The sequence below is a fragment of the Uloborus diversus genome, chromosome 5, assembly GCF_026930045.1.
Source record: "Uloborus diversus isolate 005 chromosome 5, Udiv.v.3.1, whole genome shotgun sequence".
NCBI classification, from domain to species: domain Eukaryota; kingdom Metazoa; phylum Arthropoda; class Arachnida; order Araneae; family Uloboridae; genus Uloborus; species Uloborus diversus.
This window is the reverse complement of record NC_072735.1, coordinates 46,687,615-46,759,703: the sequence shown is the minus strand read 5'-3', so window position 1 is coordinate 46,759,703 and position 72,089 is coordinate 46,687,615. Positions and strand designations below refer to the sequence as shown.

General features: G+C 33.0%; 1 pseudogene; it reads left to right on the top strand.

The window, feature by feature from the left end:
* Positions 1-36,983: 36,983 nt before the first annotated feature.
* Positions 36,984-71,724, top strand: LOC129222901 (solute carrier organic anion transporter family member 74D-like; annotated as a pseudogene).
* Positions 71,725-72,089: the final 365 nt, after the last annotated feature.

Here is a 72,089-nt window from a genome sequence, read left to right as displayed (position 1 = left end):
ATACTTTTTTCTTGGATATCTTCTATTCCTGCTTTAATAGAAACTTATAATTTTAAAGTAATTTCTCCTTTTTGTGTTGTTCTGCCAATTTTGTTTCTTTTCTTTGTATCTTCTAACTGCTCTTGTCTGAGGGCTTATTTAATCGGAGTATCAATTAAGACTGTGAGCATCCTCTTTTTTTTTCCTTTCCTGGTTCTTAAGCTTTGGTCCTACTTTTTCAAATGGTGCCACTTGGGATAGTCCATATGTGATGAATCAGAGGGCTAACTGGGAAAAATACTTGGATTATTGATAAGCCTTTTCATTATTTTGGCATCTAACGTGGTTCTGTTTGAACATGATGTCTTACCATCTTCAACCCTTTCCGGCGCGGTGGTCACAAAAAGGGACACCAATTTAAAAAATTTCTTTAAAAAAAAGTTTTTTCTTTAAAACTCCAAAAATCGCTGCATTAGTTGCTTTTATTTCTCTTTAATGCACACAGATGGCAGCACTATTAAATATGACTCTTTTTGTTGTCTTAATTTCTTGTTCAAAATACCTCGATTTTCAAGCTCAAATACAATATTTTTTTCAAGATTTTAAAATTTACACCATAAACTAAATTAGTCAACCATTTTCCCTCAGGAATCCTGAGCTAATCAATCATAATTTTTTAAAAGATTCGAGTTCATTTTTGAATGCATAAACAAAGTTTCTTTCCAGGTGTCCCCAAATGTGGACACCGCCCGTCTAGAGCATTGATCTCACAGTTGTGGGTGAAAGATGTAATTTGATACATTTCAGAAACGGGGGACCAAAAGAATAGTCTACAATGGGCTTTTGTTTATTTATTTTGGGTTCTTGACCCAGAACAGGTGAATTTGAAGGTCCATGCCTGCACACATTTGAGATCTGCTTTTCCTACTAGACAGTTGTATACTTTTTTATTATCAGCTTTGATGTTATTTTTTCTGTAAATGGTATTATACAGTCGTATTTTTTCATTTAATATTTTATAGCACAAAAGGAATGCACATAAAGCAAGAACAATGTGCCAAAAATATTTTTAACATTTTAAATTGTTTATTTAGATAATTTTATATAATCTATATGAACTTTCTTGAATTTTACTTCATCTTTATCTTGGAATTTTCATCGTAAAAATATTGAATTTTGTGTTCTAAATATTCTTAATGGCATAAATTATTGAAATAATTAGTAAAAATGCTTAAGAGCTTAAAATATTTGAAATTACTCCAATTGTCATACGTGGTAAGCATAACCACTTCAGAAAACAATTTCTGCTCTAGGCGGAAGGTGGTCACAAACGGGGACACCACCCCAAGATGGAGGGGGTGAGTTTAAAAAAATTTTGACTGTAAAATCTATGTCCAGATAACCAATTTATCCCATCCATTGTGTTTTTTTATTATATTTCTAAAATTTTAATGACCCGCGCCTGTAAGGGTTAAAATAAAGAAACTGTATCTGAGGCTGAACAGTATATAAAGTTAAAGCTGAACAAGCACGAAGACATCACTTTATGGTTTTAAGCTATGAGATACGAATCTTTTACTTAATTTTAAATGAATGGTTATTTTTAAAATTAAAAAACTTGAAATTACTAAAGGTTTGAAACAGTACAGAGCGAAAAAAGCGTCCGAGGCCCGTTTAGAAGTAAGCCAGAGTAGTAAGACGCATTAAGAACTTGCGTAAATATGCCCCGATGAAAATGCGTAAACATGCCCTGTAGGCAAGTTTTGATTTATTTCTAATGTGCAACAAAATGTAATAACTTTTCTGTCCACACAGATATAATTCTCAGAAAATGATAAATTCTGCTCATTTTTATATATTTATTTGTTCTTAACTATGCATTATTTATTCACAATAAGCTTCAAAACGTTCAACACAAAATTTACTTGACTTGGGAGAAAACATATTTTCCTATTCACATGCTAAACCAAAGCTCGACTGATGCTCAAAATCTTTTGAGAATATTTGCCAGGGAGCAGCATCGATCTGGTATAACTGTTTGCTCTCCCGTTACAGCTCGTTTTCGAAAAAGGGCACTGCGTAAACGTGCCCTATGCTTAAATGTGCCCCGATCTACCCTACTTTTCATTAATATAAAATTTAATGAGTTATTTAAGATTTTATTTCTTTACATATTTAAGTATATGCAAAATGCTTATGGGTCAACTGCATGACCCAAATTAGTTTTGTGTCAAATTTCGTGAAGGCAGGTGCTGTGGGCAGGCGACTCCAGAATTGCGCAATCCGAGCAACCACCTAGAGCTTTGCGACTAGCAGGGCCCCGTGTCAACTCATTATTGCTAACGTGTTGCTATTAGAAAAGAAATAATTCTTATATTAATTAATTTTTCGTCATTTTTGCATTTTTGGTTAAAACGATTGGTCTAATCAGAAACTATTAAGAGCTTGTATAAATCCAAGCCAACGGCCCTCAGAAGGATTTTTTTTTCTTGGGAGGGGATATTGCTTGGGAACCGTTTTTTAGGTCCGTTTTTGAAATGGCTTCAATTGGCAGTGTCGGATTTACACATTTAGAGAACAGTCGCGATGCTGATTTGAGAGCCCCTTTGTCTATTACAGAATGTCAAACATTTATAATGTTTGTAAATCCCTCGGGGCCCCCATGTTCGCGGAGGCCCCTTGCATTCGAGACATGGTAAATCTGCCATTGTCTGTTGGCTCTCCAGAAAGCATTTATGCAGGTAAAGTCACAAATTTTAAAATGTATAGTTTTTTTCTTTCTTCTTTTTAAAATTCGAAATGAAACGAGCTGTTTAATGCATCTCTCTTTTAGTTATAAGTTCTATATGTTGATTATAAAATGCTAAAATCTCATCTTTCTTGATTTAACGTCAACAAAATATCTGATTATTTTATTCAAATGTTTCACGCACAAAACATATCAAACGATGTATTTTAATTTATTCGTGTAAACTTTTTATTTATATCTATGTAAACAACCATCATGAGTGAAAGTCAATGCTCAAACAGTGCTTAGTTTTTGAAAATGATTTTCTTTTATTTGTTTTAAAAAGTACGAAAAGTATTGTAAAAAGAATTTTTAAAAAATTCAACATCTTTCTTTTTAATTAAGTATTTCTGTTGAAGTTGTTCTATTGTAGATTGCTGGTAAAAGTAGCAAACCTATTAAAGTTAATTTCAATGATTTACATATGGCTCTCTCAAAAGCCCAAAACGTGAAGAATTGTTTTTTTTTTTTTTGCCATTTTCTGTTTTTGTAAATTTTTATGAAGTGGAAAGCAAGTATTAAATCATCAAAAAAATCAAGCATAACTTTTACATATTTTTATACTCAAAGTAGGAAACCTAAAGTTCTAAACGTTTCCTTTTTTATTACTAAACGGTATTGGCTTCTCTGAAAGCCTCGTTAAGATTTTATTGGGGAAAAAAATTGTTTATAATAATTTTGTATGAATATGATTTAATTATTTTGACACGTATTAACTTCATTTATACATAATGTAATCAATAATTTTTTTTTACTATTTTCTTTCAAAAAATTAGTGCTTCGCAAAAAAAAAAATGCCCACGGTCCCACAAGAGCTAGAGCCACCACTAGCTGTGGGTTTGTCTGAACATCGCAAGCAGACAAGCATTCAGATATGCTGACATTGTTTTGTGCATAAGATTTATCCGTAAGCTTTAAAAAAAAAAAAAAAAAAAAACATGCATTACTGTTACAGCTTCACTGTGAAATAAATAAAGCAATACAGAGAAAAGATTTGTCATAACATAATTAACAACCAAAAATGGATGACAATCAAATATATTCACAAGAAAGCTAACATGGAGATCCTCTGAAAATGGACACAGAAAGAAATTGAAAACATTTTCTCATGCAGGAAAGTTGAAAATAATAATAACAATAATGATCATACTTTTTTTTTTTAATCTTTGTAACTGAATTTGCTTCTGATAATGTTTGATCTTGATCAAAAGTGTTTTGTTTTTATATACTCTTTTTCCCTTAAAAAAACATACAGACCGACTTTTATCATAGTCATCTGCGTAATTTTCTGAACTACTATCAAACTACCATATGATAACTATCAAATCACCGTATCGTAAATAACAAATCCTGTTAGAACCAAAGAAACAACGACTTAAACCTGCAATTAGGTCTTAATTAAAACGTGAACTTGTTGATAGGGGAGCACCGACCTTAAGTTTTTGGGAGGGCTCAAATTCTCAGCTTGTCGAATTGAACTGCTAATTTTGGTGAATGATGATAATTTTGCCTCATAGAGCTCCAAGTTTTTGCCGAATGATGATAGTTTTACCAAATGGAACTTCAAATTTTGCCGAATGGAACTCCAAGCTTCGCCGAATCGTCAGACAAAAGTATTTGAGGGGTCACACTGATCTATCGTGAACTTCTATCGGGCCGTTCCTGATTGTTACTTATCTGTAAGTTCTAAAAGATCAAGAAGTTGTCTCTTGTGATCTTATAGATCATTTCAACTAATCTCGATCCGCTCAGGTGAAAAACATTATAAACACTAAATGCAATTCAAAACAAAAAACCGATTAAAACAGGAACAGCTGTATAGGTAAAATGTCACCACCAAGGTCTTGTTTCATGTCACCAATGGTGTGTCATCAGAATATATAATTGAATTCCAGCTGTCCAATCATCTCGTCATAGCTATAAACAAACCTTTATTAAAACCCTTCACAGATAATCGGAAATAACATGACCTTTAAAATATCAAACAAAGTTTGACGCATCGACAAAGCAGTAAAACAGTCAAACGTTCCTTGAAAGATAACTTTCGGCAATCTTGGAACTTTTTGTGCATTCCAATTAGGAAATGTACCATTAAAAATCAAAGGTTTTCATTCCTACTTATTAGAGATAAGTATGACCTCAGACTAATTGCAGCATGTGAGGCATGTAAGGCTTCAATCAAAGCGGATTTGGTTAGCTAATGACGTTATTTATCTTTTTTTAATGGATTCTAATTTGCTCATTGTTCTATGGGAAGTTTTTAAAAGGGGAGGAACTTAGTACGAAGAGTATCCAACGATAAGTCAAATTAACCTTAACGATATAACCCTTAACGAATACAACACAATGGCGAATATAATGTATCGCAAATGCTGCAAATACGAGCCCTCGCCCCCCCCCCCTCCCCACTACACTGAAGATCTAGAAGAAATCCAAAATGCATATGAAAAAGTAATTTACTTACCCAGGGAACCTATATATTCAAATCTATGTAAATACAAGAAGTTCCGTCTAGAACTAGACGAGCCTACTTTCCCGTATACCCATACTACTTTCTAGTACCTGATCAATATTCTCAAAAATACATAAAATCGCTAATTTTTTCAAACATATTTTTTTTAATATTTTAAGCTGATTTCTAGGAATAAAATATTCCTTACTTTTCTTCAAAAAAACGAACAAATAAAATAGCAGCACCTTTTAAACAAAGTAGCTAATACACTTCTTTCCATTAAAAAATTTTTTTAACTGCTTTCAAAACGAAAAAATAATAATAATAAGTTCATTAAAATAAATACATCATATAAAAAAATCGTTTATTTTTCCCCTGTTGCCAAAAATAATTTTTTAAACGAATTAATGCACTTATCAAAATAAAAAAAAAAACAATAAAATGTCAACTTAAAGAAATAATTTTCATTTTCAAAAAAAAAAAAATCGTCTGCGCATATTTTTCGAGTTTATTCACCGAAAACTAAAACCTAAATTAAAACTTTAGCGTGAAAATAAAAACAAATCATATCAACAATAATTATTTCACAGTTAAAACCACAGCAGCGGAGTCGGAGTCGGAGTCAATCTCATTTTGGGATAAAAGAGTCGGAGTCGAATACCCAAGAATCGGAGTCAGTCATTTGTCCTCCGTGTATAAATGTTTGCCAAAGCTACGAAGTCAGAGTCGAAGTCGGGGAGTCGGAGTCCGATTAATTGTCGGGAACAGGAGTCAGAGCCGGTGTCAGGTGCCCCTAAATTCTCGGAGTCGGAGTCGGGAGTAGGTCGTCAAGAGCTATTTCCAACAAAGTTTGTTTGAAGTAAATCCGCCTTTAAGTTCGGAATCTATATTGACTTTCAGTTTCCCCTTTGGCGCTAATGTTAAGAGATTTGAACTGTTCAAAATTGAACGAAAACTTGTTCAAAATCGAAAAAGATATTTTCGATACATGTTTTTTATCAAAAGTTTTTCCCTACAAAGTTTGTTTGAAGCCACTTCGCTTCTAAGTTCAAGATTTATTTTTGATTTGAATTTCCCCGTAGGCGCTAATGTTAAGTTTTTTTGAACTGTTCAAAATTGAACAAAAAATTGGTTAAATCAAAAAATGAATTATGAGAATGAGATGTCCTCGCCGAGATCTTTCTAACAAAAAAAAATTTGTTCGAATCGGACTATTCATTCAAAAGTTATTAGGGGGGGACAGACAGACAGACCGACAGACAGACAGACCGACAGACAGACCGACAGACAGACCGACAGACATTTTTCCCCATCTCAATACCCTACTTTCCAATTTTTAATTTTTCAATATTTATCTAACTATTTTATTTATTTTTGACTTTTTTTTTGTTTTTCGGGATATTTTTAAGATGTATTAAGCCTTCTTTCATGCTTTTCTCTTCTTTCTCTGATTTTTACTGGGAAAGTAGGCTAAAAACGGAGAATATATTTGTATGTGTGTATGTTCCTTATACAAATCCAGAGTTTACGTCGGATCTCGATCAAATTCGGCAGGGAGGTACTTGGGGACCCAAGAAGGAACGTAGGGGGGGGGGTGTCAAACGCCAAAAAAGAACCGAACCGTTCGAATTTTAATTTTAAAATTCGAAAATGGCATTAAATGACTCTTTCTATCCGAAATAGTTATCCGATTAGTTCAAACTCAGTGCCATTCAAAAAACTCGCGAGAAATATTCCTGAAATTGAATTATTTCCAACGAATTTTTTTAAAAAAACCAAGGTTGTAAAATTACCGGGGAAAAATTTGAGAGCGTTGTTAAGCCTAATGGAACAGAATTTCACATTGGAAAATCATCGTTTGCGCTATCTCATTTTAAATTAGCGTGAAAACCATTCAGAAGGTTGCCACTTTTTTTTTCTTGACCGTGACTAAATTTTAAAAAAAAATGTTTCGATTAAAAAAATTTTCCTTTCGATTATTATTTGGCAATTTATTTTCTTTCTTTGTTTTAGGATTTTAGTTGTATTTATAGAGGGTTGTACAGTACAATTTTACAGTTTTTTTTTTCTTTCTCTCTCTCTCTAACTGAAGCCTGATTGTTGAACTTGTGTCACTTGACATAACTTTTATTTTCGAGGTAGACCATGCAAAGCCGGGCATTGCAGCTTGTAGTGTAATAATGAAAATGTTTAAAAAGGTATCAATCGAAAGAACATCTTGAGACATTTAGCAGTAAGTTGCCAGCCCTAAGCCCAATGAGTTCTGCCTTATCCCTAGCTTATGGGCGGTAACTCCCTGCTAAATATCCAAGCTTTGTTTTCAATCCACGAGTCGATCCGACCATGCTGCGGACACTCGCTAGTGAAATAAATTTACTTCATCTACCAGTTTGTTGCTGGCCTCAGCTTCAATGAGATGTCCCACCGGCTCAGGTGTTCACTAATCCAGACTGATGAGTTCTAACAAGAACGAAACTGCCGTCAGTCTTTGGATGTGATAACCGGGATGTCTGTTATTTTTCCATCTATAATCTACCCATAAATGGTTTGGCTGCCCATAATTAGTAATTTTGTTCACAAAAAAAATGATTTTTAAATTAAAAAAATGACGCAAATTTTTGCACATTAACGATTTTTTTCCAACTTGAACTACAGTAGTAAATCCTGTAAATTGGATAGTGAAATGTTTTCCAAATAGTTATAAGTATACAAGAAGTTCAACAACGTTTTATTTTCCCCCACAGGTAACTCTATTCGCAGTAAATATGATTCATCCAAAATGTCTCTCACTAAGATTTAACAAGAAATACTTCCTTTCGTAATTTAGCTTTTCTCAGTCATTTTATGTAGAACAATCCAAAATAACTTTGGCGCCAGTTAGTTTTAATGTCTACTTTGTTTTTCATTCATTTCTTTTCTCGTTCCTAGAAATACTTACTGTGTTTAAAAACCGACGACTTAAATCTTTATTTATGTATTTAATCTCTCGACAGAGATGACTAATCTGGTTTAATCCAGGATTGCCACTTTCAGTTCTATAATTGAAGAGGAAACATGGGAATTCTTTTTGTTATGCTGTATTACATCACCAGTAATGCTTGATGTAACAGTGATGGTCCTAATCAGATGAACGAGCGTTAGTTTTAATCATGTATGTCAATGAAATATTCATGAAAAAATATTCTCGATATGCTTTAAGGTTCTGCAGCATTCTGTTTGCAGACCCATAACTGGAAGATTCCACTGTCACGTGTGGGGCGATTTGGACTAAATTTTTCTCATAATTTCGAATGCAAAGAACTCGTTTATCCGAATCGATTGGCACCGGTCATCGGACCCCATTCGGATAATCAAAGATAATTGGATTTTCTCTGAATAACTCTATTTTGATCAATGGGGTTGTTTCTTTCAGTCAAAAATACTACTTTTAGTCACTGAAATTGATAGAATAAGCAAAAAAAGAACATAGACCCAGAAAATCTTTTTATTTTCCCAACAGATGTTTTTTAATTTATTTTTTTTAATGTTCGAGTTTTCAAACAAGGCGTGGTCTTGATGACGTCACAAATGATGCATTTTGGCGCATCTTTCTACCACGATTCCACGTTATGATAATCAACAAGCGAATTAAAATTGCGCTCTACGCTTGCTATCAACCATATCGTTGCCAATACACGTGAGTAAAGATGCGAATTAAACATTTTGGTCTGTGAATGGCAACACTGAATTGCATTTCATCATTTGTGATGTCATCGGGCAGAAACATAAACAATAAAAATGCACCGATTTAAGTAATTTTTAAAAAATATTAAACTTAAACAAATTATTTAAAAAATGGTCATATCGCATGTTTTTAAGCATGCACTTTCAGAAAAAATACTTTTACAATTTCGGAAAGAACCCCATTGTTAAATGTGTGCTGAAATTGGGAAAAAAAAAACTATTTTTGCAGAAAGAGAGCTTTTGATTAATCAAATGAAAAGGCAACATATTTGCTTTTGTTATGCGTACTTACAAGTGCTGTAATTAGTCTAGTATCTACGCACCGTAATTAAAATGAAAGTCATTGCTTGCTGAATATCTCGGTCAAAGTAAACTGTTCGACTATGTTAATGGAGGGAATTGCGCGTACGCAATTATGATTTTACAAACCGTAGTATGTTTTAATCATTTTTTTCCCCGAAATTCTGAAAGCGATTCGGATAGTAGGAGCACGGATAGTTGGAGTTCTACTGTACATAGAAATAAATAAGGGCGGAATGATGCTGAAAGTTAAAGTTTATTGGTCTAGTGACTTGTGCGATTTGTTAAGCAATTTTTTTTTTAATTTTTTTTAAATTGTTATTTTCAATAAAGTTTTCCTGTCACGCGTGGGACACGCTTTTGGACGTCAGTTTCAGTTTTCTGGATTCTAGCAATATATCCTTTGAATCTGTTGTTGAAAAATTGTTGCATATATGCTTTGTTTCGTTATTATTTATTTTTTAGCGCTATTTTCAAAAAGAAACCACGGAAAATCAGACATTTTGCCCCTCTATGCGTAAGCTCTATACAGTGACTCTCAAAAGTGTTCGTACACTTCAAAAATTTTTAGTAAAACCAAAATAACGCGAAACTGAATTCGAATAGCAAGTCCAATATTTTTTCACATCATTCCCATGTCATTCTAAATAAAACCCCGTAGTTTTTTCAAAATATTGATGGATCCTCTTTTTGAAATGGGTCAAAAAACAAAGAGACAGAAATAATGCGCTACAAAAGTCATCATACACTCAAATATTTTCGAATAAATTCATGATTAAAATTATCATATGTCGTTTTTTTATTATTTTTCATTGTGTTGACCCTTAAGAGTCATTTGGCTTTAATTTTTTGTTTATTTATTCCTTAATATTGTGCTTATTATTTTAAAATGGCTGGTATTCGTAAAAAACCACAAACAGAATTCGAAATTTGAATTTTTTCCTCACAGTTGAGGTAAATGGGTTTAAAATGTCTCTAAATTAGTTAATTTATTCCATTCTATAGTAAAGTACTTGATAAAATGCTTTAAAGAAAAGAATGGGACTGAAAACAAGGCAAGAAAAGGTCAACCGGCAAAGTTGACAAAGCATGATCGGAGATTTACAGTTAAAAAAATTATGAAAAACACACATTTGAGTGCTGTAATAGTTTCTGCAGAATTTAATGAAAAAACTTACATTTAATTTTTACCCAAAATTGTTCGCCATGTTCTCTGATTAACTGGATTAAATGGGAACTCTTCCCGCAGAAATTTCTTGTTCGTGCGAAAAACGGAAAGCTTACGCTTTTTGTCGCAAAAAAAAAAAAAAAAGATAAATAAGCTCCAAAGCGTTTTGGAATAACGTCTTACTTACAGATGAAATTAAATTCAACAGTTTTGGTTAAATTGTTGTATAATTGTCAATAGAAGAAAAAATGAGGAACTTGATCTTAAGAACTTAGTTGAATCAATTTATCAGGACGGTGAAGGGTTTCTTGTGCGAGGGTGCATATCAGCATCAGGACTTGGCGGTTTGGAATTTTTTGATGAAATAATAAATCATGCTGTTCATTTAAATATTTTTAAAACCAATTTTAAACTCGTAGCCAAAAATTTGGTTATCGGAAACAACTTTGTTTTTTTATCAAGATAACGATAAGAAGCACACAGCTTTCAACGTTTGCGTCTAGTGCCTCAAAAATTGTCCTAAAGTTTAGAAAATACCCCTTCAATCTCCAGATTTGAACTTAATGTAACATATTTAGAGATATCTGGAGGCTAGATTACGAAAATACGGCTTTGAAACGAAAATAGAGCTAGAAACAGTAACACTCGAAGTGTGGTTAAACACTTACTCAGAAATTACGCAAAAAAAGAAAGAAAAAAGAATGAAATTTATTCCCAGACGTTTAAAAGGTGTTGTTGGTACTGCATGATATTCTACTAAATAATTACTTAATAAAAATTTAGATTATTCAATAATATATAGACATTTTTAAAAGTGTACGAAGACCTTTGTGAGATAAAATTTCCGGCACTTTTTTGTTTTTGATTAAAAAAAATTAAGTTTAAATATTTTTTTAAAAATTTTCATGTAGTTTTGTTGAAAATTGATCTTAGATCTTATAATTAAATACCTATACCGAAATAATAATTCCAACCAATGGATAGGGTCCTATTTCATTGAAAGTCGTAGGTGTACGAACACTTTTGGGAGCCACTGTATATCGCACCAAAAGTAATGTTTAAAAATGCAATGAACGAAGAGTGTTTTTCCTAAGATACCACACATACTCGCGTGATTTTTGACGCAAACAGAATAATAATAATAATGCTTATTACACGTTTTAAAATAAAATATAAATCTGCCACATGCGGAACAATATGTCTGCTTTTTCGTGTAATGAGCCAATTCAGGAGATTAATTCAGGTGTTTTATGTGGAGATGGGAGTGCTCGGAAAAAAAAAGCAAAATTCTGCAATTTCCGTTTTTTTTTTTTTTTTTTTTTGAAAAGGTTTCCTATTTTTATTCTGATGAGTTAAAATTTTGAAATTTCAAGCACAAAGGAATGTGCTCGTTAATTTTTAATCTTTATAATTTCTTTCTTTAAATACTATTTTAATAATATATTTCCCACATGAAAATAACTACCTTAAATAAAGCAGGAAGCTATAAGAAAATTTAATTTATCTGTACATCAAGTATTATTCGCCATTTTTCTGATAAAAATTGTAAATGTAACTGTAATTGCATATAAATGCAGGACAGAATTTTTTCAATAATATTAATTAGTGAAGATATTATGGCTATTTAACGCGTATGTATATCACACATATGTAACTAGAGGTTCCGTCCAGAACTGATCCAGGATACTTTGCCGTATACCAGAAAAAACTTTCCAGTATCGGATCATTATTATAACTAGCTAAGACTGAAAATTATATCAAACATACCTTTTTGACATTTCAAACTAATTTCTAAAAGCAAAATATGCCTCGTGCATCTGATAAAATAAGATACCTCGTAAAAAATAAATAAATGAACAAATAAAGTAGTAGCACCTCTTAAACAGTGCAGCTAATAGATTTTTTCCCATAAAAAATCTTAACTCGTTTTCAAAAAAATAAATAAATAAAAAGGAAATCAAAACAAATATATTTTATAAACAAAAAAAAAAGTTTGTTGCTCTCTCTCTCTCTCACTCTCTCTCTCTCTTTTGGGTAAAAATGAAACGTCTAGAATTTTGTTTTTCCCCCGTTGCCAAAAATTAAAAATGAAATAAGTATACTGTAGAAAATGACTTAAATATTAAAATGTACTCTGTAATCAATAATTTTCGTCAAAAACATAATCGTCTGCCTAGCTCCTTTTTCCTGTTTAAAATAGAGCATTCCAAGTTTCTTTTTTTTTTCGTTGCCAAAAGTAAAATTAATTAATTAAAACTTTAGAATGAGAACAAAAGCAAATTATCTCAACAATCATTATTTAACAGTAAAAATCACTGCTGCGGAGTCGGAGTTGGAGCTAGGCTGATATTAGGGTAAAATTGTCCGAGTCGGGAGTCGAAGGCTTTAAAATTCCAAGAGTCGGAGTCAGTTGTTTTCTCTCTAAACCTATTTCTGTCTAGGCTCCGGAGCCAGAGGAGTCGTGGAGTCGGAATCGGATTGATTATGGGGTACAGATATCGGATTCTTAGTAAAAAGCCTTAAAATTCTAGGAGTCCTTCCCTCCACCGCAGTCCTGGTAAAAAACATTTTCGCTTTAAATTTATTTCAGTTTGATTGCTATATTCATCTCTAACGTTAAGTCTACGAGCTATGGTATTTTTTTTAAAAGCAGTTTTTTTTTTTTTTTTTTTTTTTTTTTTTTTTTTTTGTATTTCTTGAAACCAAAAATACATTCAGAACTTGCTCAATTTTTCTCTTTTTTGATAGAGCCCCAAAAGCTTTTGCATCAAAGGTTTTTTGAAACAAATCTGCCTTAAAGTTCAAGATCAATATTGACTTAAGTTTTCCCGCAGGCACTAATGTTAAAAATTCTTGAACAGCTCAAAATCGAACAAAAAATTGTTCAAATCAAAAAGTAAAATCTGGTTCCTCTTCAACATCTTTAGAACAAAAAAAGGTTTATTCGAACCAGATTATTTGCTCAAAAGTTGTTGGGGAAGGGTGCAGACTGACAGACCGACAGGTACACATTTTCCTCGTCTCAAAACCCCACTTTTCTTTTTTTTTTTGAGATGTTTTGAGGATGCATTAAGCCTTCTCTCATGCTTTTTTTTTCTCTCGTTGACTTTTATGGGGAAAGTAGACTAAAAAAGAGTTGCTGGTAGAAAAAATCTTGAATATCGTATTTTTTGTAATAATTTTAATTTTACTTAATGGGATTTATTTATAATAAAAGTAACATAATCTGAATCCATGCCTTTTAACAATAAAATACATTCACCCATACGATCCTTCAGTATTCACAAACACCCTATGCAGTGATTTCTCACCACCATCATTTCTCTCTCGTCCACATCACCCTCCTTCCTCTGAGCCCCTGAAATATTTATCGCATTTAAAATAAATGTTATCCTGTACTCCGTCATCAGATAACATTATTAGGTTGCGTGAAGAGATTTCAAGCTTGACTGCACTTCTCGAAGAGTCCTTGATGTTTACGAAAGGTTGACAGTCTTAATACACAACCTAAGGTCTTAACCATGGCAGAGATTAAGTTATAACTTCATGTTCTCAGGACAATGATTGTTAAAATAACGCAATTTTAATCCTCAACGAACACGCAAGGATTCATCAACTCATTCATCCAGTTACTCGACAAAACGGGTTGTTGATGGAAATTTTAGTTGGATGAATAGCAAATAGAAATGAGTATTTTAAGTGGTAGATATCAATCATCACACATCATATTACTCCAATCATTAAGTCACACGCATATGTAGATACACTATTATTACAAGCTTACCGACTGCCATGCGTCTTTGTGTGGAAATGTATATTCGTGCATATTAATGAAAGTAATAACTGGTATACACCATATATATGTAATGATTAACATATATATGGTGAGTCCTCTGACACCTCTTACCCTATTAGGGAAAACTTTAAGAGGTGTCAGAGGAGAGGGGAGGATAAGAAGCAAGAATCACACACACACACATAAGGAACATATGGTGGCAAGAAACTGACGGATGCAAAATAGATCACAAATTTACTTACACAAAGACTATTGTACACAACATTTTAGTTTTTAAAGTATGTTAGAAGCAGGTGTTAAAAGTTACGTCCTGTAATAGCTCTGATTCACGCATCGCAACAAAGGCGCAGCGATCGATGAAAATTTGTCGAAATTTCTCGTTATAGCGATAGTGAGTGCTTTCATTGCGACGCATGTATTACAGCTGAAGACTGCAAATTTTATCAACCGCTGCAAATCCTACTCAAAAATTAAAATGTTGTGTAAAATCGTCTTTATGTAATAAATGTGTGACCTGTTTTGCATCAGACAGTACCCTGGCTTTGTGTGCATGTAGCTCGTCAGCATTGTGTTTTGCGACTATATATTCCTTATGCTTATTGCTTCTTATCCCCCCTCTAACACCCCTTAACGTTCCACCTAAGAGTTTAGCCCTGTATATTAAAAATTGCAGCACCCTGGAAATTTATGTTCGGATTAACACTAAAATTCAGAAAACACTATTAATTAAGCAATGTTCTGTGACTAAACTGACAAAAATAATAAAGTCTGCACTAAGTGCCAAGTAAAAGCTATAAATAGCTATTTTAAGGCTGCTATGAAGTCCCTTCCTTGGACCAGTGTAAAAAGTGCTCAACACAGGCGAAAAAAATCATAAGTTTGGTTCACTCATAAATACTCATGAGTTTCTGTTATGAACAGGTGAAAAGCCTCCATTGCAGCCGTAAAAGAACGATTTGAAACACTTACTTCACAATTTGTACTTTATTTGCTTTGTTTTTTCAATTTATAGATTTAGCATACAGCAGTTTTGGTATTTTTTCATTTGATAGCCTGTAAACCATTAACAGTTTTAAAATGATAAAAAAATCCTAATTTGCTGTGATCCCGTTAGTGTAAGTCTATAAAAACTTCCCACTTCCTAGAACCTAAAAGAACACAGAAATGTGACTCTCTCTCCCATTCCCTCCAGCGACAAGTCGATCGTCAGATTGAAGAATCGATTCGCCTCAAACCACGATATTCAATCCTCCCAAGAAATTAATTTCCCTTTCTGTATGCTTCTACACCAAGTTATCGATCACAACAGTTGTAATTCCCTTTTGATCTGTATTAAATCACGGATGATCCGCGGTTTTTTTTTTTTTTTTTTTTTTTTTTTTTTTTTTTTTTGAGCAATCAAGATTGCTAATTGTTTTTACTTGACCGTCCTTGATGTTTGGTTCCTTTTTCAACCCCGCCGTCCTCTTGCAGACGCGACTCCTCCCGGTAGGCGCTGCTCCTGGTCGGTGGCGTCCATGTCCTACACACACGCACGCTCATACACACTCACACACATCCACACACGCGCATTTTCACACATACACGCACGCCAATGTGCATACACACAGGTCTACGCACACACACAAGCCTACACATACACACCTATGCACACGTAACCGCCCAGAAGGAGGGACAGGAACCGTTTCTAGAAACAAGAAAGTGGGATAGTAACCAATGACTAGTATCCTGTCACAACTTTTGATTGCAAAAACATAATTTGAATTCAAAATTACTGAATTCAAATTAATTTTGAAAATTGAAAAGTTTTTTTTTCCTCACTCCTACATACGCACACGTCTACACACAAACAAGTCCTTACACACATACACATAAGTAGCCGTCCAGGAGGAGGGGCAGTCTCTGGAGTACATGAGCCGTTTCTAGAAACAATAGCCTCCAATGAGGTGGGTTCTGTCGCAACTCGTGATGCGAAAAACATAATTCGAATTCAAAGTGTCAGAATTCAAATTAGATACACACACACACACACATATATATATATATATATATATATATATATATATATATATATATATATAAATGGTCTTTTAAGATCCGTGTGAAATCTAAAAAGTAGTCTAACCGGGGTTTGTTTGTTTTTTCTTACAAAACAAGTAATATCTTCAAGATTATTTTAAACTTGCATATGAAACGTCGGAAAAAATGTAGTGAATTACGAAATAAAAATAAATAAATGAATGAAACATGTCAAAATTAAAAATTTGGAGATAACTATTACAAATGGTAGAAGAAGGGGCAAGAGACGGCGCAAGTAGAGATTGACCATTTATATTTTTTTCTCAAAACGGGAAACTTACTAACCTCAGGTATCTGCGAGTGTATATTTTTCAAAAAAAAAAATGCCTTTTTTAAACAGTTTTAAGACAGATAAAAACAGAATTGGGCATTTAAAAGAGAAGATTTTTAGTATTTTTTTCTGATGTACAAATTTGCTGCGGTACATTTGGAACTGATTTAAAAAAAAAAAAAAAAATGAAACTCTCTGCATAGAGTTTCATTTTTTTTAGTTTCATTTTGTTTTAGTTAGAGTTCCTTTCATTCTCATACAATTGGGTTGTTCCAAAAAGTATTTTTTTCTGAATGAACATACTTAAAAGCATGGGATTCAACCATTTTTTTAAATAATTTGACAAAGTTAATATTTTTTAACAAATATTTAAATTGGTGCGCTGATTGAAATTCATTTTTTATGCTTCTGCACATGATATCACAAAGTGATGAAATGCCATTCACTGATGATATTCGCGTACAGCGCAAATTATTATGTCCTGACAACGCGGTGAACATAGCGTGAACATTTAGCTCGCCAATGGAGTAGCGTGGCAAAGTACATCACTTGTGACGTCATAAAGACCACGCCTTATTCCAAAAATCAGACATTTTAAAAAAATAAATAAATAAAAAATGACTGTTGGGAAAATAAAAGTTTTTTCTGACTCCATGTTATTTTTTTTTTCTTATACTATCAATAAAAGGATAAAAGTAGTAATTTCAACTGAAGGAAGCAACCCCAATTAACTTTTAAAATTCACATTGTTTTCAGAACTGCAATTTGCAACTGTGCTTTTTCGATAGTCCATGGGTGAGTGGTGAGGTCATAAGCTAAAATATTCTTTCTACGAGTGCCTCAGGCCTGGGTAAACACAAAATATATTTTGATTTGTAATGCATGATTTAACTTATTAGTATCAAAATGCTTGGAGAGCTCCACCTAGTAACTTTTGGTTGAAGTATTCTGTGCTCCACTTTAGAACATCGGACATTTCAGTATATACGGGGACAACTGGACAGAATACCTGAAAATGGAACTGTCCCGTCAAAACTGGGAAGTATGGTCGCTAGGGTGGTTCAAAAAAATATGTAAAAAAAAGTTTCTCCTACATTACAGGAAACCCTTCTATATTTTTAGACTAGTGGATAGTTCTATACTGGAAGAGTTTTAGCTTCCTATTTCAACTGAAAGAGGACCAAAACCTTCCAATTGTTTGAGCTTTGCTCAAGTTTTGCTTTAAAAAGTTTACTTTCATCCCTTTGCACTGCCTCACATAAAATGTAAGTTAAGACTACAAAGTTTTACGTAGAAAGTAAGATGCATAAAATGTTTCGGAAATAACATTCGGTTCTGCATAAAACTAAAAAAGTAAAAAAATTTTCGAAAATGTTGAGGCATTAAAACAAAAGTTTTTTTCTTGTTTTTTTTCCAGGAAAAATCAGAAAATTGATTTTTATAATACAACTAGCTTTTTAAATTATATTTTCTTAGAAAACATGAAGTGTTAAATATTAAAAATATAAGCTCGATATTTTTTTTATTATTATTAACAGAGATTTACGAAAAAGATTTACGATTAGAAAAATTAGCCTTTCCTGTTCCATAACTGCAGGTAGCAGACTTATGAAACAGAAGAAACTGGTGCCTTCTTTCAGAACACAAAATGTCCAAATTAGTAAATCATTATCAACCCGCATGTTTTAGATAGAATGCGATTTATCTTAAGTATCAAATCAACTTTTTGACAGTATTTTTTTTTTATTTACATATTTTATAAGTTTAAAAAAATTTTAAACAGAAAATTGCTTTTTCTCTTTGTTTTTTTCGTCCATTTGCGCTGAAGCACTAAAGAGGTTTTAATTTGACTTGCCAGACGCCCCCGGTTTGACCGGGACAGTCCCGGTTTTAAAAACAAAATCCCGATGTCCCGGCCGGTTATACTTCACGTCCCGGAAAAAGCTAAATTTGATTGCAAATGACCAAAAAGGTCTTAAAATAATTAACTGTGAAGATTATTTTGGATAATTACTTTATCATTTGTAACAGTGACTTATAAAATGAATACAGGGTTTAGCTTGTGACGATTTTTACAACAAGATTAAAACCAAAAAAAGACTAAAAAAAAAGTCATATCAAGTGAAAAGTATGTCTAAATACTGTTCAATTTTTTTATTCCTGATTCAAAGTGCTTTTTCTAACTAAAATAAATTGTAAATATTTACATCTCATAAGTGAAATGTTCAAATTTTTATCTGCTTATGTCATTTTTTAATACCCTGTTCATAATCAGTAACCATTTATTCATAGCATTGAGAATATATATATATATATATATATATATATATATATATATAAAGCCTGCCCTACTAAAACGAAACCTCCAAAAATCAGCCAGTGGTTTGTTGTACCCTTTTGAATACTAGCGACGCTGCAAGGAGGGGGTGCAGAGGGGGACATTTCCCGGTGTCCCGGTTGAACTTTTTCTGAAATCTGGCAAGCCTAGGTTTAATGCATCTTAGAAATAACGCTAAAAAACCAAAAAAAAATCAATTAAAAATACATTTTTTTTAAAAATGGAATAAATATCAAAAAATTTAAAAATTGGAAAGTAGGGTTTTGAGATGGGGAGAAAAATGTGTTGTCCGCGTAGGATTCGAAAAAAACTTTTTTTTATTCTAAAAATATTCGCGAAAACCACCTGATTCCGATATTTTACTTTCGATTGGAATCAAATCCAGAACTTTAGGCGATTTGCTTCCAACAAACTTCGTTGAAAAAAAAAAACTCTTCAAGAAGAACATGCTCTCGAAAAGTTCGTTTCGATTTGAATAATTTTCGTTAAATTTTGAACAGTTAAAAAAAAACTTAATATTATATAGCACCGACGAGGAAAAACTTGGGGCTATTATAGAGAAGCAGATCCTTAAGTTAAAGAAGGATTTGCTTCAAATCTACTAGAGGAACGGTTTTAAAATGTTGCAGTTGCGTGAAAAGTAAAACCGTACTGCCATCTGTTGCTGGGTTATGAAACTAAATGGATATTTAAAATGATGTCTGATGTCCAAGTTGGTTAATTACGTTCAGTAATTTGTTTCACCGATAAAACTTTATTCATTATAACGCGTATTTTCAAACTTTGATGCACGCAGAAGTTGAAAGTGTTTTTATGAACTAATTAGCATTATTTAGTAATTTCGCAGGAAACTTAATGTGTTGGTCCAAAAAATTACCAATATAAAATAAGTAATAAGATAAAATCAGTGCGGCGGCTCGTGCCTTGAAAAGTGAGGGGGCCAGGTCATGGATGCACTTGCATCCCCCGCCCCGTTTTGATTTTTTTTTTAAATAAATATTTATACTTTCTTAAAATAATTATTTGTGTTAAACACAAATGAAATGAAATTCTTTTTTAGCACAAGACAAGCTACAAAATTCTTAAACTACTAAGTAAATCACGAAAGATATAAATCTCATGTTTATGGCCATGAATGCCGGCAGGATGGTGCACTTTCCCCCCGTGACATTAAAAAATAAAATTTAATTTATCAGATAGGGAAAAGCTACAAAATACATACATAACGAAAATTATTAATATCACGTTTATATCCAGTACGCTTTCCGACGCTGCAGTACGATTCCCATGTCGCACCAGTAACAGGCTGCAAGGGAAGCACTTTCACCACCTGGCTTTTCAAAGTAAATAAATAAATTTTAAAAAGCATTATTAATCTAATATTTTGATGGTAATATTAATTTTAATCTTTTAATAACTAATTATTTTTAATGAGTAAAGTTAATTTTATTTTAAGCAAGACCAAATTACAAAACGCGATTGTAGGATCATATTTGGTAACATTAGGGACAGCAATCTTTCGAAACTGAAGCTCCAAAAACGCAATTTTAAGCGACGCTGTATGGTATTCTAAAAAATAGTGATTTCTTCTCTACATTGTCATTTCAGTACGCTAATTACTTGAAAACAAAGAGTCAAGCAAGCAGCAAACGGTCTAATCTTGAAGGCGTTTTCCTTTACTGTATATTGTTTATTTTACATAGCCTGAATCGCGTTAGAAGAACATTCAAGCTATGTAAAGTAAACAACATACAGGCAGGGTTACGGTCTCGGCGAATCCTGCTGTAAATATTGAGGTTCATTGCGTTGGTGTTGAGGAAAAAAACACACACACACACACACACAGATAATCCACGGTAGCGTATAATCTGCACCTCATTAATTGTACACTTTTTCAACCGATAATCAGCGGATTATAAGCAGAAAAATACGGTACAATCCTCCCTCCCCCTTTTTTATTTTAAGCATGTACGCACGAAAAAAAAAGGAAAATAAATAAAAAGTTATAAATTATTCTCTGAAAAAAATGATGGAACCCGGGCCCCCTCTGGCCCCTCCAACGAGCCGCCACTGGATAAAATATAAAATAGGTAAATATATAAATTTGAATTTATTCCGTAGCATCAGGAGCAGTGAAGTTTCTAGCACAGGTGACACATACAGCGTTTGTTTTTTGACCCCCCCCCCTCCCCAGAAAAATAATTTTAAAAAAAAAGTTGAATATTCAATCAAAATTGAAATTTCAAACACTTTATTTTGTGCTATCTTTGTTGATGGAAAGAGAGAGGTTTAGAGCCTTGTCTTGAAAATTTTAACACCCATGTGTGTACTGAAGGAAAAATTTGAAGAATGTATTGTGATTTATTGATATAAAAGTAGATAATGAATTTACCATTTTCTGTGTTAACTTTTTTTAGTATTGCTATAATAACAAAATGAAGAAAAAAAAAGTCACTTCCGAATAAAATTTTTTTATTCGGAAGTGACAACTTTTCTCTAAGAAATTGAAAATAAATATTACTGCCTATTTGCACGTATAATTTTTCCTATCATTTTACAGCATACAATCCAAACACTGATTATATATAATAAAACACAGCTAATGAACAGATAAACGTAATTATAAATAAATATAAAACACAATACATTTTCTTCTCAAGTAACAGAATTCTAGAACCTTATGTTGAAATTGGCTGTTATAAATTCGAATCAGTCAAGAGTTTTATTTGCTTGGGATCAATTATTTCTCATGGTAACAGAATTTCTCTTGAGTTAAAGAACCCACTTTTTTAGCTAATAGGGTAGTATGTGGATTAAGAAGATTTTTTAAATCCAGGTTCCATTTGGGAAAAAGCTATTTTTCGGGCAGTAGTATTTGTATGGCAGTTCATTAAGTAATGTTTCCGATTTAATGTTCACATTTTTATTTTGGTCGAAATGGAAACTTTATGGTGTTAGAAGGGAGATTTACTCAAATTTAGTTGAATAGTTCTTCTGTCTGTATCACCAACTTATGACTGCTCTGAATTTTATTAATTACGAAATTAATAACGACGAAATTAAAATTATTAAAAATCATAACGCTTTAAGTATCACTCAATTATTTAGGTTAAAAAGACATTTCTTTCTTCGTTGATTAATTAGCATCCAACAAAATGCTTGCTTAAACCAAAAGTAACGACTTATTGTTCTACTGTTGACTTATCCATAACATTGTTTCTTTCTGTTTAATATCTATTCAAAAGGTTACATTTCCTTTCAAACATTCTTCATTTCTAAGCGTAATAAAAAAACTGTTCATATCACTTTTTTATTTTTTAATGAATTGTATGAATTACATCAATCAAAATTACTCTGATTCAATTCTTGAATGGCTGTCGTACGGCAATTCTCTTTTATTAATTGTTGGTTATGAAGAAAAAATTTTTTTCTCTTTCAGTCACGTCTGTTAAATCAAAGTAAGTACTATTTAGTTGTTCAATTCCTATTTGCAATTAGAAATGTTATTTTTAATGGGATATCTTATTTCATCTCGATATGATGTGGAAAACGCACTTTTATTTGTATTAATTGAAGGTTCACATGCATTTGAATGCCAAAACTTACCAACTTCCTGTCGTAGGATAAACATAATGTCAAATTATTTGACAAACGCAACGTTGTTTGGTGAAAACTATAGTTACGAAAATTACTTCTTCGAGTTTCAGAGAAACAATAAACCATCTCTTCTTCAAAGCAACAATCGCTGCTTTGCTACAAAAGTAGCAGAATTTTTGGTATGTTTGGTTTTCTTCCTTAGTAGAATTCCATTTCTTGCACTGAAGAAAGCGTTATGAAATGACGTAACGCTTGTATGAAATATGCACTGCAATTTTACGCTAACCAGCATTGTATTTGTCTACTTATGTCCCCTTCAGGAATCTTCCGAACCGTCTGTTGATTATTTTTTTTTCTACATACCATTTCAAAATCAAAATCTATGTAGCAGATTTGTTATAGGACTTTCGAGACCTGTTTCTGTTCTGCATATTTCAAAATAATAATTTACGAAAAAGAAAGTGATGACTTTTGAATTTTATGTAGAATAGAAAAATTCAACAGATGTACTGGTAATAACTCTTACATAAATAGACAAAATACAATCATAGTCAGTGCTGATGAGAGGTCATGTCAGCCTAGTCGGAAATTAGGAGCCCGATCCTGGGTAGGGCCCTGGCTCGGAAACAGAGTAGTAAAAAATTTATTAGATTTGCAGGGAGAGCGGTTCGATGCTGACAAATGACCCATCCCAGGCTCTCGGCGGCCCTGAACATAGTTAGAGCTGTACTGAAAATTGAAAGCTAAAAGTTACACCAAATTTTTCTTATCGTAAATGAAGTGTAGAAAATATTGGAGAAATAATCCAAATACTCTGAATATTTGAAGCCTTCAAATCAGAATTTCAACCATCTTCGACCATGTATAATCATTTCCAAAATGCTCCTTTGTCATTCCACGTTGTAACGCCAATGATATCCGAAATGATACAGTCGATGAAAATAATGAAAAAAAAAGCGGTAATCATTTTCACTGCACTAACTCTTGAGAACCAACCCTAAAAGGCCCCCACAAATGACATTTGTTAGCCTTGAAAGGACTCTTATCTCTTTAAATCTGATCATTAGTTTGCTTCAGAGTATCTCTGTATCTAGCGCCAGGAATTCTCGCCGAATTTTCGCGAACGGCAAGCAATGTTTTTTTGTTTAGAATATGTATTTTTAATTTTTTTTAGTGGTACTTATCCGAATTCTAAAGCATAAATTTACTGATTCCGTTTCTTTCAGATGTCATCAAGTATTAGGATGTCCTCGACATTAGGAATGCTTGATGACGCAAATAGACTTTGTGTACCCTAAGTTATCTTCGAAGGTTTTATAGGAGCCTAAAATATCGAGGCCACAGAAGGTGAATTTAAGTTAATTTGTATTGAAAACCGATGTGTTTTCGTTGATGTTATCGAAAAATTCGGTTTAAATTTTCTTAGTTTTTAGCAGTTAAAATCCATCTACTCTTCGCTTTAAAATACAACAAACAACAATATATCAGCTGGATTTCCATCGTAGGCCCGCTTGCTGTATCTTTGGTTGTAAATCAAGAAAGAAAAAAAATCTCTGTTGCTTCATATCAATTTACTGAAAACAATTGCAATCAATCTTTTTTTTGTTTCATCTCCACCCTTAGGTTAAGGATCATGTGATGTTCTTGTAAACAATGATGCCATTAGAAAGGAAAGAAAAAATGAGTATTTTCACTTTCTGTTCAGGCTTAAAAAAAACATTAAATAAGATTTCAGTACTTCTTTTAAAAAGGGACGAAAGAAAAAATTGCAATGATTATGACTCCCAAAGTAGTCTATGCCGTTCTCCAACGGGTGAGTGAAAATAAGTGAGAAGAAAAAAAATTGAGAGAGAGAGAGAGAGAGGGTGCAGGAGATGCAAATAAATTTCCACGAGTGGATCCATTTTAAGCAAGTCATCATAATAATTAAGGCGTTTTTTTAAGTGCTTTTATAGTGTACCAAACGCAAATTTTTAGGGGAGAGTGGATCAAAGCGGGTAGGTTTTCGAAGAACGCTCGAAAATTGTAGTTTTTAGATTTTATTCGTAACAATTTCGGTTTTATTTCTTAGCAGGGTTCTTGAAATTCAAAATAAAAAATGATTTTTGTATTATTTCAAACCCAATATTTATTTATTATCAAACTTAACAAACTTGTGAAAAAAACCATATTGCCCTACCCATTGAGCCCAAAGCGGGTAAGCTTAACAAATTGTGGTTTGGTACATCTTCAATCAAATATGAAGTTATACCGTAAAACGGTACAACTTTGTGCCAAGGGGGCAACCATGCGGCCACTATTGCCATGGTGATGATTTTGCTCTCAAGTGCGCTTCTTATTCAAACTTACGAGCTCGGAAAAAAATTCACCAGGTAGTGTAATCATTTAGGTATTTAAAGACGCTTTATCAGAGATTGCCGTTGTTATAGTATACTTTAGACTAGTCAACCCGTGCGGAACTCCGCACTGTACTTCAAATCGTTTCATAAGGCATTTCGCTCTTTAAAAATTTCAAAGAAAGAATATTGTGAAGAAAAACCGAAAAAAGTAAACGGAAAAAAGTAAGCGCACAAGAGAAGGCATGTAATTTGAAGACATCAGTAACAAAACCTCGTTAAATACAACATTGTGATAATTTGATCATCGCTCCCCTTTTGGTTGTACGTATTTTCAATGCAAATATAAATATCATTAAAAGTGTGGCTGAGTGACACGTGAAAAATCAGTAATTTTGCATGTGAAAAAACAGGTTGTGGTAAATACAGTCCTGCCCATGTGAGCATCTGACGGAAAAAAAAAGAAACATTAAAGAGATATTTAGTGGCACGGATTTGAACTGGCGCCATTCTGATTAACAGTACGACGCACCAACAAACCTAGCAAATGTGCCTTCCTTTTCGAATGCTATTCATTGAAGGAATGCGTAATAAAACACAGTAAAAAAGTTTTTCGCCGAAAAAATATAAGATCATGCGTCTATGTTTTGTCATTAGCCAGCATGATACGATTTAAAATTCGTAAAACATGGAATTTGATTAAAGAATGAGGAAGATCTCACGCAGCGATTGAAACAAACATTCTAAAGAAGTAATAAATTCGGTTGAAAAAATAAGTGTTTTTATTTTTGAATATTCAACAATTTCCCATAGCATGCTTCTTTAACCTGTACGACTTAAAAGCCCGCACTTGTTTTTCTTTTAATCGAACACTTAAAATCCAAAACCAAAACCAGTTGAACTGAGTCCGTTTTTTAAGTGTAATTTTTCGAACGTAGACAAAAAGTTTTTTTTTTTTTTTCCAGCCGAAAGCAGAGGAGTAGAAAATGATTTCTTACTATTGAAGTTGATAGTAATTTTAATGTTTTATATCGTATTCGAATAAATAATTAAGGATTTACTGGTTGAAACTCATAGTTTTAATTTGGCGTAGTATTTTTTCATTTGTTCAAAAGTTCGAACACTGCTATTAGAACAATCTCCATTTCAGCATACAATGAAAATGTTTTTCTGCACAAAAAAGATTCCCTTGCGGTATATCTAATACTTTTTTTTATGATTACATTATGCTCAGTGGTCTGGACGGAGTCTAAGCTTTAAAAAAAAGGGAAGAACACCCTTTGATTAGCAGTCAACTTATCTGAATGATAACTGTAGCCTGCATAAAGGAGTCGAAACACCAAATAGCATTCCCACTGCATTTATTTTATTACGTGTGTTATCTGTTGTATGTTATGAGTACATGTAATGCGTAATATTACTGTAAATTTGCTATTATGTCGGACAGCCCGAACTGGCCCGAAGTTCAGACAGTTTATAGCCGAACGCTCTACCAAAAAAAAAAACCCACAGGTAATTTTAAATTTTTTTTCTTGCTGAGAAGTGTTTTTATTTTTGAAAATTTTTACAATTTGTTATCGCAGGCTGTTTGAACCGTTATGACTTAGATGGCAGCACGTGTTCATCATTTAACAGCACGGTTAAAATACAAAATAATTTGAACTAAGTTCTTTTTTAAGTGTAGCTTTTCAAATGTAGTAAAAATGTGATACGCTATTTGTTTTTGGTTTTTTTTTTTTTTTTTTTTGGTTTTTTTTTTTTTTTTCAAAAAAGAAGAAAAATATATATATTACCCTTTAAATTGAGGTAGTATTTTTTTTAATTTGTACAAAGAGTCAAAAACTCATTAGAAGAATCTATATTTCAACAGACGATTTATTATATTTTACTGAACAAAAAACAATTCCAATGTAAACAGAAATCTTAAACCTGATACTTATATTTTCGCTTACATTATGCTTTAATTTTCTTCCCGGAGCCAAAGCTTAAAAAAAAACCCTTACAATTAAGTATCAATTTAGCTCCGTGTTGCATCAAATTTTCATAACAGCTAGGAGCGTTTCTACCTCATGTATTCCCTCATATTTGTTATTCATTGTTCATGTAATGCGTGATATTTTTCTAATTTTTTGATGCAGATTGTCTAGACGTGGGCCCGAACACGCATTCTCCTGGTTACCAGTCGAACGCTCTATTCAGCTCTGTCGGTAACAGTGCAAGTTAATGTTATAAAATTTAACCGAAAACCTCATTCTGGTTCTTTAGAAAACAGGTTTTTTTTGCCCGAAAAAACAATTTTTAGACCGTGGGTCTATTTTTCGTCAGTAGCCTGCACGAAGAGCTTTAAAATAAGGTGTAAATCAAAGAAATCGATCAAGAATTGAGGAAAATCTCGTGTAGAAACTAAAAACAGGTTACAGAAATAATATATAAGGATAACTTAGTCGTTGTTTGTGCGTGATTCGACTCACTCGTGGAAGAGCCAACAAAAGTCTCCTTTATGCATACTATTTATACTGTTTTCCAAGATCTGATAAGTTCAGATTTGCTTTACTATTTTGTCAGTTATGAATTAAGATAATACGCTTGTTGACTTAAAATGTTTCATAGTTTTCACAAACTCTCAACATTTATCGAAAATGGGAATGTTGGAGTACAACAATGGGTCACCTATTTTTCACGGTTTTTAGTGACTTGGAGCTTCATTTTATTCTCTGTAGGGAGGGATGCTTTTGTCATATTTGTATTATTTAGTGTAAATAATGACAAGAAAAGACAGAAGAAAGCTTGTGGGTGGCCCTATCGCCCGTATTCATAGGAGTTTTTGCAGAAGGTGCTAACTGAAATCCGGATCAAATATACACTGATATAACTTATAAAAATTACTTATTTTGATGAGATTTGAAATGTAAAATGTGATTTCACATTTCAGTCTTTTTTTTTTTTTTTTTTTTTTTGGACTCATTTAAAACTTGTCTGACCTACGTATTTTTTGACAACTAAGTATAGATAGCCTAACCTTTAGTTGGTGAGATGTTTCTACTTTTCAAATGTTTCTATGTCAAAATCTAGGCAGATAGTAAAGAACGTTGCCTGCATTTACCCTGTTGAACTTTATTAATCACTCAAGACGACACGTGATGATTAAAATGATTAAACCTTAATTTTTTTTAAAAAAAAAAGGTAATTGATGGACTAAAAAAATTCTTTATACATTTTCAAGCAATGGGCAACTTGCAGCCTCAGACAGCAATAGGCCAGATCAAGTTTTCAATGTGTTTTCTAATCTTAAATGAGGTGGCGGGGAACAACTATGGGCCACTGGGAAAAAATTCCCCTTCCTCTTCTTTCCAACTGAGCTTGCTTTTAAACATTTCATTTAAAAGACGAGATGTATAGCTACCATTGCTAAAGTCCTCAAACGGCAAAATTGGAATTCTAGGCCTAAAAACGCAGTTTTAGACCGCTTACTAGACGGTCTTTGGTGATGCTAGGAAAGTTTGAGGGGTCTTCGGGGAAATATTTGGAAATTGAAATCTTAAAAACGCCATTATACACTGTAAAAAAAATCTGTAAAATTTACGGAAAAAACTGTCAGCCAGGACGCCAGTTTTCTTCCGTTTATTTTACAGAAATCTTCCGTATTTTTATTATTTATTCAAGCTGATTTATTATTTTATGAAGATTAAAAAATGAAACTATACTTTTATAAATACATTTCAATATTTACTATACTACTACGAAATACATGTATACAAAGGTAAATTTCCGAATATGCCTCTGTAACAGATGACAAAAAAACATAATAATAAAATATTGATTAGGATGCAATGAAATGGAAGTTGCAAACGATTTAAGACTTACTCGCTTTAAATAAATATAAGATCAAAAAACTCGAGCACGAGAACCAAAATCCAAACAGGCGGGCGAAATTTCGAAGAAAAACGAAGTACGCGTTGAGGCGATGGTAACAGTTAACGCTTATAACCAGTTACAGATTCAAAAAAAACAGAGAAATCCTGTATTTTATTACGAACAGTTTTTTTCTGTAAAAAATACGGATAACTTCTTCAAAATTTACAGTTTTTTTTTACAGTGTAGGTTATATTTGTTAACCTTAGTGTAATGAAAGGAATGGGACTTTTTGAAGTTGCCCCAGATTGATTTTTCTAAAAAAAAAATAGAGTGAAATCCATCATCCCTCCGCCTGATTTTTCGAAATTGAAGTTCTGAAAACGCAGTTGCAGACTATGTTTCGATGATGTAATATCATTAGAGGCAGAGCGGTTCTTGGGGCTCTCCCCAACAAACTAGTAAGGAAAAAAGGGGCGGGGGTGAGAGAAAGAAAAGGAGAATTTTATCTGCTAAGCAATAAGCTACATGTGTTAATTTAAAAGATTTTTTTTAAAGAATTGAGATCCCCCCCCCCCCCCCCAACATCATTTTTTTTCCTTTTGTTAAAATAACTTCGCTTTCCCAAGACACGTTCTTTTCTTGAGTAAGGGGTACGGATCCCCTGACCCTTTCTGAACACCACTGCCTGGTGCCATCTAATGCAGAATTCCCAAACGAAAACGATTCGCGGCACCCTTTGAAGAATTAAAATCTTCTCAAGGAACCCTAGTCTAGTTTAATATACATATTATATTGTTACCATGAACACTTCGCGGCACCCCTTACCTCTTCCTGCGGCACTCAGTTCGGAAACCCCCGATCTAACGTATTATGTAACGGATTCGGTGCGACTTCCACTTTCTCGAAATGAAGACACAGTTCTTGATAAAAACACAGGAAATTTATTTACACTATGTACAGGAAAGATCGTCAACAACTGCTAAATTATTCATCAGCAATTAAGCAATTATCACACAACACCGTAAACTCAACGTTTACACACGTATTTACTTCCAAATACGAAAACAACACAGCGAAATGCCTCGCAATAAACAGAGCAAATACGCTCACCGTTCGAAATCTCAATCGAAAAACTCCCCTCTTTATCACACAGGACGCTTTTATAAACACCGAAGAATTTTCCACAACATTCTTACCTCTTCTCGAAATGCGTAGACCGTTATCAAATTTTATCAATGAAAAGAAAAGAAAATAGGGGGTCGTATACTTTAGCCGAATGAAAAGGGGTTGTATATTCATTACGGGAAACTATTTACAAGTTACGTTACTACAATTACTATTTACAGGATTTGTAACAGTATTATAATTATTATTATCACTATCATTATTTATTTATTTATTTATTTTTATTTTATTTATTTATTTATTTATTTATTGTAACTAAAAGTTTAGAAATTATTTGTGAGCAAACTAAAACCAAATAATAACTATCTTTAATAAAAAATTTTCTTCCCGATTTTGGAGGGGTCCCGGCCCCCCTCAGCCCCCTTCCTTATATGCGCCCTTAAGGCATAGGGTGTAAAGCTTGTTAAGTTGTTGCAAACGGAAGTAGTTTTGAAATACAACTTTTCTCAGCCAATAATTAGTTTTTAATTCCAACCCAAAATTCCTTGAAGGAAATCAGAATTAAACGTGTTTCAGGTTTCAGAGCGGATGAGCATTGAAGTTCAGTTTATGATTCTTTCTCCGGGTATGGAAATTGAACAGTGTCATATATTTCCATTGCTGAATGGATTTTGTACCAACGATTTGACGCTCTTATGAGTGTGCTGGAGTACTCCGACAGAATTTTATTAGATTGCTCAAATACTCTGTAGCAATGCTATTTTTATTTCCTTTTGCATAGTAAAGGAAGTATTGTGATCGCGAAAAACATTTCACTCTAATGTCGTCTTAAATACCCTTTGCTCACCTCCGAATGAATGTTGAGTGATTTTTTTTCGGCCCCTTGGCACATGTATATCTTTACTAATAATAAAGCTGAAAGTCTCTCTGTCTGGATGTCTGGATCTCTGTGACGCGCATAGCGCCTAGACCGTTCTGCTGATTTTTATGAAGTTTGGCACAAAGTTAGTTTGTAGCATGAGGGTCTGCACCTCGAAGCGATTTTTTGAAAATTCGATTTTGTTTTGTTTTTTTCTATTCCAATTTTAAGAACATTTTCCGGAGCAAAATTATCATACGATGGACGAGTAAATTACGAAATTATCATGACGTGGAATGGGAGAGCGAATGAACATAGCCAATTGGCGAGAAATTCATCATCCATTTATTTCTAAATATACAGACGAAACAGATGATCTTTTAATTTTCTACTACGGTCAAAGTCGTGCGGGTACCACTAGTACTCCGAGTAGCATCAACTCATCGGCCGATCATCGGCCTTTCAACGAATCCGATCAAACTTTGATCTGCCGATGATCGGATTCCGATGAGTTGTCATCGGAAATTGCTCCAATATGTCTCATCGGCAATAGTAGAATCCGATCATCGAAATCCGAAAAATTTTGCTCCCTATATCGATGAGATTTGGAGCAATATACGAGCAGTGCTGATCCGAGCGATGAATTTTGGATGAAAATACGATGAGATTTGGAGCAATATACGTGCAGTGCTGTTCCAAGGCGATGAATTTAGAATCAATTTCGGATGAAAATACGATGAGATTTAGAGCAATATACGAGCAGTGCTGTTCCGAGGCGATGAATTTAAGATGAAAATACGATGAGATTTAGAGCAATATACCAGCCGTTCTGTTCCGAGGCGATGAAGTTAGGGTGAAAATACGATGAGATTTAGAGCAATATACGAGCAGTGCTGTTCCAAGGCGATGAATTTAGAATCAATTTCGGATGAAAATACGATGAGATTTAGAGCAATATACGAGCAGTACTGTTTCCGAGGCGATGAATTTAAGATGAAAATACGATGAGACTTTAGAGCAATATACGAGCAGTACTGTTCCGAGGCGATGAAGTTAGGGTGAAAATACGATGAGATTTAGAGCAATAGACGAGCAGTACTGTTCCGAGGCAATAAATTTAAGATTAACAAACGAGATTTGGAGCTATATACGATCAGAAGTATATTATACCTAAGAAGGTATAATATACTTCATTTATTGTTTAAATGATTGCCAAAATAATTTATTGTTTTCAGTACAAAAGTGTGTCTATATCTCTAACATACTCCTTCTAAGTCGAAGTTTTTACGAAAGTTTCGTTTACATTTTATGCATAAAAATGCAGCCAAAATAAGAAAAAAAGTTTTTTTTTTTCCACTTCAGCACATTGTTTTTTCTTATCCATTAGTATGAGGGGGATAATTAAAAAACAGTAGTGCTCCTAAATGCGCACAGTGATGCAAGACTGCGTGAAAAGTAGCCGATAGGGCCTTAGGCGGCGAGTGGGGCTTTGTAAGTGCGTTGGAAATTTTTTTTTATGAACTTGAACATGCAGGGGAAGCGTTTTATTTTGACAAATCTGAACTAGATCCGGTAACTTAACTGTTTTACTAGTAAGACTAATTTTAGGAGAATGAAGAAAAGAAAAAGTGGTCAACAATTAACGCTATCTACTGGAGTTACGGTTAATGAACTGGAGTTAGGGTTAAAATTTCAACTATCAAAATATCATCAATGAGGCAATTGCTTCGTTCAAATGTCGAAGCAATTTTCACCCGTCATACTTTGACGAGCGACTCTCTAGTTTAAGAAGTATTGCTCTTAGCGCGTCTACATAAATACACGCACCCATTATTAAAAATCATTATTTATTTGATAGACGAAAATGGAAGCAGTGTGGGATCCACGTGATATGAATGGGTCTCTAGAAGAAGGGAATACGTTACACTTGTGTGATCTTCATTATTAATATTTAGTCCTTCCTGTCCTAGAAGAAGGGCATATATTACAAATTAAGAATAAAATTTTTAATTTGTAACATATGCCCTTTTCTAGGAACCCATTTCTATGTTTTAATTCATGACGCACAATAGTTGCAGGGCATTTTCTTCACAGCAATGCAGTGATGGATTTATCATCATGTCACAATGAATTCCCCGATTAGGCAACGATCTCTTTAACTTTCCGTCTGCGGGTATTTTGATCCAAACTCAGTGTTAGTATTGCTATAAAAACACGTTTTATTTAATAATCTCTTGACTTAATGTACTTTATCGTGAGAACAAGCGTAGAACTGAAACAGACATATGACTGCATGAAAATGCTGAGAAAATGGGTAAATACAAAAGAGTATGCGAGTTTTCACCATGTTTCTGACGAGGAGCCAAGATGCTTAAAATCAGAAAAATACGATTACAAAAATAGTGTTCCGTACCAAATGAATTGTTCGTCACTCTTACAACATTTCTAAGTTAGTAACATTCGAAGTGTTTCATTTTTAAATAGAAGTGTTTATAAGCAGCAAAAAATGCATGTGGTATCCGACGCAGGAGGATCGAGTTTTCTTCTGCTACAGTACCCACATTACCGTATAATATCGTGATTATCCGCAGTGACTTCAGGTGAATAGGATCCATTGCGAGGGAACACACCATGACATAGTGGTCAAACACCCAACAAAAAGCATTGCGATAGACCCCCAAACTTGTAAATCCGCCACTTTTTCATAGCGATATTTTTCTTGCAAAAAAAATCAAACTTTTTTTTTTTCTTTTGGGAAAAGGATACAAGAAATTAGTTACTGTTACTCCTGCTCTTAAATGTCTTTACTGTTGCTCTTGTCGATATATGCGTTTGACAGAATTAAAAGGGGTCGCCGCTGAACTCTCCCCTCCCCCTTTTCATACATACGTTTGCATTTTTTTTTTTTTTTTTTGTCCTCGTGGTAACTCTGTCTGAAATAGGGCTCCAAGCATAGTTTTAATTTTTAATACTTGTTTTATTTTCTAATAATAATAGATTCTTTGCTTTCTTTTTCTTCTGCTTTTTTTTTTCTTTTAATAAATGACTAATTTATGTTTTTTGTACATACTTTTCAAAATTCTGGTGTTTAACAAAAATTTCAAAATTAATGCCTTTTTGAAAGAAAAAAAAAGAGAAATGAATTGTTATAAATATAGCTGATAAATATATGTTCTGTATTTTTAGCAGTAAGTTACCACCCCTAAGCCAGGGCTAAGTGAGAAAAATCACAAACGCTTCAATGGTCAAAATCAGTTTTCAATGAGATACGCCTTTGGGAACGCCATCCAATCAGGAACCGGCGCAGTGGCTGATCCACTGTGTGGGGGGGGGGGGGGGCGATTTGGGTGATCATCTCCTCCCACAAAAGGTTTGTAATTGAAAAATTTCAGGGAAAAGGTCACCCAAACTCTCCCTCCCCCCCCCTCACCAACACATCACACATTCACTTACAACTGTATTTTTAAGACTTTTATTTCCAAAAAATTTTCAAGGGAGAATCCCTCAAACCCCTCTCCCCAATATCATCGTAGATTGCCAAAATTTTGAATTTTTAGAGCTTTAATTTCAGAAAAATTCGCGGGAATCGAAAATTTTTTTCGAAAATGTCGTTAATGAGGGCCTTCAATTACGTTTTTAGAACTTCAACTCCAAAAAAAATTCCCAAGGAGAGCCTCCGATCCCGAGCTTTGCCCCTAACATCAATGAAGATCCCACTAACATTACATTTTGGAAGCTTCAGTATCGAAAAAATTGGTTGATAGTTCCGCTCTTGTTCCCATCCTTTCCTTTAATGCTACCAAAGATTACCAACTATCGCATTTCAAGGCTCCAATTTCGAATAATTTCCGACGTCATAAAAGATGGCTTACAACCGTTGTTTTCAGGACTTCAATTTCGAAAATTTTCCGGAGAGGAGCCCCTATGTCCTTCTTTCCTCATCTTTTAACATCATTCAAAGATCGTCTGAAAAAGACTGTTTTTGGGACTCCTACATCGAAAAGTTTCTGGGAAAAAGTTCTGAACCCCATGTCTTTCGTTACGTCATCAAAGTTGGCCTAAAATGGAGTTTAAGGACTTCAATTCCGAATTCTTTTCCAGGGAAAAGGCTCTGAACCCCCTGGTTTTTAGAAATATATCTAAAGATATCTAAAATTGCGTTTTTGAAGCTCTAATATCAAAAACGACTGGGGAGAAGTCGAAAATATACCCTTAAATTTCAAAAATTTTCCGGAAGGGGAACCTCTAAGCCTCCCGCCTTTTCTTATCAAGCACCAAATAGTCGAAAACTACTTCGAATGGGGATTAAATTAATATTTTGACACTGCAATATTTCTTTCTTCAGGAAAAAAGTACAATATTGAGGACCTAAATAGCTACTGAGAATAGTTCACGAGTCAGGGGCGGATCCATAGGAGCCATAATGGCCCCTCCCAAAACCTTGTGATTGTTGGAATTGCTGTGATTGTAGGAATTTTTTAAAGAAGGGGGAAAAAAAAGAAAGAAAATATTATGAGAATATAACAAGGTTTAACACATGTGTTTTAGTATCCTCGAAACAGCACTATTATTTCCAAAATCTCACTCCATGGTTTACATCATTTCTTGATTTCAACTAAAGACATTTGGACCATCTTTAAATGCTGCTGTCCTCAGAGCACACCTATTGCTCACGAGACTAAAGAGGGATCGCATTTTTATGACTTTTATTTCAAAACTTTTCACGAGGTGGGAGAGCCCCCTTTTCCCATGCTTCTCCACAAATGCCACGAAAGGTAACCAAAATTGAAGTTGAAGACTTCAATTTGGAAAATGTTTCAAATTGAGAGCTGGAATTTAGCTTTCCCAGCTTTTATCCCTTAACTTGCCTAAAGGCAGCTTAAATGGCCTTTTTTAGGGCTTCAATTACAATCGGTTTTCGATAGGACTCCCCCCCCCCCCTAGTTAATATCATGATGATAGCTTTAAATTGAGGTTTCTGGAGTGAGAGCTCAGAAATCATCCCTTTCTCTAATCTGTCTGAAAACAGCTTAAATCTGAACTTTTAGAGCGTCAATGGGAAAATCTTTCCAGGAAGGGGAGATTCCAACCCTCAATCACCCTTCTAACGGTGCATTTTTTGGCTGGACAGCAGAAGAGCAGGAGCACCCACCCCCTCTCCTAATTTCTCAACATATAATAGCAGAATATTTCAGATTCTAAGCTTTATTTTCATAAAATATTTTGGTGTCAGCACCGAACCCAGACCTTTCTTCTTGCATTAGGCTCCTAAATCCATCTCCCTCAATCAACGTCGAGATAGCCTAAAATTGAATTCTTAAAACTACATTTTAACAAAATTTCTGAGGAGTTTGTTTGAAAACTTCGAATGTCCCCTCCCAAAATAATCGGCTAGATTCGCCACTGTTTTCTTGTTGTACGCACTTTTTCTACCCTTTGGAAAGCCATATGGCCCCCGCTGTGAAAGTCTTAAGCAGTTTTTAAATTGCATGTATGGTCTGTAGTTCAAGAACGAATACTATTCTAGTTTCATGATGAATTTCTATAATGTTATTTCGATGAAATGGTGCGGGGTTCGGGTGGAGCTCCCTCGCTCTCCTTGCAGTTCGTTTCAAATTTTTCCAAGAGTTGTTGGGGAGAGGGGGAGGAGACCAACGCAAGTTATATCATTAACAACATAACATGTAACTGAAGAGGAGTGGCCTACAGTATATATCTCCCATTCATTCTGATCTTCGCTTCGAACGTAATGTAATGTAAAGATCCTCATCCGCATGGTTACGTGTTTACATTTCCCCCATTCCTTTTAACTTTCTTGGAGATGTTTTATTGTTTTGATGCCTTGGATCCAAATTCAAGCTAAATTGGTTCTTGAATCTGACCTATCTCGATGCTGTTTTATGCTTGGAATCCAGAAGATGTAGCTTACAAATTCCTCTGAAGTTTTGCTATTAGGATATGACTAGCAAACGGCTGCTTGTGTCAATTTTGTGTTTGACTGTAATATTGTTCTGAAAACATTTAAATAATGTATCTAATTTAAAATAAATCAGCTACTGCTATTGAATAACAGTGGCATTTTCAATGACCATACGTATTTTCGCCAGAAGCTCGATTTTAAAAATTATAATTTTTTTAAAAGTATGAACCTACGAAAACTTATATTCCTCTCTTAGCTTCATGAGTGCATAAGCTTTAAGGTGCTACTGTAGATAACGTAAAAAAGAGCAATGGAAACTCAATTTAATACTGTTCAGGATATCTATGATTCAGATATTCATGCTTCTCGTGATTCCAAATTCTCAAAATATCGCCAAATGTTTACAAATCCGAAATGTTATTTACTATTTTTCTGTCTTATTGGTATTTTACAAGGAGCCTATTTCTCTTATTTTATTGGAATTTTATCAACATTAGAGAAGCGTTACTCATTTGATAGTTCAGTCACTGGCATCATATTGATTGCAGATAATTTAAGCCCAGCGCTCTTCAGTATTTTTATGGGTTATTATGGAAAGCGATTCCACAGGCCAAAATTGATTACTTTTAGTATGATGGTGTCGGTTTTCAGTTGCTTTCTCTGTTGTTTACCTTACTTAATGTATGGTTCTGTAATAAAGAGAAATCATACTGCTGTTAATATTACTACAAAATTGTGTGACCATGTAATTACCAAGCCTAAGTGTGATAATTCTACACTTTCTGAAAGCTTTATAGCTATCAGTTTATTTTTCTTTGCCAATTTTTTGAATGGTTTTGGCTCTATGGGATATTATACGATTGGCACTCCATATTTAGACGATAGTGTCAAGAAAAGGGATTCACCACTGTATATAGGTAAGCAGGAAGAAAAAGGAACATTTCGAAATACTTGTTAACATAAATATGATATTCTACATTGAAAATTTTGTTTGATACTTTTCCATTGTGCATCAAGGCACATTTTTAATCTTGATTATTATGTTTCATTTTATTTATTATTGTGCTATGTTTAATCATGGTTGTATGAAATTAAGTTTCAAACTTTGAGGTTCAAGAGAAAAAAAAATATTTATGTATATCCCTTATTTTTACTTGTTCTCTATTCTCCCCAATTACTTTTTTTATTCAATTATTTATTCTTTTTCTTTTACATGAATAAGAATTTATCTTTTGTGCATTAGGATTTACTTTAATTTCCTGTTTCAGGTACCAAATACGTATTTCGAGTTATTGGACCCACTTTAGGATTCATGTTGTCATCATTTTGCCTTAGTTTTTATGAAAATCCTTTCAGTATGTTATTTGTAACTACTTATTTATGTAGTAAATTATGTTTCACTTTGTAAATCAAGCAATGTGTAATGTATTGAAAAAGTATTTGTGCCAAAATTTGATGGTTAAATATTTTCCTTCTTATTTTTGGTTTTTCAATGTTTCAGCTTTTTCACTTTCACATTTTTACTTTCATTTAAAGGAACTTAAAACTGTGCAGTACACTGTAATAGCAGAAATCTTTTAACAATGACCAACTTTTGTTGTTTATATTTAACTATTTAAGAACTTTAAATTGATGTTAATCATCACTAATTTGTTGTTGTTCCTATTTTCCCGATTTTTATAAAAAATACTTATTTTATTTTTTCTAAACTAGAATGAGATGTTGCCAATCCTGTACCAAATTAATTTTATTTTTTGCTAGAAATGCAATTTTTTCTAAATTTGTTCAAGGGCAATTCCACGAACAAGTGGACATGAGGGTTGAAATTTAAAAATTGGATAATCCTGATAGTAATACATCAAATTAAAGCTAATAACATGAGGTTCTTGAAATTATAAAGAAAATTTTAATAAAAGTAACTTTCTTTTTTTTTTGAGCCTAAAGTTAACGTAATATAACGAACTTATATTTACGAAAAACATAATATTTTCGAACACCCAGGAATACTAACAGGATAATTTTTGTATGTGTGTGTGTATATTACTATTTGTGATATTTGTTTATCCTTTGGAACACTTAATTTTTTGTAACAAAATATTTAACAGGATTTTTAGTAGGGCTCGACTCGACCGATGGCATTTTTTGGCCGATGCCGATTGTTCAAAGATGGCCGATGGCCGATTGTTTTCCTCCAAATGGCCGATGGCCGATGGCCGATGTTGTTGGCCGATGGCAAAAAAAATCGAACAGAAATAAACTGATAAGATTGTCAGGTTTAAAGGATCATTGATTCATTTCACTTTACTTTCTTTCGACGAATAAGGAATTGTAATCACAAAATATATTTATCAGATTTCGACCTAAATTTATATTTTACGATCACCCAATTTAAACTTCACAAGTTTTTTCGGCACATCTGTACATGCATATGTACCTAAGAACATATAGATGACCGAAATTTCCATTTTGAACTCCTCCTTAGTTAATTATCGCAAACTCACTTGTGATGTCTTCATCCGCGTAAACTTGCGTCACTCAAAAATGTTATGAAATAGTAAGTTGGAAACTCATAAGTACGTAGTATGATCTAAAAGTTTGAGGCAAGCTGTATAAAACCTTACCCTGAATAGTTCACATTACCGAAGCACATCTATCTACAAAATTATCACCTTGAACGACTATGCACTTCTGCCAACGTTCGTATAGCTTTTAGAAGCACTGACAGCCATTTTCGCAAGTTCCTGTAAGGCTTTAACTTCATCGTGAGGAAGAAGGCGACTTTCATGTTGAGGATGCACAGTTTGGTTTGTCAATACTCTGATATGACAAGCAAATAACATAATGTTTCGTCGGACTTAGCTCCGTATGACTTTTACCTGTTCCCAGCAAAAAAGATTTGCATGGACGCCGCTTTCTTCCGTCAGGAGAAGATAAAGCTTCATCACAGAAGGTAGCGAAAAATGACTTCCATGAGTGTTTTCAAAAGTTATATGAACGCTGGAAGAGGTACATAGTCCAGTGTTGCCAGATTGGGGGAAATTTTCCCATTTTGGGGAAATCTGGGGCTCTCTGGGGAAAATTTGAGGAAATGGGTTTTGAGGGGAATTCTTTGGGGGAAAAATGTTCTTGGGGGAAAAAAACCTCGGGAAAATTTGTAATTAAATTTGCGTCTTGACATCTGGTAGTTACATTGTTTGTATCAAACAGCGTTGGTTTAGTTTTGTTCAACTTTAGGGAATTCGCATTTCATATTGTGTGGAATATTATGTACGGGATTCGCATTAATAGTTCTGCGTGGGTTTCTAGTTGATACGTGAAACAGGCAAAAATAAGTGGGATGAAGAATATTTTTGGATAAATATATATATATATATACAAAAATCATAGTTAAAATTTACAGAAGCAGAGTATTAATTGCGAGTAGAAAAAAAATATTTGGTTATTTCTTATCTTTCGGTCAGGCGCTTGTATCTATGACTAGTGGCACCTGCACGGCTTTGCCCGTAGTAGAAAAATTAAAAGGTATTTTGGTTCCCCTGTATATTTACAAATAATGCATGGTGAATTTCTCGCCAATTGGCTTGCCCACGTTACGGTTCCATATTATGATAACTTGGTAATTTAGTCTTCCATCTTATGATAATTTTGCTCGGGAAAATGTTTTTAAAATTGGAATAGAAAAAGAACAAAATTGAATTTTCGAAAAATCGCTTAAAGGTGCGCGCCCACATGCTACAAACTGATTCTTTGCCAAATTTCATGAAAATCAATCGAACGATTTAGGTGCTATGCACGTCACAGAGATCCTGACAGAGAGAGAGGGGGAGAGATCCGGAGAGAGAGACTTTCAGCTTTATTATTAGTAAAGATAAAAAAAGATAAAGAGAAAAAAAAGCAAAAATCGGAAGAAAAAAAGTTGGGGAATTTTGTAAGAAAATTTGGCTATTTGGGGGGGGGGGGGGGGGCGGGGGATTTTTTCAAGAGACAAAAATATAAGAGGAAGTCGATTCTTTTTATAAAAATTTTAGTGGAAAAATAATTTTTAAATTTGGGGAATTTTGATAGAAAACATCGCTTTTTGGGGGAAAAGTTGGAAGGGAATTGGGGAAATCTGGATTTGACCATCTGGCAACACTGACATAGTCCCTCATGGTGACCTTTTGAAGGTGGATGTGCTTCGATTATGTGAACTATTCTGGGTAAGGTTTTATACAGCTTGTCCCCCGAACTTTTGGATCGTAGTACGTACTATCTGTATAGGGTGTAGTTATGTTTTTCCTTTTTTGACTGCTGTATGATGGAAGACAAAGAACAACCAAAAAAAAAAGAATAAAATAAAAGAAAGAAAGAAAGAAAAAAAAGGAAGAGAAGCAAAGAGACTGTTTAATAACCAATTGATTTTTTTAAATTGAACATATAACTAAGATTTCAGTAATATTGTAATAATGTATAGATTTAGATACATTAAACATAGTTAAAAAACATTAAATTATGTTTTATCATTAAAATTAAGAATAAAACTATGATACCGTCAACAAATAACGCAATTAAAATTGGGAAAATTGCACGTAAACATTTTTTAGTCATCAAATTAAACAAAAAAGGTAACAGATAAATTTCAATATTAAATCATATTAGGAATATTTTTATACTTATTTAAAATTTATGAATAGAAAAGTTTGCATTTTTCATAAAAACTATAAGAGTGACATAAATTTTTCTGAAAAAAGAAATAGCATGAAAAGAGCGAGGTTCTTAAAACGCAACTACAATAAACAAACTCAATATTTACACCAAGTTAATAACTGAATACATATACTACTTGATCTGATGCACACGTAATATTGAATAATTTGATTGTTTAATCTTTTATGAAGCACTACGAACATGTTCAAATTTAATTTTTCAATTTAACAATAATTTTCTGAAATTTAAAAAATTGCATAATAGAAAATCCTTTAAACTTTTCTATAACATATTATTAAAAATATGATGAAAACGAAAATAACTTATTCATTGATTTTATATAAATACATAAAAATAGTTACTTATGCGGTAACTATTATTTAACTTACTAACTTTTTTCAATAACAGAAAAAAAAATCGATCGCTATTGATGATGCAAAAAAGATGGCGCATTACGAAATATAGGTGAAACAAATATAAGAAATACACAAAATGACATTTCTTGACCAAAATAAATAATCTCTAAATATGTAAGAAATGCTTGACACGACGAGGGTGGGTTAAGAGGGTCACCCTTTATTTTTGGGGTAACTCACAACCTTAAACTTCGGCCTCATTTTTTTAGTACAGAATCGCTACCACCAACGCCTCGGAAGAGTTTCTGTATCAACTTCAGCACTTACGAAGAAAAAATTCAAAAGTCCCTTTGATTTCCGAATTATGTCACTATTCAAAACGTCTTTAATCAATTTTGTTAGATTAATTCTCTAAATTTTTCCTAAACAAAAAATAAAGCTTGAAAAAAAAAAAAAAACCTCTAATTTTATGAATGGTGTTACTTTAAACAACTCAAAAGTACAACTACAGTTTAATTTCAGAAATTGAGGGAGTGGGAGGAGGGGCACGCAAGTGTTCTCGGAAATACAAAAAATAGTCGTAAAAAAAGAGTTCAAAGTAATCATAAACATTGAGCAGAAAAACTCTTTTAAAACTTGCACCCGAGTTTGTTTTGACGCGCAGTGACGGATTTAAAATATTGCAATTGCACAAGAGGCCCCATAACCGTAGGGGCCCGAGTTAGAAAATGCTTATGATAAATGTTTTACATTTTCTATGATTGAGAAATAGGGCCCCAAAATGTATTTTGACGGGCCCCAAACTTGTAGCTCCGCCGAAGCGATACAAAAAAGACTGCATTACTGTGATTCATATTACAAATATTGAAAAATTAAAAATTACCGTCGGTTCAACGAGAATCTAACAAAATGAAACAAAACCGGTTTCGCCATCTCATATTTGTTTGCATGGTCTCCAATTCGGCAATATATCACCAAATGATCGTCAGTCTGAGGCGCTGTATTAGTTTTGCCTTGAAATAAGTAATTAACAGCCACAAAAAAATAAGTAAATAGGCTTTTTAGAACACCCAATTGAAAACAAAAAGGGAATTGCACAACTGGAACGTACGCACACCCCACACGCGAAAATTTAGCCTTCTACAGTTTACCATTTTTGAGTTATGACTTATGAGAGATACTTACATACATCCAACCGCAAGAAACAACGCAATAATTAACTTGTTTGGTACCTGAATGCAGTATTAAAAACTCTTTCAGGGGTGATTGAAATAAAAATTCATACTGAAATTTAAGTAAACAATTTTATGTGAAAACAATAACTCACTTTACTTTGTATTAAAAAGTAAAACAACAAAGATCCTTTTTTTTCCCAAAAACATCGGCCAATTCCATCGGCTTTTCGATGTTTTTTAAGGCCGATGGGCCAATGTTTCCTGCAAGTTAACATCGGCCGCCGATGCCGATGGCTAAATTGTTGAACCATCGGCGCCGATGCATCGGTCAAATCCTAATTTTTAGTATAAATAAAGTTATAAGATCTCACTGTCACACCGGTCTCAAAAAAGATGCTTAAGTTACTGTAGCAAATGCATTCTTTCATCGAAAAACAGGAAACTTTCCAAAGTTCTGTTTGCAGGTCTGAATAGGAGTACAATGTTTAAATTTAATCAAATATTTATTTTTTGGGAAAATTTGGTGTGATAGGTATGACAAACATTTGTGACGGGTTTGATAAAATCATTGAGACAGATGTAACATCATTTAAAATAGCTTTTAAAAACTTTCTAAATGAAATAAGCATTGTAGTTTAAAAAAATATCTGAAAATCTTATCACATGACAGATTTGAATTGTTTGAATTTCAATAATGTTTTGGTTATTAAGGTACGTTGAAAAGGCGATTTTCCACCAAAATTAACTTTTTCTCAAAATAGTTTTATTCAACAGCCCCATTCCGGAAGATTATGAAACATTTTGGTTTTATAATCTACGCGAATTAGAACTCACGTTATAAGCATTTGAATACTAAGTGTCTGCAGTATAACGCGTGTTAAGTCTAATCTTTTCTTACGGTTTTTGAAGAATGCAATTATTTCTCGATAGTGGCTACGGAAAACATGATTTTGCAAATTCTATTCAGTATTCAAGCATGAAATTTGGCATAACTGTCTTGTAAGTACTTGTGAGTGGAATAGACCACAGATTTTGTAAATGATGAAATATTTTTTGATTTATAACTTTTTTACCGAAAAAAGGTGACAAATTTTTGAGAAATTTCTGGATCAAGTCACGTAATTTGTCATAAACCTTAAAATTCTTGAAATATTTCTTAACCTGCCGTCTGTTTCATATGTAATATTTATATATGTGAAAAAATCTAAGCAAATTGTTTATAGCTAGTTAATTTTTATTAATACAGTGTTTCTCCTAACTAGTAATTTTCAGTCATTTTTGCCAAAAAATCACCCATTTAAAAAAAGTTAATGATATTATGGTTTAGTTTTAATCAAAATACATGTTTTAAGATCATTCTGCTTCCAAAAAAACATTAATATTATTTCATAATAGTGTTTTTAAAAAAAAACTGCTCCGAACCTAGTCGGATACCTAAGTGAGTTACTTTTATTAAATTCTTGAAACATTTCAAAGGAATAAAATAGCTTTAAAGGAAGTAAATACTAATCAGTTACACATTTCTATAACTACTCAACTTTGTGAAAAAATGCCGCAGTCATTTTTTTTTCTTCATGAGATAGAAAGTAATTGCAGAGATACTGGAATTATACAATGAGTAAACTTGCCCAAAATTATGGCACAGGTTCTCAGAATGCAATTTAAAGTCTCATTAACCAATTATCACATTTACAAGTTGTGCATGGTTAAAAGATAATACAATTTGCCCCCTTATGGAAACATGTTACTGCATCATGACAAATATGCGCCATGGGATGTTTTAAAATTCTAACATTACCATAAGCAGACAAATTTGGCAATTTTTTTTTAAATTTTAAATTTGGTTTTAATTTGGCCACTGTTGGTGATATTTAGAGAGTAAACAATTGAATCACATTAAAATTGCCAATAATGGGAAAATGACATTAAATTGGAGTAAAAGGAAGTCATGTGATGCACACATCAGCTCGTTTTCTTATGAAATGTAATTTAGACTCACTATTGTCAAGTATGTCATCTGTACTGATCACTATTCTTTTAGAAATTGCTCATCCAAGTAGCGGATTTGCACACCCATCACAAATTTTGTCGCACCCATTACAACACGAAACAAATCCTGTTTGATAAAAATTTTAAAGTCATTATAAATATCATGTATTAAGTTTCATTTGAATGTCTTTTATCAGAAAAAAATGCTATTGTCTTGAAACATTAAAATATTCACAAGAATTTCTAGAAATATGAGTGCAGGTGAAAACTTAAGTCTCAAAAACGTCGCACCTGTCACAAGATTTTAAAAATTTCTTTTAAAGAATTGAAAAGCCCTGCAGTTTTGCTTTAACTCAATTGTTCAAGCATAGTTGAACATGATCTAAATACTTTTTTAGTATTTGTTAACTGATTTAGTGCTCAAAATGTTGGTTTAACCAGTAAAAATAGTGTCTGAATGTCAATGTCACACCCGTCACAATGGAATTGTCCTCAATGCACATACACCAGTTTTCAATTCTGTTGAATCCCCTGCTGTTTTGCAAAGGCCTAATGTTTTGCTTACAAATTGCAATCCATTTGTCAAACTTGCAGTGTTTAATTAGCAATATTTCTCCCTGCCCCCATTTTTTCTCCTCATTGGCACAGAGAGTTACCTAAATTTAAGTTCAAAAAATACATTGTTGTCCTATTTCAAACATTTTTTCTCTCTTTTTTTTTACAGAAAAAATTCTAGGGACATGAATACTACCTTTGTCTTTCAGCTCAACCTCTTCTCCCATATGACTAGTGTCCTGCCCAGTACTCAATAAGGCATTAATGCAAACCCTGTTTTTGTCATAAAGTTATGTTTAATCATGACGAACCTCTTGGTTCGGACATAATATATACATCATAGCTAAGAGCGTTATTTTCCCGAAATTACATTTATCATTTTAAGAATAAACAACTAAATTAGTGAGGGTCAGAACAGCAAATAGCATGGAACAGGCGAGAAGTGAAAGTAGAAGAAGAGAAATACTGGGTAAATAAACTAATTAGCAAATTTCTTCAAAATATCAATAATTTTGAGCAATGCTTGATTTTTTAACATCATAACTTCTATGCTCACTCTTTCAATCTGTTTTTTATTTTTTTTAAACTCACATACGAAACTAAAAATTGAGAATTTTAATTATTTTCGTTTCATTTTTCAGTTAAACCTGGTTTTGAAGATTCAGATTCTCGATGGATAGGAGCTTGGTGGATGGGGCTTATCATTCTTGGAATGTCTCTATTTATAGTTTCTTTTCCTGTGGCGTATTTTCCTGAACAAGTTCAAAGAGTTCATTTGAAGAAAACTTCAGTTAAAACATCTTTACTAGGTAATATACATTTTTTAGATGTAATTTTTAAAAAAGTGTTATTGTTGTTTTAAAACAGCTGTTCAACCATCAATAAGTTGAAATAAGCTCTGTGTTTCCTTTTTAATTAAAAATTATGTTTTATTTGTAATGTATTGACAAATTTTCTCTGTTCCTCTAATTCCTTTCTACATTGTTGTTCTGCAAAATCAGTAGTGTGGCAGAATGTATTCTCATTTATTTTTATAACATCAAAATTGGTGAATAACTGGAGTATTTAGCTAATTTAAATGCTTCAAACATTGATTGTTTTAAATGGGTTAGTGCTGTTCCCAGTTGCATAAACAGCTCGAAAATCTGTGTCAACCGCAGATTTTTGAGGAGGTCTGTAGACCGTTTCTGCATTGGAATTATTTATTTATTTTTTAAAATGCTTACTGTATGATTTTTTCAAAATTTAAGGCTGAAAACTGCAACTGAAAGTTAAATTGAAAAACAAAAAAAACCAAAAAAAAAGTCCGCTAAATCTATGCAGGATTCCTCAGTGGCTAAAGAGGTCAAAAGCACTTTTCCTGCAGCTACCTGTGCCTGAGTTTTTTAGCCTATTTTCCCAGTAAAAGTCAGAAAAAGAAGAAAAAAGCATAAAAGAAGTCTTAATGCATCTTAAAATATCACGAAAAACAAAAGAAAAGTCAAAAATAAATGAAATAATTAAATAAATATCGAAAAATTAAAAATTGGAAAGTAGGGTATTGAGATGGAGAAAAATGTCTCTCGGTCTGTCTGTCTGTCCCTAATAACTTTTGAATGAATAGTCCGATTCGAAAAAACTTTTTTTTGTTCGAAAGATCTCGGCAAGGACACCTCATTCCCATATTTTACTTTTTGATTTGAACTATTTTTTGTTCAATTTTGAACAGTTCAAAAAAACTCAACATTAGCGCCTACGGGGAAATTCAAGGCAATTCCGAACTGTAAGGCGAATTTGTTCAAACAAACTTTGTAGGAAAAAGCTTTTGATGAAAAACTTGTATATAAAGTTTCTTTTTGATTTAAACAATTTTCTGTTCAATTTTGAACAGTTCAAATCCCTTAACAATAGCGCCTACGGGGAAACTGAAAGTTTATGTAGATTCCGTACTTGAAGGCGGATTTACTTCAAACAAATTTTGTTGGAAATAACTCTTGACGCCAAACTCGAGACTTCAACTCTGAGAATTTAGGGGCACTTGTCTCCGACTCCGACTCCTGTGCCCGACAATTAATCGGACTCCGACTCCCCGACTTCGACTCTGACTTCGTAACTTTGGCAAAAATTTATACACAAAGGACAAATGACTGACTCCGATTCTTAAATATTCGACTCCGACTCTGCAGCTATAGTTTTAACTGTGAAATAATTATTGTTGATATGATTTGTTTTTATTTTTACGCAAAAGTTTCAATTTAGGTACTCAGTTTTTGGCAAATAAACTCGAAGTCATTTATGTTTCTACATAAAGATATGTGCAGACATTTTTTTTTTTGACAATGAAAATTATTCCTTTAAATTGACATTTTATTGTTTTTTTTTGTTTGTTTGTTTGTTTGTTTTGGTAAGTGCATTAATTCATTTTAAAAAATGTTTTTGGCAACAAGGGAAAAGAAACCATTTTTTTTTGACATGATGTATTTCTTTTAATGAGCTTATTAATTTTAATTATTACTTTTTGGTTTTGAAAGCTGTTAAAGATTTTTTTTACTGGAAAAAAGTGTATTAGCTGCTTCGTTTAAAAGTTGCTGTTATTTTATTTGTTTGTTTTTTTTTTTTTTTGTTTTTTTTTTTTACGCATCTAATTTTTTTAGATCAGTGAGGAATCTTTTATTCCTAGAAATCAGCTTAAAGTATTTTAAAAATATGTTTCAAAAAATTTGCGATTTTAGCTATTTTTCAGAATATTGATCAGGTACTAGAAAATAGTATGAGTGTATGGGAAAGTAGGATCGTCTAGTTCTAGACAGAATTTCTTGTATTTAATTTTGAAGCTTTTTAACCTTATTTTTACTTTTTTTTTAAATTTAAATTTAACATTTTATTTTCAAGCATTTCTATGAACTGATTCATATTGAGTATTACGACTAGTCTAATACTAGTCTACCTTTCAGACTAATTTTAGGTTTTTTAACCTCCGTTGCAGACTAGTTAAAAACATTCTGCTACAGGAGTGCTGTTAATAGTCACAGAAAAAATTTGTGATTGCATGGTATTCAATTTATCAAACACGTGCTCAAAGTTTTTTTCATTTATTGTATTTATGAATTTTATTTGTTTATGAATAAAATTAATTTATTTATTGGTTTCTTGAATAATTTTAATACATATATTTCTTCTGTGCGGACGTTTGTCACCATAAGGTTTTTAAACAGCTGGACCGATTTTTATCAAATTTTTTGGGGTATAATTAAGTTGTGTCAAGCATTGTTTATATATATATATATATATATATATATATATATATATATATATACAGTGCAGTCACATTAATGTGACCATCTGTCAAAAGCCAGAATAACCACCTTTCGCAGAGCGGACTGCTGCGAGACGTGCAGGAAGAGAGTCACTTAGGTCCCTGAAGGTGTTCTCTGGGATGTTGAGCCATGCCGACTCTAATGCAGTGGCCAGCTGCGCTAGATTACGCGGTTGAGGATCCATGGCGCAAACAACTCGATCAAGATGGTCCCACAGATGCTCGATTGGGTTTAAGTCAGGTGAATTTGCTGGCCAGGGGAGGACGCACGTATACTGGCAGCTGTATGGCACTGGTATTGTCCTGCTGGACGATGCCATCATCCTGAGGAAAAACAATGTGCATGTAGGGGTGGACATGGTCCACAAGGACAGATGCTTACTTGTATTGATCCATCGTGCATTCCACAATGATCAGTGAACCCTGAGAATGCCAGAAAAACATTCCCCAGACCATAATGCTCCCGCATTCAGCTTGGACCGTTCCGGCAGTGGTTGCAGGGTGGTTCCTTTCAGAGGTTTCATGCCTTATACGCCAACGTCCATCTGTCCGATTTAGCATAAAATGCGATTCATCTGAAAACGCTACCTGTTGCCACTCAGTGGACGTCCAGCTGCTGTACTGGCGTGCAAATTCTAGCCTTCGTCGTCGATGAACAGCAGTCAGCATAGGTGCACGAACCAGGCGTCTGCTTCGGAGGCCCAGACGCAGCAATGTTTGCTGAATAGTAGTTTGATAGACACTTTTGGTAACCCCTTGGTTCATTTTGGTGGTCAGTTGCTCAACGGTAGCCCGTCTATCTGCCCGAACGCATCTCCGCAACCATCATTCGCCTCTGTCATCTGTAGCCCCTGGTGCACCACATTTGCAAAGTCGCTGATTTTGGACAGTCCCATTTTGCCATGCACGGTACAATTTTACCACGGCGGCACGCGAACAGCTCACAAACTCGGTGTTTCGGAAATGCTTCCACCCTTGGCCTGAAAGCCAATGATCATGCCCTTTTGGACGTCAAATAAATCGCTTTGTTTCTGCATTAGGCCAGCGATTGAAATGTTTTCCGAAGCCCTCACACACCCTTTATATACGCTCAACTGCGCTGTGCTGCAACCTGCCTTCTGTGATTGGGTTATTTAACTCTGACGTGGAAAGTACGTGGTGGTCACATTGATGTGACTGGAAGCACGATGGATCGAATTGGAAAGGTTTTTGTTAATTAATTAATGTAAACATTGGATGGTAATATCCCCCAAATGATTAATATTTGTTTTAACCTATTGGGTAGCTAGAACTTAAATAAATATTTAACCCGTTACCAAAGGACAATTAGAAAGCCAGGTCTGCTTTTTGTAATGAAATTTCCTACTGTGATACCCAATTAAGAGTAGATAAAACATAGAAAGAATGAAGCCTTCATTTCTTGAAAGCAACGATTTTAGGTCTCGTGATATATTTTAAAGTAAAGTACTGGAAGGTTCATGCAAAACTTGTGTGCTGTCGTCGTAGTTGAACTATGTGGCCGGATCGGTATTTTATGTTTTCCTCACCAAATGATCAGAAAATACCGTACCTAGCAACATTTGTTTCTCGGCTTAAATCCATCTGAGTTTTGGTACCAATGTCAAGAATACTTGAAGGATTATCAAACTAATCAGTACATTATTAAAGGAAAAGATGATGGAATTTAACGACGAAACAAATTTTATTTTCTTCCAGATAAATTACAACAGGGTAGTTCTGTACACAAAAGATCAGTGCAGTGGAAGATCTTTATCTTTGGTGGAAAGAACAAATTAGGCATGTATGAAGTTTGAAAATTTTTCGTTCAAAAGATGGGACCAATAATCGGTTGGAGTTAGCTTCGCTCACTGATCGGCTGGATTGCAGTAATGTGGTGGCTTGGCGACTTTGGCTATAAACAATAGAGTTACATGATCACATGTTTACATTTTAAAGCTACTGTTAATGTAATTTATTGTATTTTTGTTTATTTGGCGAAATATTTCAAATTGCAAAGAATTATTTTTCGTTTTTAAAGAACTTTTAATCATTTTAGTTGAAGAATCTGTTTATTTTACACCAGGAGGGGGGCTGAGGGATGAGTAATTTTTGCTTATATAGAGAACTGTTTTTACCTTTATCATTTTTTAAACAATATCTTTTGAATTGTTTTATTCTTTTTCATATGGAGGATGTTGCAGCGGGATTTCTCGTTTGTTCTAGATGGGTAGTTAGTTTTTTACACTTAATATCTGAGGACACTTTTTGTCCTTTGAGTATGACTGAAGGAACAAACCATCAAGTACTGAAGAAAAAATCGTTAATAAAACAACTGCTCAGTGGGCATTGGATAAATCAAGTTGTAATAAATATACACATTCTGATACCAAGCAGCTTAAAACATTTTCTTTTTACACATTTTTTTTCAACAGAATGGTTCAAACACTTGATAGTTAACTGAAATTTTTTAACTTTTCAATTTACAAAGTTTGAACAGAACAACAATCCAGTCCTCTAGTTTAATAAATTAAATTTTTGGCTTTTGCTGTGAAGTCTAATCTAATAAAGAGGGATACATGTGCTCAACGTTTTTCCTTTTAAAGCTATGCTGAAAAATATTTTTAAACTTAGCATTGCTATGGAAAGAATTTCAGTTGTTTTTATTGCAGGTGTAAATGCAACAAAAAATCTTTAAATCTTGGATCAATAAGCAGAATTCTCCGTAAATGTGAACTGCTCAAAAGTAAACAAAGGAACACCAAAGTACTGGAACAGTTATCTTAAAAACGAAAAAAAAGGGGGGGAAATTTGAAATTTTCTTTAATGTTACAACTTATGTTTAAGTGGAATAAATAATGCAATAATCATCTTGATTATATATGTATTAAAGGAAGAAGGGCCAGACCACACAACATAAACTTGGTGTTGCCATACAGTATTATTTACAATAAGGATTAATAAAATGTAAGGGAAATATAATCATAAATAATGAGGTAATTTTAACACCCCCCCCCCTTGTTTAGATTTCCCTTAGTCCTATACCAACTCTTTGGTTACTTAAGGATTTCTTCTGTACATTTTTGGTAAACATGTCTGCAACATTTGACCCAGAAGGTACATATGTAAAGGTCAAAAGTTTCTCCTCTACCTTTTCACGAAGAAAAAAATGTCTGAGCTCTATGTGCTTGTTACGCTCAGAAGTAACTTGATTTTTGGCTAAAGCAATCGCACCTTGATTGTCAACAAACACGTTTTGTGGAAAGCTTATGAACTGTTCATTCACTATTTCTTGTAAAAAATGTTGGTACCACAATACCTCTTTTGCAGCATGGCACATTGAGAAGTATTCGGCCTCAACTGTTGAAAGAGCAGTTGTTCTCTGTTTCTTGCTGCTCCAAGAAACAGCTCCACCTGCAAGCAATACCACATAGCCACTGAATGACCGTCTGTCAATCTTGTCATTAGCCCAGTCAGAATCACAAAATACTTCAATATTCTTTCCTGTCTTTTGAAAAACTAATTTCAAGTCCTTGGTCTGCTTTAGATAACGTAATAAATGCTGCACACCAGCCCAATGTTCTTTGCTTGGACAACTGTTGAATTGACTCATGTATGTTGTAGCAAAAGCTAAATCAGGTCTTGTTCCCCCTGCCAAATATAAGAGTCCTCCGACAGCTTGTCTATACTTCAAAGCTTCTTCGGCATTCAACATAGTATCTTCTGTTGCATGAACATATTTCATTCCTGGGTCTAGAGGTGTTGAAGCTCCTTTGGCATTTAACATACCAGTTGTTTCCAGCAGTTCCTTACTATAAGTATTTTGGTCGAGAGTCATAGAGCCATCATTATTTCTAGTTATTTTGATTGACAGCAAGTGATGTATTTCTCCTAAGTCCTTGACTTCAAAAACAGCTTTTATTTCCTCTTTAAACTTCTGAATTGTTGAATATTTGCTAGACATGACAAGCAAGTCGTCTACGTAAACTTTTACAATTAGTTCTTCTTCCTTATTAAAGTATACACAAGGATCTGCTCTTGATCTTGACAAGTTAACTGATTTCAGGAAACCATCGAGACATAGGTTCCATTCTCTGCCAGATTGATGAAGGCCATACAAACTTTTCTTCAGTAGGCAAACTTCCTCATCTGATTTTCCATGCAGATTTAAGCGCGGCTGTTCCATGTAGACTGTCTCATTCAACTTTCCATTCAGGTAGGCTGCTGTAATATCTAGCTGGTGAACTTGCCAATCTTGCTCAACTGAGAATGCCAACAGGGTTCTAATAGACTTTGATTTTATTACTGGACAAAAGGTTTCTTTAAAATCTATACCTTCTACCTGGGTATGCCCGCGAGCGACTAATCTTGCGCGGTATCTTTCTATTTTCCCATCTTTATCAAATTTTCTTTTAAAAACCCATTTGCATTTCACAATTTTTCTACCTTTAGGTTTTGGCACGATGTCCCAAGTTTGGTTTCTGCTCAAGTTTTCCAGCTCTTCTTTCATGGCCAGTTTCCATTTTTCTGCTTCTGAACTACTTAATGCCTCTTCTAAGGTATCTGGATCATCTTCAAGAGCTTGCTTATGTTCACTTTGAGAATCATTATATTTTCTTAGCTGTCAACTAGAATCGTCAGTTGCCGCTCTATTTATTTCCGGGCAATTTTCTCCAGACACTTCAGAGTCGCCTTCCATAACATAATCTTTGGTCCATTTAGGGGCTATGGTTTGTCATCTGGATCTCATTTGTGTCTGCTGTGTCTCTTCTATTTTGTCTTCTTGGGAGTTTGGATCTGCAACTTTCTCCTTTTGATATTCGGGCGGATCCCCTTTGACTACCTGTTGCAAGGGTAATGTTATTACATTTTCTGTTGCAAAGGGCTTTTCTTCAAATACAACATCTCTAGAGCAAATCACAGTTCTTGTTTCTCTGACATAGATGTGGTACCTCTCATCTCCATCATATCCAACAAGAAATCCTTTTGTGGCTTTCTTATCCATTTTCCTTCTCTTTTGAGCTGGGATATGAGCATAACAGACTGATCCTATGATCCGCATATGTTTAATCCTTGGTTTCTTGTTCATCCACAGCTCATAAGGACTTGTACTAGGTACAGAAGATTTTCCTGTTCTGTTAAGTATATAGATTGAGGTGTTGATGAACTCTGCCCATAAAAATGTTGGGAACTCCACTTCTTCATTTGCATACTTTAATGTTCTAGCCATTTCGACAATGGTTCGATTATCACGTTCTACCCCCCCCCATTTTGCTGAGGTGTATAAGCTGCTGATAATCTTTGAATAATTCCGTGTTTCTTCAAAATTTTCTTAACCGCTTCATTGTCAAATTCTCCGCCATTATCACTCATTATTTCTTTAATGACGTGGCCTAGATTTTTAGTATGAGCTATAAAATCTTCAAGAACATCTTGTATTTCTGATTTCTGCTTCAGAAAAAATCCATATCTAAATTTAGTGAAGTGATCTTTAAAAATGGCAAAGCATTTAAATTTTCTGTGTGATTCATCGAACGGGCCACATACGTCTGTCGAGATCAATTCCCCAGCTTTTGTGGGTTTCTCTCTTGTGCCAAATTTTAACCTGTGGGCCTTTCCATAAACACAACCTTCGCAAATTTTTGTGTCCGCCTTTACTTTGATATTCAACTCTTTTGCAATAATGGATCTGATATGCTGTTTATCTTGGTGTCCATACCTTTCATGATAAAGTTGAAGAGTTTCGTCATCGCTTACCGTCATGTTTAACTCAATTTGAGTCTCTGGAACTAAACTTCTCATTATAGCCTTGAAAAGTCCACCACCCACATTTCGTGTGCCTTGAAGAACTATTTCTCCATTGATCTTTAGATAACAATCTCTGAATGTTGATTCGAAAACGCTGTTTTGGTTCCTGTCTTACGCTGCAAGCACCGAGAACAAATTTTTGCTAATTTCCGGTACGTACCAGACATTTTCCAAATATTTTTCTTGGTCTTTTCCGTTTACAGTTGTTATAACTTTAACTTTTCCTGTTCCAACAGCTGTTAATTTCTTCCCATTAGCTACTGTGATGTTGTGGGGATTTTCAAAGACTTGAAAGTCTACAAAACAGTCCTTGTTATTAGTTACATGATTTGAGGCTCCGTTGTCGATGTACCATTCACCAGTGCTCCTTTCCACAGAGAATGCCTCATTATCCAAAGCCAAAAGTGTCATATTTACAGCTGAATGATTCCCTTTATTGGCATTTGGATTGCTAGGTTTCGGAGGCCTTCCATCCGCAATCCATTTCTTGCAGGTTTTTACCCAATGGCCCTTTAGATGGCAATAATTACATTTGCTGCTCTTCTTGTTGGCGAAAGACTTGGTGTTTTTATAATCTGCACTAGCTGCTAGGGCTTCTTGATGATCTTTCACTTCTGCTAGTCTTGGATCTTTCTTTAGCTCCCTTTTGTGGGTGCATAGCTGCGTTGTTAATTGATCTAATGTTCTTTTCTCATCGCTTAGAAGCAACCAGCTTGATTTGAAGGAGCGATATGTTACAGGAAGAATATCTAGTATTTTGCAAATTAACAACATTTCTGGGAGTTTATTTTCCTTTTTGCTTTCAAGACCATTGTTCAAGTCGTTCCACAGATTTTTCATTTTAGATAAATGATCTGCCATCTCACCTTCGGACCAGCTGAACTTGAAAAATTGTAAACATGTATTGTACAATTGATTGTCCGATGAGTCTTCAAAAATCCTGTGTAACTCAAGCCAAACTTCTCTCGCAGTGCTGAATCTCATGACCTTTTGTAATGTATCTTCTGTCATAGAATTAGTGAGTACCATCATTGCACTGTTGTTAGCTTTTAGGAAATCTTTCTTTTTCTTGGCACTGTTATCGTCTGCTGTTGCCGATTCTTCTGGCATCTGCAACCTTCCTTCAACGATGTCTAAGGCATCAGAGTAATGATTTAATACAAATCGTATTCTATATTTCCAGATGGGCCTGTCGCTTTTGCCCACTAATGGCTTCACTGGGATTTTACCCTGTTCCATTATGAAGAAATTTATCACTGTTCTGAGCGATCGAAGAAGTTACTGCATGTTACGATACTACAGTTAGGCCTAATGAGCAACTACCGCTAACTTATCATTCCACTTAGCTAAAAACTTAGCAAATTTAACGCACTGGAGGCCATAACCTGTTACAACTTATGTTTAAGTGGAATAAATAATGCAATAATCATCTTGATTATATATGTATTAAAGGAAGAAAAAGATAGTTACACATATACATTTTGTCATGCCGATCTGGCCGAGACGACAACAACTAAACAGAACGTTGCCAGAGCACACAACATAAACTTGGTGTTGCCATACAGTATTATTTACAATAAGGATTAATAAAATGTAAGGGAAATATAATCATAAATAATGAGGTAATTTTAACATTTAAAAGCTGGGGATTGCAAGCAGTTTCATGGTTCTTAGTTTTTTAACACAAAGAATTTTTTCTCCTGCTTTCAGTGACAATCCCGAAACAATAAATTTGAAATTAAACTTCCTATTCTGCTTTGCAAAACTAACAGAAGTTCAGCAAATTATGTTAAACTGAAGACTATATTATTTTGGTAAAGTATTTTTTGTATTGAATGATCAGATTCATGTTATAAGCGATGTATTTATTTTTAAATCTCTTTATTTTTTTTTAATAACAGTAAGAGTTCATACATGAAATACACTGCCAACTCAGTCATTTTCAGCCGAGGACTGCAGTTTCGTGCTTATTAGCACCCATCAGCCCGGCATTGAAAAATGACTGAGTTGGAGATAGAAAACCTCATAAGGAAGCCAAGAGTGCCAACAAAACTGGTAGTTGGCTAATGGGCGGTAATTTACTGAATATAGTAAGAGTTCATCGACAAAGTTATACATTGAACAAAATTTAAATCAAATGGTTATTCTATTATAGATTTGTTTTATATCCCCTTAGATTTGGTCAACTCATTGAAGAAGTTAGTCAAAAATCCAATTTTAGTGTTCCATACACTAAGTATTACTTTTCAAATAAATGGAATATTTGGATATTTTGTATTTATGCCAAAGTACATGGAAAGTCAATATCGAAAATCTGCTTCATCTGCTAGTTTCTTCTCAGGTGAAAAATTCTTTTGCATTTTTAAGTTTCATTTTAATTATTTTTTTTTCTTTTTCAATACATATAAGGAAAATTAAAATTGTAAATTAAAGGGTTTTTTTTTTCATTATAATATGAGCAGAAATTCAGCTTTTGAAATCATTTCTTATTTATGTTTGTCATTTGTACTACAAATATTTTATTTTATTTAAAAAAAAAAAATAGAAGTTTTTACGGGGAAGTTTATGTTTGCATGCTGTGATAGCAAAGTTTTTGTGAGTGATAAAATTGCTATATTTATCGCATTTTGTCACTATTTTTTATTGTGAAAATCCAACTGTCACAAAAAAGCAAGGAAAGCTATTGCACATTATCAATCACACATAAACTAAAAATTCTGGCATGTTGAGACTTTTAAGCCTATCTCAGGAGTGTTTGTAATCCAGAAATTTCAAAACTTTTGGGCTTCCATTTCCAAAAATATTGGGCTAACACTTTCTAAAACTTAAAAATTATTATTATTTTTTTAAATCTTTTTTTCAATGCTTTTTGCATGCATATTTGAAGAGCTTTTTTTGGAGGGGGGATGAAGGTCGAGCTTCCTCATATTTTCCAAAAATTTCAGTCTTCAGAAAATTTTACTTGAGTCCACTTGCACCCCTGGCGAATCTGTATTGTACCTCACTTTCTCTGACTTAGAACGAACTGAAAGCCTCAAAAGAAAAAGAAATTCCAAGGATTGGCATCATGCTGCAAATTTATAAACAAATGTAACTTTTTTTGAAAATCCACATATCACACAATTACATCAAACTCAGATTAATTTAAAAAGAAGTAATTTATTTTGTGTATCATGGTTGTGTTACAATACACCAATTTTAAAACCCACAAAAAAATGATGAATCCAAAAAATAAATAAGAAAAGTAGGTGGAAAAACTAAACTACTTTCTAGTGATGTAAATAAATACCTTTATGCTGAAAAGTAAAATAAGAAATAACAGCATCAAAACAGGGCCGAATTAAGCTCCATGCTGCCCCTTGGCAGATTTGAAATCTGCCGCCCCCTCACCATAGAAAAGCAAAAACTCAAAATTACACAAAGTGTCAACAAAATTTAAACTGTTAAGCTTATGAAGAAATGATGGCATTTCACATTCATTGGCACCCCAATGGAAGGTTACAGCGATCTCCCTCAAAAAGTCTTTATTCAGCAAATTTTCCTGATGATTCGGAAATTTTGCAAATAATGTTGCAACATATTCTTTTTTTAATTTTTAAAATTGTTTTTTAATGATACTTAATGTTCCTTTTCATTAGATGCATTTATGTACGTATGATATGCATGTAAGCTCGTGTTTTATCATTCAATAAAATTAGAATTTTCCTCCTTCCAAAAATTTTAGTTTGATGCGCCTCTGTTTATATTATTTAATTTTGTACATCGGGTTCATGGCTCAAGGACTGCTCTTGAGCAGGTTATCAAGTGATTTGCAAAAGACCGATTTTAAATAATATTTACAATTTTGTATATTTATTTACAATTATCAATTAATACAGCATGGTTATTTTTTCATGGCCCCGTAGTTTCATAAAACATGTTATCTTTCATTATTTGAAGTTTTAAAGTATTTCCTTATAATAGTAGCGCAGATGAATTACTAAAAAATGATACAGACTTGAGTTAGACCAGAAAATATAATGTTAGAAAATGGGGAGATAAAGAGTAACTGAGATTTGTCTAGAATGCTAAATATGTTAGTATGTTTCACATAAGGCAGTATCTTGATTTTCAGAAAAAAATAACTACTTTCTTAGTTGTTTCATTATTTGTTATCGTTTGCTCAAAAAGACATTTTCAATTTAAAAAAAAGAAAAACAAAAACGATAAAATTCTGAATTAATTCTGTTACTTTTTTTAAAGCTACTTATTAGTGCTCTTTTGATTAAAACTGTTTTGAAATCAAAACTCTTGCTTAGTTATTTAATATCTATATAGCTGAATCTCTGATGAGCGCTGAACTTTAATGTTTTGTGCATTTACCATTTTATCAGTTGTTATCTTTATTTATAACAGAATCTTTATCCTGTTTTTTTCCATTTTTTTTCCTCCTACAATCAACAATTTGAATAATTTCCTCTGTTATTATGTTAACTAGTCCAAAGTTTCCGCTTTTGAAAACTGCCGATTTGAAAAAAAATCATGTTTTTAAAACAAAATTTAAGACTTTTTTGTTCTTCAGTTTTTAGTTGAGCATGTTTTCTTTATTTAAAATCATTCACCTTTTTTCACTCATCACTCATTTTAATTTGCCCTCAAGACTTAGTGTTAACAGAAAACAATTTTTAAATATTAATAATGTAAAAAGAAAATTAATGTCAATCACTCAAGAAGCCAGTACTGAATAACTTTAGTATAGCACTAAAAATCTTAGTCAGACTGAAATCTTGTTGAGACTTGTGGATAAACGCAGTGTTACTTTCTGAAATCAATACTCGCTTTTCATCTTCACTTACTAGTTTACGCTGATCAATTATCATGTTTGAAAAACATTTCATTTTCAAAAGATCTGTGAAAGTAATCATCATTAAATTATAAGAAAAATTTGTCTTTGTGAAAAATGAGAGAATGCTAATATTTTACTTTAAAAATAAAAAATCATTTAAAAAATGTGGGTTAAAGCAAAATTTGCCAGAAAATTTTGTCGCCCCAGGCAGCTGCCTACTCTGCCTATTGGTAAATTGAGCCCTAAGTCAAAAAGCACATATTACAGATTACTACAGACATGGGTTTTGGCATTACAAGTTGCACCTTTTTCGGATGTCTTGTCATCCATAAGCTTATTTTTTTTGCATTGAAAAAGGTGTTCCTTGTAACGTTGAAACACGTGTCTGCAGTAATCTATAATTTGCTTTTCGACGTTATTTTTTTATTTTTGTTTCTAGTGGCTTAGTATTTCTGATTGCTTTATTTTTAGGCTGCCAAAACAATAGTCTTAGGGATAAAAATTATTTGACTCTCAGTAAAAACAAAAGTTAAGCTGATGCCCTGATCATTTACACCACAAAAAAAAAAAAAAAAAAAAAAGCAATGCGAGCAAACTTTAAAAAATATAGCAATTTCATTTGAAAATCCTTCATTCAATAAAATACCTGCCAAAATACAGCACAAATCACACAATATTTTAAAACTAATCATTATTATTAATTATTATTTTAACCTCTTCAGAGTTTACTAAAATATTTTTTTTCAAAAGAAAGTTTTGGATGTAATGATATGAGGGTATTTATTTTGATACTTCTTTCAGGTAATGTAGCCTTAACTGCAGTAGCTGTTGGAATTTTTGCTAGTGGATTTTTCATTAAGAAATATGAGCCGAAACCAAGATATCTAACTGGTTACATGCTATTTGTTCAAGTTTTTGGTGGTTTAGTACTTCTCATTGCAATATTTTTAGGCTGCCAAAACACTACTCTTGGAGAGAGAAATTTAGCAAAGTATGTATTCCATACTGCCAGACTATTTCAAATTGCAAAATTTATTTTGAATAAAATATTAAATTTTGGAACTGAAAATTGGAATATCCAACCAATTACATATTTATATTTCAAATTAAAACTTCAGAATATATTTTTGAGTAAAAATTCAAATTAGTAAAATGACACATTTATGATTGTATGTACACACAGACCTAAACTAAAATTTTGTGAGTGAGGAAGAACATTTGGGTGCCAGGCAAGTTTTTTTTTTTTTTAAATTCAGTATAACATATCTTCTGAAACTGGAAAAAACTAATTGCCCAGACTTTGTCAAACCCTCTCTACCAGTGTGCTCTTAAATCTCATCTTGCAGTTTTTTTTTTTTTCCCTTTCTTAAAGTCTGTTTATATAGGGGAAGTAATAACAATTATTTTGAAGTAAAAAATATTGATGCTTTTGCTCATTAAATATTTTTAATAAAACAAAAACCAATTAGTTACAATCAAAATGTTCTGTTATTCTGCAGGAGTGCCCATCTCCCCAAAGGTCAATGGCCAACAATCAAATGCTATGGAAAACCTATTAAGAAAGAGCCCCCCAAATGAGATCAAAAATTCTCACCCACCCTCCCCCACTAAAAGTCTCAATGTCACAGTCTACACTAAGACCCCCTGGGCACCCCTGCTATTCTGGCCACTGTTCTCACCGATGTGAAATTAATAAATTACTGTTACATAAATAATCAATTATTATTACTCTAAATGTTAATGAGTTCTAGTATAAAATGTTCTGATGGATATTTATTAAAAGTAAAAAATTGTTATACATATAATAATATTTACTTTATTGCCAGTCATCCGTCATATTTCAGTAGAATTGTGTTTTCTTTCACTGAAATTTGAAAATGTTTTGGGAATTATACAACTATATGAATTTTTAAATTTTTTTAAATAAATGTAAACCTGTTTATCTCAAACCTGCTTATCTTGAAAACCTCTCTATATCAAAATTTCTCAATTTCCCTGCATTTCTAGAATAAAATTCTGTGGAACAGTTGTTGCATAAATTCAGCACAAATTCAATCAGAAAAAAACCTACAACTTTCAGCCAATGAAGATAAGTACTATCTTTCTGGGATATAATGGTCAAGTAGCAGATACTTGCATGAATATCTCATTTTTAAACGTTTTAGATTTAAGCTAATTTCAGTTTATCTTGCAGACTATTTTTTGGTTTTTAATCTGGTTGGTCACAAACTGCTGAAAAGAATTGCTACTGAGCTCACAACAAACTGTTTAGTAAAAGTAGTAAAGTGCTGTTCTATGGAATTAAGTTTATCAAGCTTTTTGCAAGAAAAATTCACCACTTCCTCGGGGCCTCCACAACAAAGGGGCCCCCCACAATTTTTACAAAATATCCTAACTTTCACGGGTCAAAAATATCGGATCACATATATATCTAAATATTCGGATATACATATCAAAGTATCGGATATTTTCAAAAATATGATGATCTTTTCAAACCCTGATTAGGGGCCTCCACTCCTTCGTTGTCCCAGGGCCTCCACACTTCCAAATCCGGCCCTGCTGACAACAGTTGTTTCACTGTTCCTAAATGCTATTTTTACACCTTTTTATAGATGGTTATCGTATTACATTTTAGAGCTGAAATTTTTGTATTTAAGCTATGATGCAGAGTTTAATTACAAAAATTTAAATACAATTCAGAGTGAGTTGCTCTTTCACAGTTAAATAACGTTGTGTTTTTTCAAGTTCAGCATGGTAAATCAGCTTCCTTTTTAATTATTTTCTGAATTGTCAAATAAACATTAAAAATAATAAACATTTAACATAAAATAAACATTTTTGATTCAATAAAATTGCATTATTTTTAATTCTCTTTGTCCTAACTTGCTAATCGGATTTAATTACCAATTTTGCCTAACTCTAAATATTAGATAATATATTCAGCAAACTGCTTTCAAAATTAGTGTTTTCTTTCTTTTTGCTGTATTCATCGAAATTCTAAATAATTAACCTTGGCAACATATTGTTCTTCAGTTTAAAGCTTTGGTTTAAAACAAATTCATACCTTTGTTTATCTTATAGAGACTTCGCACTTCAGAGCAGATGTCAAAATTGCTCCTGTGATATGAATGATTTTAGTCCTATATGTGATACAAATGGCAATACATATTTTTCACCTTGTGCTGCTGGTTGTCAAAATTACTCTTGGACACAAACAAATAAGTTTGTAAGTAACTTTTAAGAATTATTTAATTAATGTTCTTTGTTCAGATTACTTTAAGAGCGTATTTTTGAAAGTTTTTCTCTCATGCTCAAGAAAACAGTAAGATACTAACCTGTGGTGTATTCTGCGGATAAGCTGATAGAGTTGTAGCTTCCCTGAAATTTTTAAAATATTTTTTAAAAATGTATATTAAAATTTATTTTCCTTTCATAGTGTAAACACATCATTGAAAAAAGTTGAAAAGTGGACATTTAGTATAAAGGGATAAAAGTGAGAGGAGAAAAATAAGAAATTGTCTTGACCATTCATTTACGTGCTATTTAACTTCCAGTCAGGGTAATCTCCAGGGGGGGGGGGAGGGGGCGGGTGGAGGTTGTCCTCCAGCATATGAGATGTATTTTCAGAAAATAATAAAAATTCTCATTTAACATTGGTTTACTGCATTTCAATCTATGTTACTTAATATTTTGCTTTTCTTATGTTTTAGTGTGTATATTCTTTTATTTTTTAAATTTATGTATTGTATAACTTCTGTTATTATTGTGAATACAATACTGATGGTAATCACCAAAGTACAGTTGTATTCCCGCTAGTTAAATATGGTTTTTTACTTCCTTTTACAAAAAAGGAAGTATTGTGTTCCCGAAAAAATTTTCACTCAAAAATCGGCCTTAATTTCCATTTTTCTCACCCCCAATTGAATGTTGGGTTTTTTTTTCCGATTCGACCACACGTACATATGTACCTAAGAAGATATAGACGCCCGAAATATCCATTTTGAAGTTTTCCGAGTTAATTACAACGAGTTTTCTCGTGACGTCTGTACGTACGTATGTATATGCGTATGTGTGTATGTATGTCGCATAACTCAAGAACGGTATGTTCTAGAGAGTTGAAATTTGGTATGTAGACTCCTAGTGGGGTCTAGTTATTCATCTCCTTTTTTGGTTGCATTCGGCTGTTTCTAAAGGGGTCTTTTGCACCTTTTTGGGGGGAATTCATTGTTAATTTTGATGCAAACTCAAGTGGTGTTATAATTTGGTGGACACTTGGCGATACATCGCCAGTCTTTTGGTCGCCAGCTTGGCGTCAAATTTGGCGATTTTTAAAAAAAATTTCTTTAAAATCTGGTTTCAATGTGGCCATTGTTGGTGATATTTAGGGAGTTAGAGAGAGAATCACATTAAAATTGTAATAATAGGGAAATAACATTAAATTGGTGTAAAAGGAAGCCATGTGATGCACAAATCCAGCTCGTTAATCTATAAAATAAAAATATTTTTTGTAATTTTACCGAATTGATTGCTTTGTTATTTATCTGCGAACATTTATGTATACTGTCATTTTAGGCTTTCCATGAATGCTCTTGCATTCCACCTCATGGAAATGAATCTGCCAGTTATGAAGCTGTTAGTGGATTTTGTGATAAAAATTGTGCAATGTTCCTGCCTTACATTATTGTTATCAGCCTGAGTAAGATATTGTCATCCACTGCCCGTGTTGGAAATGTCCTAATATCTCTCAGGTAAGACTTATACAACATATTGAAAGAAATGTCCATGAGGGTGGAGTGAAAAACATTTTTTTTTTTTTCAAATTTTGAAGTGCCTGTGGTCTCAAAAGTTGCTTTTTAGCATCAATAGATCACCCCTAAAATTTTAGCCTTCTGTGATAATATCTTTAGGTTCCAAAATTGACCCCAAAAATGCAAAACATTTGATTTTTTTTTTTAATTTAAAAAATTGAAAATATCTGATTTTAAAAATATTTGAAATGGTAAATGGTAACATTAATATCTCACAAAGTGTTACTCCACTAGAATAATTTCTTTAAATTTCCAAAAAGCAACAAAATAAACCAAAAGTCCACCTTTTTTTCTTCCCAATTTACACAATCTCACAAAGCAAAAAGAGGTTAAATCCACAAAATATATATGTTTGAACACAAAATCTAAACTTTTTTCCAAGTTGTATTTTTAATTCCTTATTTAGATAATTTATTGTAACATTATAAAGGAAAAAAAGTAGTATTTTGGAAATAAAAACATAATACTGCATTATCTCTCTTTCCAAAAAATTGGGTACTTCAATATTCATGAATTCATTATTCGTAAAGTGCGTCAAAACAACTTAACAAACAGCCAATATGAACAACAATAGCTTAGGCATGAAGTTCTGATTTAGTGTCGAGCTTAGGCACTTTTGATCCAGACTCTAGTTTGCTCAAGATGAAACCCTTAGAGCCGAAATTAGTAAATGGAAGAATCTAATCCAATCAATGGCCAAGCAAAAGCTAGGGCAAAGAGCTCAATTCACGTGACTCAACAACGAGGAATGGTTGACATGTTTTGTGTGAAACTAGAAAAGGAAACCTGATTTCTTCCACAATGCTTTTCTTTAAAATCTATCATGTGATTTGTGGTCTTTCCTTCACAAATGAAAGTCTTCACTCCCTACATTTTATCTGTTCTGAATGGATAAAAACCATCAACTTCAACACAACAGCTTCTGAAGCCTCTGTTACCGATCTTATGGAGCGTTCCGTCGCTTGGCTGTGAAAAGGTATTTATGAATGTCCAAAATGCAAACTGGTGCCTCTGACTTAATTTCACCTTGAAGTAACTGCTTTAAGAAAGACTTAATGGCAGACATGGGTACTTTTTCGTTAGTTTTCAGGAATCATCGGAAAAACTATCAAAACTTGTGAAGATTTATTACTTGTGAACTTTAAAACAATATCCTAGAGCATTTTTCTTCAGTTTTGACTGGAACAGATATTTGCTCCGATCAACAATATTTGTATGAAATTTCCCTAGCCGTTTAATCTGTACTTTGTTCAACCAATCTTGCCAATAAAGAAACATGGTCCTGTAGTACATTCTAGACTGCCACTCGACTTGAGATTATATGTTTCTACAAAGAATCGAACTGAAAATATGGTTGCGTTGTGTACATATGTCATGAAAGTTTACGCTCCTGTCTGCTTCTTCCTAAAGACAAACTTTTCCTGTTTAGAAGGTCATCATATCTACAGAATGATCACATTTTCCAGATACTTGCCACACAACTTAAGAATGATCGTGGACTATATAATTCAACGTAATTCCTTTTTTGCTCACTCGGAGAACATATTATTATCAATGCTAGCTGTCAAAAGAAGACGCATTCAACTTCTAGCCTACCGCAGGATTTTGTCAATAAGAGACCAGTTAAGTGAACTGTCAGCTACACCAGTTAGGCAGTTTAAAGTGCCCAAGTTAAACTTCAACTATCAAGATTACACTGAACTCATAAACTGGCAAATAGAAACATATGAGCCTCCACTAACAAAAAAGTACCCACGTCTGCCATTAAGTCTTTCTTACAGTAGTTACTTCAAGGTGTAATTAATTTGGAGGAACCAGTTTGTATTTCGGACATTCATAAATACCCAAGTCACAGCCAAGCGACCGAACGCTGCGTCAGATTTATAACAGGGGCTTCAGAAACTGTTTGTGGTGAAGAAAGATGTGATGATTTCATCTTGATCAAACTAGAGTCACCAAAAATGCCTAAGTTCAACACTAAATCAAAATTTCATGCCCAAATTGTTGTTCATGTTGTGTGTTTGTTAAGTTGTTTTGAGGTGCTTTACAAACAGATATACATATTTAATGAAGTACCCTATTTCTTGGAAAATGAGATAATGTAATATGTTTTTACTTCCAAAATACTATTTTTTCCTTTTATAATGCTAAAATAAATTATCTAGTTAAGAAATTAAATATATGACTTGAAAAAAAGTTTATATTTTGTGTTTAAATATTTATATTTTGTGCAATTAACCCATTTTTGCTTTGTAAGATCGTGTAAATTAGGAAGAAAATAGGTCAATTTTCGGTTTCTTTTGCTGCTTTTTGGAAGTTTAAAGAAATTACTTTATTGCAGTAAAACTTTTATGAGATATTAATGTTACCAAGATTTAACATTTACCCCCTCAAACATTTTTTAAATCATATCTTTTCAATTTTGCAAAATAAAATTTTAAAAATGGATTGTTTTGCATTTTTGAATATTTTTAGGGCGATTTTAGAACCTAAAGATGTTATCCTAGGAGTCTAAAATTTTAGGGGTGATCTTTAGATGCTAAAAAGCAATTTTTTAGATCCCAGGCAATTCGAAAAAAATAAATTCCCTCTACTCTAATGTCCCAGTGTGAACTTATTTACTAGAGCTTTATCAAGGTAATAACAAGGATATGAAAACTAATGTTTCAAGAATTGTCGTACTGTCGAGGAATGTGGGGTAAATGAAATAGTTAAAATAACGTGCCTTTTTTAAAATGAACAAATTGGAAGTGTGTTTTGAAAATTACAGTGCATAAAGAACATTGTTTTTTGCAACAAAACTTGCATTGGAACATTGTTTTTTATTTTTGGGCAGTAAATTTGGACCATAACTTTTTTTCATGGAGTAAAGAGAAAACTAAACTATTTTTCTAATGAAATATTTTCTATTTGACTATTAAAAATATTTTTGGTAAAATGTATTAGTAAAAAAGGAATGAAATAATTAATGAATAGATAATGGAACAATAAGCAAATTAATTAATATGTGGTGGAAATTAAATAAATGAATAAGGCAGTGAAAGAATAAGGAAACAAGTGGATAAATGAATGAGTAAGCAAATTATTAAATTAAATAATGTAACTGAATTATTAAATGAACACAGAAGATTTAAATGATTGAATCAATAAAAAAAATGGAACTATTTCTCTTTACCCATTCCATTTTGCTCAGCATGCATGATTATAAAAAAACATTTTAAATAACAAGTAACTAAAGTTAAGAATTTTAAAACCCTTCAACTGAGTCACATTTAACATTTTCTTTAAAAAAGCATCATAATTCGAATTTTATATAACATGGAAGTTCCAAACACATTCTATCAGAAACAGAAAAAAATACTCTTTATTTTGGTACTAAATTTTAAAAAATTAAAAATGTTTTCATTGCAAAAATTGCACAAAACCTTTAAGAGATTTTTAATTAATATCTTTGTTAATTAATGTCATCCAAAGACGCAACCTAGCTAAGAACACTGTCGATCAACTCTCCTTTTGAACAATTTTTTTCCTCCAAAACCGGTCCATCCGTTTAGGGGCTAGAATGCCACAGACAGTTACACACACACACACAGACAGGTCAAACTTATAACCTCCTTCCTTTGTGTGTCGGGAGTTAAAAATAGACTTAATATTAAATAAATAAATACTGCACTGAATATTAGTTCTGTTATTTCCGTTATTGAACTATTGATAGTGCAATTTTACATGATCTTCAATTATGTTCAAACAGGAAGTTCCGTCTAGAACTTAAGGAGCCTACTACCCGGTATACCCATATCTTTTTTTAGTATCTGATCAATCGTCTCAAAAATAGCTAAAATCGTAAATTGTTTCAAACATAATTTTTTGATATTTTAAGCTGATTTCTAGGAATGAAATATGCCTCAGTCATCTAAACAATTAGATGCGTAAAAATAAATAAATAAAAGAACAAATAAAATAGCAGCACCTTTTACACAAAGCAGCTAATACACTTGTTTTCCATTTAAAAAAATCTTTAACCGCTTTCAAAACGAAAAAAAAACTAATGAGCTCATTAAGATAAATGTATCATATCAAAAAAAAATTATTTGTTTTTCCCCTGTTGCCAAAATTTTTTTTTTAATGAATTAATGTACTTTCCGAAATAAATAATTACAATAAAATGTCAACTTAATAAAATAATTTTCATTGTCAAAAAAAAGAAAAAATCATATGCACATATCTTTGTGTAGAAACATAAAGGACTTCGAGTTTATCCACCAAAAACTGAATACATAAATCAAAACTTTAGAGTGAAAATAAAAACAGGTCATATTAACAATAATTATTTCACAGTTAAAACCATGGCTGCAGAGTAAGAGTCAGCGTCACTCTCATTTTGAGATAAGAGTCAGAATTGAGAGCTGAAAGTTTTTAATTCAAAGACTCAGAGTTGAAATTGGTCATTTTCCCTTAGTGTCCGCAACTCGGCCGATTTTGCGGAGTCGGAGTCAGTCATTTTTCCTCTGTGTATAAATTTTTGCAAAAACTATAAAATCAGAGTCAAAGTCCGACTAATTGTGTGGCACAGGAATCGAAATCACAGTCAGGTGCCCCAAAATTCTCTGAGTCAGAGTCGCGAATTTGTCGTTAAGAACTATTTCCAACAAAATTTGTTTGAAGTAAATCCGTCTTCTAGTGCAGAATCTACATTGACTTTCAGTTTCCCCATAGGCGCTAATTTTAAAGGATTTGAACTGTTCAAAATTTAACAGAAAATGTCCAAATAAAAAAGATATTTTATATACATGTTTTCATCAAAAGCTTTTCCCTACAAAGTTTGTTTGAAGCAAATTCGCCTCTAAGTTCGGAATTGCCGTGAATTTCCACGTAGGCGCTAATGTTAGGTTTCTTTGAACTGTTCAAAATTGAACAAAAACTAGTTCAAATAAAAAAGTGAAATATAGGAATGAGGTATCCTCGCCCAGATCTTTCGAACAAAAAAGAAATTTGTTCGAATCTGACTATTCATTCAAAAGTTATTAGGAGGAGGGGACAGACAGACAGATCAACTGACAGACAGACCGACAGACGTTTTTCCCCATCTCAATACCCTACATTCCATTTTTTAATTTTTCAATACTTATTTAGTTTTTTTTTTTTTTTTTTTGGACTTTTTTTTGTTTTTCACAATATTTTCAACATGCATTAAGCCTTCTTTCATGCTTTTTTTTCTTCTTTCTCCGACTTTTACTGGGAAAGTAGGCTAAAAAGGGATGTTTTGGGCTCTTGCCTGAAAAAGTTTCGCAATTGAAGTCCTAAAAATTGCAGGCCATCATGTTTTGTGTTGGGGGAAGGTGTGGGGTTCAAAGCTTTAGTACTGGAATTTAAGATGCTAAAAACCACCCCCCCCCCCATCAGGCAACTCCTCAGAAGAAGAGAAAGAAGAAAGAATGGCCAATTGAACTTCTGCTTTTCGTGGAGATTGTCTTGGTGCATTAGACTTCTTTATCATGAAGGATGTTACTTTTTGATGCTTTAGTGTTTTAGGAATAAAAAGCACTGAGCCGATGCTTAGATCCATACTTCCCTTCTGCAAAATCTCCTGTTTTATGTGAGGAGTTTACATTAGCTGTGAGATATGAGAATTGTTAAAATCTCACGCAATATCCATTCTCCGTACGTTTGATCACGTTGTTGTGCGAATTTACTCTGTAGTGGATAGAATACACCACCTATGAGATTTTGTTGTACAAATTTGCAACAGTAGTTGAGGGTTTAATAAACATAACTGCAATGTTCACTAAAATTGATACAGTGAGAAGCAAAGGGATGTAAGTGCCAAAAATAAAAATTTGGAGATCACCAGTACAAATAGTAGGTGAACCTCGCTTCTGTTTTAAGGCAAGATATTGTACTAGTAGCCCTGGTAGGCGCTGCTATTCAGCATGATTTTAAAAAACTTTTCAATGAAAACCTAACTAGGATCTGAACTTTAAACGCCTTTTACTCAAAACTTGAAAATGTCCACTTACATCCCTTTGCTTCTCACTGCTTCAACTGGTATTTTAATGTTTGAGCATTGATGTATCATTAAAACTGATATGTTTTTCCTATTTAGGTGTGTTGATGAGAAAGATAAAACTTTAGCGCTTGGAGCAGTTGAATTTGTAATTTCTATATTTGGTAAGTTTATAACTTGTTTTTGACTTGCCTCTTTCAAAAAAGTATTTTCAAGAAGTTGCTCTAAACACTCTTCCTTTTTTTTTGTGCACTTGATGATAATGTTTACTCTGTTCATTAAAAATAAGTGTTTATGAAAGTAAAATAACAAAAAAAATCACTTTAATTTTATCCAAAATTTCAATTTGAAGGTGAATTTTTTAGAACAAAAACTTAAATGAACTGAAATCCTAGTGCCGAAAAGTTGTTATATGTGAATAATCATTATAAGAACATGATTCACAGCTTCAAATTATTTTTTTTTAATAAGGTCAGTAAACTTTTTGATAATACAGGATATAGTTTTAAGAAATTTGACTTTTTAATTAATGGTATCACTTGCTTCTAATAGTGATTTCTTTTTCATATAATCAGACATCAAGATTTTGTTACTGTCAAAATGTTTCTGTTACTTATGTCTTTACATTTCTGTGACTGTGATTGCAATTATCAGTCTTGTTTAATAAAATTTATGAAAATTGAATGTGTACTGTTAGTAAAAAAATAACTATGGATCCGCAAAAGCCAAATTGTATCGTGTTTCTCTTTTGTATGCTAATATGGGCATCAAAAAATATGTTACTGAAAATTGTTTATTTGTTGTTTTTAAAATCAATCTGAATGCTTTTTTTTTCTTTTTGGGAGTTTCTGAATGTGTTAGAGTTATTTTTTTAAGGTACTATTACCACAATCAAATAATGCTCTTAAAATAATTAAAATTTTAAACATTTCATTTAGTTTAGAACAGAGCTATATTATAATTCATTGTCTGTTTTTTTTTTCATCAAAACCATTTTAAAATTTAGTATTTTTTTACTACACATTTCAAATATATGTGTTTAAGAAATAAAAACAGCAATATATTTTTCTGACATAGTTTTTTTTTTACCATGCAATTTTATAGTACTTTTTTATTTTACATTTATAGAAATTGCTTTTAGTAATTACGCAATTTAAACCCCAAATTTTTATCATAAACTTGACTTCATACAAGTCTGAAACATTTCATAAGACATTGCTTTTAAAATAATGAAAGTAAATTTAAAATGCTTGTATGCCAAACTTAGTTTTTTTCCTGAATCTCAAGAAGCTTTTATTGTTTTGTGTCTTTTTTGTGTTAAACGTAATGTGCATAAAGTGTCCTGTACTAAAAACCTCTTTCTAACTGTTAGCATTTGTTTTCCAGCAACTATTCCTTATCCTTTGCTTTATGGATATGTGATTGATAAAACTTGTCTTATTTGGGATCATACGTGTGGTAAACAAGGAAACTGTTGGCTTTATGATAGGGATTTGTTTAGACTTTATTTCCACAGTTTATCTATCACCTTTATTTTTGTTGGAGCTTTATGTGACTCTGTTGTGTTTTTCATGAGCTCTAGAATCGAAAACTTTTATGGATCTGATCATTCTGAGAATGAAGAAGAAACTAAAATGTAGCAACAGTGAAATCTGTTTTTTTTTTTTTATTGTTTCATTGTTTGTTCTGTGTTTTGGTCTAATTTGATATTTCATGTTAACAAACCTGTGCTTTTAAACTAAACTGAAGCTCTAGATTAGTGATTGCCAAAATGCGATCATTTCATTGCAGCTCGCTACCAAAGAATCAAGTCCTAGTCGCCAAAAGTCTTTACACTGTCATTTACACTGTTAATATGAAAAGTTACAAGTAATATTTTGGTGTGCAGGGAAAGTAAATAGTCTTACAGCTTTCATTTTTAAAATTTGTTTTCATGCGAGATACTGAACATAAAAAACTATTTTAACATAAACAGCATTGGAATGTAAGTGTATAGTAAATTTCT